Source organism: Arvicanthis niloticus, chromosome 26 (genome assembly GCF_011762505.2).
Source record: "Arvicanthis niloticus isolate mArvNil1 chromosome 26, mArvNil1.pat.X, whole genome shotgun sequence".
NCBI lineage: Eukaryota > Metazoa > Chordata > Mammalia > Rodentia > Muridae > Arvicanthis > Arvicanthis niloticus.
In genome coordinates this window covers 16,757,605-16,828,575 of record NC_133434.1, presented here as the reverse complement: position 1 = coordinate 16,828,575, position 70,971 = coordinate 16,757,605, and the positions used below count along the sequence as shown (strand labels likewise).

Below are 70,971 nucleotides of genomic sequence, written 5' to 3'. Positions count from 1 at the left end.
GCTACTTCAAGGAAAGTATATACTAAAGCATATAGTAAAATGCCTGAGCAAGCACATCTGAACTAAACAGAATGCACTTGGACTTGTATTCGGGTCTTATTTTTAAGATAAACTATGTGTTTTCAGACCTTCCAATATTAGTCTCTTAGCTATGTTTCATTGGACTAAAGAAGATAACAATGTCTAAAGAAGGGACACCATATAAGAAGAGAGCTATTATGTGTCAGTCTTGTTCTACATGCTTTCAGTGGCTGCATATGCTGCTGATGTAGTTCAGTATAGTGCTTGCCCAATATGCACAAAGTCCTAGGTTTGATCCACAGAAGTACATCATCCAGGGTGTGGTGGTACACACCTCTAATACCAAGCACATCAGAGGTGGAAGCAAGAGGATCAGAAATTCAATGCCATCCTTGGCTATATAATGAGTTTGAAGTCAGCCTAGGTACACAAGACCCTGTGTCAGTTACTTTTTTCTGTGATAAAACTCCATGACCAGAAGCAACTTATGGAAGATAGAGTTTATTTTGGCTTATGGTTCCAAGGGGTGAGAGTCCACCGTGGTGGGGCAGGATGGCTGTAAGCAGCAGGCATGGCAGCAGGACCCGGAAGCTAAGAGATAATATCTTCAACCCCAGACATGAAGCATAGAGGGAGGGCCAACTGGGACTACAGCAGGGCTGCATATTCACAAAGCCCACTCCAGTGATATATTTTCTCTAGCAATTCCATACCTCCTAAACTCCCCAAAGAGAGCCATCTGCTTGGAACCAGGGTCTCAAATACCCAAACCTATGAGGGGTATTTCTTATTTAAACCACCACAGACTCTGAGTCTCAATAACAGAACAACAACAACAACAAAACAAAAAACCTGTAACTTCAAAATACATACTTATGGAAAGATCAAGTTTTATGAAGTTACCTTAAAACAAGGACAAAGGTCATGATCCCTTCAGTTTATTGTAAACAGATGTTTGAATTTGATACTGAGGAAGAGACTTCTGTGTTAGTAATAGTGTGTGTTTGTGTGTGTGTGTGATGCCCATGCTCCCTGAAATTATTCACCAAATTTTGTGTTCATAAGATTATGTACATTTTCCTAGAAATTTTATATGTTCCCTCTTGGTTTGCTTGCTTGTTTGTTTAATATTTGCCCTTCTGGGGATTCGATTAGCCCAAATAACAAGGGTCTTATGTACACAACTGCTGTGATCAATTGGGAAAAAATGGAGTCTGTTTTCTTCTGTGGCCATGGGCATGTGAGAAAGGATTAGCTTGGCTACCTGACTTTTGCAATTTAATGGATGTATTTGTGGTGGGATATTAGAGGTGACTTGTCTTGATCCAAAAATGCTAAATTTTTAAAACCTGGACTATGTTTTCAAAAATTCAAGATGCATTTAGCAAAGCAAGGAAAAATAAATTCAGGCTGCTAGCTTGGCAGCTGGTCTGGATACAGTATTTTGCTCTGTTTACTCTGTCAGGAAGCCAGTTCCATTTGATTAAATTCTGAAATTAGAATGCATGCACACTGGAAGATACCAAGCAGCTTCATGCTTTTACCCGTATGGAAAATGTGATTAAGGAAATGAACTCAGAGACTGTAGCGCCAGAAGAGATCAATGCAACAGCTGTATTCAACCAAGCTCAATGGGTTAGACCTTTACTTTATTAAAATGGATGGCTTTAGCAGAGAAACTGTGTCCACATCATAGTGCTGTTGTATTGCTCTGAGCGAAGTCCGAGAAAAGAGCCAAGTTGGCGCTGCCATCCAATATTACGGCAGTGGAGCAAGCGCGGATCTGTTCTCACTCCACGAAGCTAAAATTAAGCCGAAGGAGAGATAATTAAAGAATTTATATGCACAGTCTTCCCACATCAACATACTGGATTCTTTTCAAAATTGCTGGTATGTTCTAATTTGGCAGATTTTCTAGAATGAACTACACAAAAAACAATCTCAAAAGTCTCTGTGAGATGGCAGCTGACAGTGGAGTGGCCCGTGAATACTAATTTATATGTGAAATACAGTTAGAGAGCCGGCAAGACTAGATAACTCACAAAAAGAATTTCATTGCCCTTTGTTAGATTGTTACCAGAGAGGAAAATAAGAGTTTATTACAAAATACTTACATTGTTGCTTATGATTGCCAATTCTTGACTTTGACTGCAGAGGGCCGGTTAATGCACAGTAGGTGTGAAGGAAGTGTGTCTTGAGAGATGTGGAAGCAGGGACTAACCTAATGAGTTTATGGCACAGAAGGTGATTATTCTGGACACTACATTCCGGGATGTAATCTTTGGGCTACATGGATTAAGACTGTTTCTAAGAACTTACAAATATCAGATTCTTTGGAACACTTTCATGCCAAACAAGAAGTTGGTACAAAAAGCAGAATGTTGGCAATTTGAAATGCTGCTCAGAGGAGTCCTGAGTACAAACATGTTATAGTATATATATTATATATATATATATATGATATACGATATATGATATGATATATACTATTCTAACTAAATGCTATTCTATATAGATGTTTTCTTGGTCAGCTTGGCACAAGAGCTTGAAAAGCTGAGGGACCTCATTTGTTCATCCTGTGTAGCTAAGATTCCATCTTCTCAAATTAAATGATGACTACCTTCTGACTTTACTAAAATGTAATTTATTTATAATAAATGCATTTATTAAAATTATATTGTTTGATGGGTTTTGACTGTGGTATGTGCACATGTCATCACCATTTGATGTAGGCTGTTCTCATTTTTTTTAATTTTACTTTTTTATTGATATTTTATTTATTTACAATACAGATGTTGTTCTCATTCTTCATACAATTTTTCCCACTCAAATTCTACTCTCAAACAATCACAGATTGACTTTTGCCAAGACAAAATGTAGATAAAATTATATAAAATTTTATATCCAGTTTTTAATTGTATATAGCAAAAAAAATGTGCTTGTAACACTGATGAAATTCCCATGGCCAAATGTTCAGAAACATTTGAGTGTCTACCTGGGATGGCAAATAAGAGGTGGCAAGCACCAATGGCTTCAGGCATTAGGCAGGTAACTGAAATGTGTGATAACAGTAAGGAGAGGTAATGGAAAATTCACGTCCTGTCAAAAGGCATTCAGGTGTAGTTCTAGTTTAAACACATGCTAGCAAAATGGAGTCAAGACAATAAGTGAGTCACAGAATATGTGCAGAAATAACATTACTTGTATTGTTCTAAAGCAGGTGAAACACTTTATATTAGACTTAGGGATATGCATAGAGTGAAAGTGAGTTAAAAATAAGGAAGGAAATGAGAAACAATTTTACACAGTGGTTATGTGTATCATCTGGAGGAGATTGTGGGCTGGCTATCTCAGCAAGTTAAAGAGAGGGGACTCAAATCATAGGGTATTATTTATACTGAAGGACAAAGTGATGGCATGGCCTCCGGCTACATTTTACTTATCCTCTTTTGCATGTAGTGAGTACTGTGTGGTTCATCTTTTAAAGAGAAGAGAATGATAGCAGAAAAACCTATGAGGATTTGGCTACTCTGAGACAAAAAGTCATATCCCACAGTCACCAAGGGAATTAGCTTTGAGGCCAGGATGCCTGATCAAATTTCAACCCCAGCTCTACACTAAATCATTCTGTGCCTTTGGGCAATGCAGCAGAGAACTACCAAAGGCTACATGCAGCCCTCTGCCAGTTTGAACAGCCCTCCAAGCTAAGGATGGCTTGTATATTTTAAGTGATCAGAAGAACTACTCTCAACCACTACCTTGGAGGTATGACTGGCTTTAGAAAGAAATCACTGCTACAGAATTTAGTGTCTCTAAGGTAAAGCTAATCAGTGAAGCTGCACTTACATACCAAATTGAGAAGATGACATAGTTCTTTCATCAGCAACTATCAGTCTTAGGGCTGGAGAGATAGATGGCTCATAGGATCCAAGTTTAGTTCCCAGCAGCTACATAGAGCAGCTCACAACTGCCTCTAACTCCAGTTCCAGGGAATCTGACAACCTCTTCTGGCCTGTGCTGCTTCCTACTTGCACAAGGTGTGCATAACTGCATATAGGCACACATACATAACCATCAAAACAAAAACAAAGCCAACAGCTAACAGCCTACCTCCTCAAACTGTTCGACACTTCTTGTGTTATAAGAGCAAGCCGCAGCCCCTATAGACACACACATTTTCAGTAGACTTATTTTCTCTGCCCCAACTAGAATCTAACAGCATCTTATAGACCAGGATGAAAGTGTTTTTTTTTTCCCCACCATATTTCAAAAGTCATTTAACTGTGCAATTGAGGAGCTTCCACCTAAATGTCAATTGGAAGCAATTAATTTGCAATGTAATGACAAGCTGAAAGGCAAATATCAAGAGGGTAGTTTAATAGTATTGTCTAAGTGCCTTCCAAGCAATGAACATATTCAATTAAAACCATATGCTCAGAGATTCTTATCAGTATTTGGCAGTATCTATCCTTATGAGAAGACATTTTCGAAGATGAAATACATAAAACCTCATTAAAATTCTGTGTTAACAGATGAGCGTTTGCTGCTGATTTGATGATACAAGGAACACAACTTTGAACTTTTTCAGTGATATGTTATCCGCTGCCCCATCAAGAATTTAACGAGAATTACAACGAGCTGGATTCAGTTCCTCATATATGTGCATGTGGAGGCCACAAGATGCTGTCCGGTGTCTTTTTTCGTTGGTCTCTGCATTGTTCCCTGGAGACAGAGCCTCTCACTGAACCTGAGGCTGGGTTTTAGCTAGGCCCAGCCAGTCAGCATGCTCCTGTGATCTGCCTGTCCTTGTTCACCAGTGCTGGGTTTACAGCCCCACGGAGCCATGCCCAGTTCTATGTGTGTGTTGGGGATTTGAAGTCAGGTCCTTGTACTTACATAGAAAGGCCTCTTAACACCACTGAGCCATCTTTCCAGTCCCTCAATTACTCTTATATTTTGAACTTTATCAGAATAAAATTTTGTAAATTTGTTCTTTCTAATGTAAGTTCTCGTTGTCCTACTGGGAACAATAAGCTTAAATTGTGGGGGTCTGAAAACTCATCAGATCAGAAATGATATGAAAAGATAATTAAAAACATACTGTTGGAGAGACAGAAACAGTAGCAAATTCTAAGTGAGAGAGAGGAAGGGGAATGAGTACCTCGAACAACAATGGGAACCCTTTCTAACATTTGCTTGGCCTAGTCTTGTAGATGCTATCTAGACAAGTAAGAGGTGGGCACATCACTATCTTAAGTAGAAAAATCTACATCACTTGTCCTTCCCGCATTTGACCATAGGGAGTCAGCATCTGAATATGTGTATAAGGCATTGCAAATCCCTGGGGTTGCCTCTAAGCATCCGAGTCTGATTGTTAAAGATCGGGAAGACTTGCTGTATGTTTAGTCTTTTTGTTTCTATACCTACCCAGGCCTTAACTCTGCTTCTTGGCTCACAATATCTGAAATCTTTCCTAACTGGATCTTTACGAAGAAAAATCTGCCAACTCATCACAGGACGATTGTGATGACTGAATACAGCAACCTCTGTGAAGGGGCTAGCACCAACACAGAATGCAGCGGATGGCTACAGCCTGTACCAATGATCTAATCTAGGCCTCTTTTTACATGCCTCCATAGTCTTTCTTAATTATTAAATATGGAAAAATTTAAATATTAAATACCCAAAATAATTCTGAACAAAAAAGGGGGTAGGTATTGTAGTATCAAGCTTCACATGCATAGTGCTGAAATCTTGGATTAGGAGCTAACTTTCTATAATAGTCCCAGAGGCAGCGTGATTGAAAATTGAAGCAAACTTTAAAGCACAATCTGCTTTACTGTTATATACACCTACTCCAGTAAGAGCATCTTAGAACAAAGTGCTAACAAGTCCTGCCTGACGGCTCAAAAGATGGCTTGGGAGGTAAGAGGTGTTTGCCACCAGGCCAAGTGACCTGAATTCCATCCCTAGAAGCCATCTGGATGACAGAATTGACTTGGATAGCTGTCCTCTGGTCTCCACACAGCTGCCATGGTACTCGTGTTGCTCATGAGTACACAAGCTAAATTAAGAGAAAAATTATCGCCATTGCCTTCTTGGAATGTTACTTCTTCAATTTTGATTCCAAGAAGAAATAGCCTGTTTATGAAATTCATTCATTCATTAAACAAGTACTATCTATCTATCTATCTATCTATCTATCTATCTATCTATCTAACGTAATGTTGAATATCCCCAGAAAACTTACATTAGATGAAATAGAATAGACTATATTTGTCCCTGCAGTTGGGTGTGAAGGATTATAACAAACAACTGAACAAAGGGTGGGCTCCAAAACAAAGAAAAACCAGAGATGGAGGGTGAATAGGTGCTTGGTAGGCATAGTATCAAATGCTTATCACACCTTTCCAGCCCTGCAAATCCATATACTTTATTTTCCTGTCCAACCTGTTTAAAATTGGTTTAAAAAATGTAAAGAATCTTTAATTAAATTAATTTAATTGGGAGGAAAAAGGTGAACTAGTTAGGGGGACTAGGAAGTTGGGCATAAGGCAGACGTGAACCACCCCCCAGGGGAACTATGAGGCCTGACAATGCAGATTTGTGAGATCACAGAAAGGCTCTATGTATGTATCTTGGATTGTGAAAGTTCTTAGTCACCATGTTTCAGGTTTTTGGGAACCTCAGCTGTTTGGGAACCCAAGGCAAATGTTTTTCTGCTTGTTAAAGGAGTGCTACCCTCAGATATTCCAGGGAAAGACTCCCAATTAAAGCATTGTTCAATAAAAATTACAGTCTCAAGAAACACCCGTACTTCCCTCTCTACATGAAGTGGCATCGTCATTAGTAACATCAGTCCTGATCCTGTGTTAGGGCGTCTGCAGCTGCCAGCTTCTTGTGCACTTGCTCCTATCCAACAGTACAGGTCAATCCTCTACAGAACAGTTTAGGTTTCTATACCTTGGTGACCAAACTATTTGCTCAAGAACACTCTGGAAACTTATTAAAATCTGCCCCACTCTATAAATTGATTTTTAATATATGAGAAAGTGGGGTTCACTAAATCTTTAGCAGTGACTCCAGTTGTTCTTGCAGAACAGTATCTCTCTGGGAAGGAAGTATGCAAAAATTAAGTATATGGATAAACTGTCAAACCCTGCTTCAAATGAAGATAAGTGGTGCTTCCTTCTAAGTTATCATCTGAACTTTCAATGTGATATAGCACACTTGAGCTTCCTAAGGTAATAAAACACTCATCACTTGCCAAATTCATTGTCCTTGTATAATTTCCAAGGTAGTAGCATTTATTTCTAGTGACGGACTTGAAAGTAGACTTTGAGAAACACTGAATGGTTGTGGAGAGACAAGGAAGAAGGAAAGAAGTGTGAAGAGAGACACCGAGAGTCCAGCTAAATATGTCAGGTGACAGAAGCCATCTGGGGGACACAACAAATATACATACGGTAGATCAGCTGAGGAAGACCATGAAATCGAAAGCAGGCAGGCAATGTCAGAGCATCAGTGGAGCAACTAGATTCAAAATTATGCATTTGGTTGGCTAAGACAAATCACAGTTTTTACAGAAATTGAGAAGACCAAAGATGTAGCTTAACAGGACCTGGATGAATGAACGGCATGCTTGAGACTTGGCTGTTAAGATGGGTTCTTTGGATGCCCACTCTTCTCAGATTTTTCTCCCTTCTTTCCTTTCCCTCTTTCCCTTTTCTAGCTCTTGTAAACACCGTCTAATACTCAGGAAAGCCAGTCTCTTTTTGTTACTATGTGTGTGTGCGTGTGCGTGTGCACATGCTGTTAAGCAGAGATCAGAGGCCAGCAGCTGGAAGCCAAGGATGGCACTAAGGTAGGTCATCCCGGCTTTCTGCCAGCTCTTTCTCTCAATGGCTCCACTGGTCTCCTTTCAATGCCCTAAATGTTTTCTTAGAATTTTAATTCTTTACCGAAATCATGCTAATAGGAACCCACTTCTAGCTGCTTAACCCCAGTTGCTTTCTCTACTACTCTTCGAACCCATTTTAGGATCAGTACATTCTGTTACCATCACTTCAAGGACACTCTGTGTTGTCTTTAATTAGCACCTTCCTTCAGCCAGTGTCTTCATTTGCTGAGGCACTAAACTTTTCTGAGACTTTAATTCCTACTTTCTAATGTCCAACTTGAAGGAAAAATGTTTTAGTACAGAATTGGAGGTTAAATGGCAAGACAGGACATCCTTGAGCCCTACTTACACTTAAAGCATTTGATAAAATCGAAAGGGCTCAGCCTCTTCTGAACTCTCTGGCAGCCAATTTCCTGTCTTTTGTGGTGGCATTTCCCAACATTAGACATCTCTTAAGTTTCAGGACTACACTATTTTTCCACCTTCACTCCACTGTCCCTCCCCAGTCTAAAACCCATAGTATATATGTAAACTTCTTTTCTCAATTGTTTGATTAAAGCTCTGATAACTTCCTTTGAGATATCTGGGATAGTAACTACTGTAAAGTGGGTGTCTGTTGCAAGGTTCAAAGAACCTCAGCTGAAAGACCTTAGAGAACCTATGTCACTTCCAGTCTACCCCAGCAAAGAAATTAAAGTACAATATCCTTCTTATGGGCTGGTGTGATACTCAAGTAACATCCTATAGAGCTCTATGTGAGCAAAGCCGCCTGTGCACCTTGTTCACTATTTAATTAAGTGCCTGATGCAGTCAACCGCAAGCAGAGTGATTCAATCAGTTCAACCTGCAGAGCAACAGCTTCTAGCACAGTGCTACACTCAACTAAAAGCAGCTAATACTGTCAATATCTTCCCTTTGCCACAATTGCCAGTCTCACTATATATCCTCTATATTAATTTCCATCTGCAGATATGGTCTAACAATCACAGTATGGCATGTGGCAATTTGCTTTATCTCATTTTAAGTAAGTCTGAAGAGACAAGGGTCTGAAAACAAAACAAAAATTCCACAAACTTTCTCTCAATACCATTTTGGGGAATACATGGTTAAGAGTAAAATATTAGCATAGGGATAGAGAACAATAAGTTATCACGGGAAGCCAACATAACCATAAAGAATGGCATTACTATACTTAATATAAGGTCTAGTGTGAGCTTCTCCATCCAGAATGCACCTCTGGCTCTTGAGGATGCGTGAGGTTTACCTGCTGCTGGGTACACCTATCTCTAAGGACCCTTAGGTAGGATTTTAGTTCTAATCCAACCTGGGCAACACATCAAGGCCATTTCAGTAGTTTTATAAAACCATTCTAAAATTGAAAGAGTAAAGACAAAAGATGTCAAGTGATCACAGTGAGCAGAAACCAAATGACAGTGACTAGACTTAGATCCCACCAGCATACTTTGTGACAGTAGATTCATACTAATGAAGATGGAGTTGATTAAATGATGTAGCAAATCTTCATTTGAAGTCTTTGGAAAAGTATGTTGCACAGTTGGCTTAACTTGGAAGAGTACTTGCTTTTAGTATGTTTGATTGGAACATGCCTTTAATCTCAGCACTTGGGATGCAGAGGCAGTCATGTCTATCAGTCTCAGGATAGCCAGAGCTACAAAAAGATACACACCACCCCTAAAGATTGGCAGTCTGTAGACATTTGTAAAACAAACAAACAAAAAACAAACAAAGGGGTGTGTGTGGTTAGGTGTTGAGGAAAGGTGTGAAGATAATGCAATCTGATAAGGGGTATTTGTTCTCAACATGAATTCAAGAGTAGACTGGGGTAAAGAGGAAGACAGTTACAAAAGCTTGAATTAAAAGCCTCAAAGTAATCAGGGAAGGTTATGGAGCTCAGATACAGCTGGAGTCCAAATTGAATAATGTGTTACTCAAGCCTGGTGTATGGTCTCCCCTGTAAATCCCAGCACCTGGAAGGCCCAGGCAGGAGGATAAGTTCAAGATCATCATTAATACACGGCAAGTCTGCACTACAAGAGACTCTACACCATACACCAATAATCACCTAGCTTTGTGACTACCTAAGAAAACCCCTCCTGCTCTCTTTTTTGGCCCTATATGGATGGATATTAATCCCTCAACTATGAAACACCGGCTAGCCTGTAACTCAGAGCGTGCTTCCCGAGTCTTGAGATTAAAAATGTATGTCACTACGCCTGGCTAAACTTTTGATAACCTATATTAACTTCCCACATCGGTGAAAATAGGTCAGTAAAAATAAAACTGCCGTTACACCAAGACATGATTTGGGAAAGGCCTTGTTTGCAAGCTAAGAGGAGGGAGGCATTCGCTCTACGCCGAGATACGGGTTGCTAGGGCGGTTCCAAACGCAAGCAGACGCTGCTGCAGCACACTTCTTAAGAGGTCGAGCTTGACGCCTGGGATCGGGTAAGGCGAGAATCTGCCTTGGCGGCTTCGGCTACGGCTGCGGCCACCAACAGGCCCTCGACGTCTGTCGGTCCGAACGCTGGGTCGCGCTGGTGGCCGAGGTCCTGGCTGATTCCGATCAAGCCTAGTAACCAGGAAGCTATCTCCGGAGACCATCGCCCAAGCCATGGCCGACGGGTTGAGATCTGCTTGGGAGGATCGGTGGGCCATCCTGTTGGCTTGATCGCCGGCGGACAGCGACACCGAGTTCTGGGCCATCTTCAAACACCGCCTGCGGTGTTTGCTAGACGCACGTCGATCTAACTCGGCCCTCGGCAGCGCCGCAGATCACTCCAACCCGCGACGGACACAACCGTTACCGACCCCAGCCGCCATTTTTCGTGCGACGGCGGAAGGAGCGGCCGCCGGAAACGGGCGCTTGTCCTGCGCGCATGCGTAGCTTGTCTGCGCTTGCGCACGACGGGCGTTTACGTCGTGACGTCTGAACGAGAGGACGCGAGTGTTTTCTGAGAGTGCGCAGTAGGGTCGGTCGGCCGCGAGCAGGCACCCTAGGCCAAAGACTGGAACGGTGCGAAGATGGGGGCGGCGGCCGCAGAGGCCGACCGCACTCTGTTCGTGGGTAACCTGGAGACGAAGGTGACGGAGGAGCTCCTCTTCGAGCTGTTCCACCAGGTAAGGGGCGGGCGCGGTCCTAGGGAGCCGTGACATTCACGGGCCCGGCTATGGAGCGGAGCACGCCAGGCCGGAATTCCGGAGTGTTCGGGCCAAAAGTGACGTCTGATGATGGGGATATCTGCGTCTCCACTCCGGTGAAGTCCGGGGATCCGAGGTGGAACCTCAATATTGCTTTCCCTTTTCCTGCGTACCTCGCCTTCCCTTTGAGTTAATTGGTCTTTGCTTCGTCGCACAGGTTTTGTTTCCGATTCTATTTCCGCTTAACTTTCGTGTGAAATTGGAGATGTTTAAGTTTTTTAAAAAACTCCATAAATATAACATAGGAAAGCAGGACTGATATGTTTACCAGAAAAGTGCGAATAATGCTACCTATCCTGTACCTTCTTGCTTTATGACTCAATAGCTGGTTATATTTGATTGATAGGTACGGAAGGTTTTTGTTTTCCCCGAAGAAAATCCACTTTGCCTTGTAAAATGTTCGTTTCCACGCATTGGGGAAGTGATAGCTGTTGGTTGCTTTGTTAAGACATCACACAGTCATGTGAGATGTAGACTTTATGTTGTACTTTTTATTCTTTGTCAGTATTATAAATAATGTAGTTAAAAAAAACTTTCCCCAAATATTCACGGTTTCAGTCGGAACTAGAATTGTTATTTTTACTAAAGGGAAATAGATGTCCAGCCCTTGTCAGGACGTTTTGTTTTTGATGAGGTCTTGATTATTATATACCTTTTGCTTAAAACTTGTGTTCTCTTCTTTATAGTATTTGAGACAGAGAGACAGTCTCTATAGCCTTGGTAGTCCTGGAACTCCGAGGCTGACTTTGAGCTGGTCCTCCTGCCTGCATCTCTTGACATCTGACAATACAGGCATGTGCCACCATGACAGGCTTGCATTCTCCTTTATTTCTGAAATTTAAATGTTTTCTTAAAGTTGCCTTGTTTAAGTTCTGAATATTTTTCCTTGCAGGCTGGGCCAGTAATAAAGGTGAAAATCCCAAAAGATAAAGATGGCAAATTGAAGCAGTTTGCATTCGTGAATTTCAAACACGAAGTGTCTGTTCCCTATGCCATGAATCTTCTCAATGGAATCAAACTTTTCGGGAGGCCTATCAAAATTCAGTTTAGATCAGGTAATGGCTCAGGTATGGTGGTAGTAGGGAGAGGGTTTTTGGTTTCTTTTGTTTTCAATTTACTATTCCAGGTTTTTTTGTTGTTGTTGTTTGTTTTGTTTTGTTTTGTTTTGTTTGTTTTTGAGATAGGGTTTCTCTGTGTAGTCCTGGCTGTCCCGGAACTCACTCTGTAGGCCAGGCTGGCCTTGAACTCAGAAATCTGCCTGCCTCTGCCTCCCAAGTGCTGGGATTAAAGGCATGCTCCACCACCGCCCGGCTTTTTTTTTTTTTTTTTTTTTTTTTTTTTTGATTGGGTTTTGGGTATTCTAGGCTAGCTTCAGATTATATATATGAATATATATACATGTATATAATATATATTGAACTCTTGATCCTCTGGGTGTACCTCCCAAGTGCTAGATTTCTAGGTATCAACTCCATACCAGACTTCTGTTTTAAAGATTGGGAGTAGGGAGTTAATGACGATGAAAATATTTTAAATTTTGCTATTTCCCCTGGCTGTTTCTGTGTTAAGTAGCATCATGTTTGAAATGCTGTCTTTTGCATTATGTACTTAAGAAGCTGAAGCAGTGCATAGCAATTTGAGTTTACTTTGGGGGGAGTTGGTGTTGCTTTGAAGCTATTTACTTCTTTTGGAGTAATTTAGATTGGAGGAAATATTGCAAATTGTTGTTGGGCTTTTTGGTTTTCAATTAGAACTTTGGAAATTACTTCATTTTAGGAAGTAGTCACGCCTCTCAGGATGCCAGTATGTCACATCCCCAGCATCATGTCGGAAACTTAAGCCCTACCTCCACATCTCCTAACAGGTACTGTTTCTCATTCACTATTACAGTCATTGATCAGTAAGTTTCTGAGGTAAAGACCTTAGAATGCACCAGTGAATGGCTTCCTTCATAATGGTTCTGCTGTTTTGCTGCTGGTTGCGCTAAATTAATGGAATGGTTGTTTTCGAAGGAGACTGGAGGCAGATAGGTTATGTGGTTCTTTTGCACTAAATTAAGCACAACTTTTATATATACATTTGTAACATGCATAATCATGTCCTACTCACATCACATGGATGGAATTGAAATGAAAAAGTTATTTATCACAATGGTACTGTACTATACTCCCTTCCCCCAAAGTTTTAAAGTTTCCAATTAACTCTATAGTAACTTTATCACTGCTTATTGTTTCTCTCTTGCTTTTTAAGATCACCAAGTGACCACTGGGCTGACCTAAGAGAACTGGAGTGTAGATATCTGCCTCTGCCAATTGAGTCTTTAGATTAATTTCTCTGATCTGTTCTTTGCAAGGAAACAAAGATGAATAAAATGATCTCTGAAATCCCTGTAGCTATTGAAGATTAGAGACAGTACCATATTTAACTAAGTCAATTTGTTTGCTTTCAGTGCTGATATATACACACAGTTTTTTGGTTTTGTTTGTAAATTCTGTAGAGCCATAATATGCCCATCCATAAAAAGCTTTCACTTAAGAATTGAACCCACACCTGTCATGTATTGATTACCTCATCAGCTCCTTTCCAGGTATTATCTTGATTACTTTTTGAAGCAACCGTATGAAGTAGGATTTACTTACCTCTACTTTTGGTGCTTCAGAAAGTATGGAGTGGAGGTGAACTTTCCCAAATCTGAACTGCTTGTAAGTAGCGTGTAGAGACAAACCAAGGTGGTATGATCAAGCTACGGTACGATATGCTGCCAAGTGGATGGAGCTTCAAATGTAGATGAAGACATGTCCCTGTGACCACCTATTCACGTCTATAATTAGTTCACAAGACGGGAAGTAGAAAATGCTTTGAAAGAATTTTAACAGCAGGAGATGATGCAGATGGATGAGGAACTGAAAAAAAGCCAGTGCAGTGAGGACAGTGGGGAAGTTTGAGGCCATGCACAAAGGCTGAGTCATCGTCTAGGGCTACAATCAAGGTTGTCCTAAAGAGGAGGAAAGCATTATGTAAGAGAGTGATAAGAAGTTCCTGGTTTAGAGTTACTTGGTTACAGTGGGGAAGAGTAAGGATGCATTAGAAGGGACAATAGTCAAAGACCAATTAGAACTATAGGCAGTAACCTTCTGGAGCTGTTGGACCAAGGCTGGTTTGGATGAAGGCATTGCCAAGGCTGGAGAGTATTGGATGGCTGCTGTGAAGGAGCTCAAAAGCAATCGTACAAATACATTGTCCTTTTTTGCCAGCTAAAATTAATTAGTGGTGTTTAAACACTTAACACTAAGTTGGTACACAAAGATGTCTTCAGCCATTTTCACATAACATAGTCAAAGGTGTCCTATAGGGTTTCTTGGGAGGGTGGAGGAGATATACTAGCTACACGTGTAGCTTTAGTCATAGGCTAGAGTAGATCATTTTAATACTCTGGCATAAAGTAAACTGTACTTTTTGCCCTTCATATTATCTGGACACAGTCTTCTCTGAGACACTCCTCCCCCACAGAAACTACAGGAGAACCCTTATTTTTCTTACCTTCCAGTAGTCTAATCAACACCAAGAGAATGAAATCCATGGTTGTTTGTCTAGACCTTTACACTTTAATGACTCAGAAACACCTACTTAATTGCTCCAGTTTTAAAAAGGAAAGTTTATAGTTTCTATACTCTGTTTATAGCTAGGTAATAAAATCTGTCTGAATAATTGCACTAATTAGCTTGAGGACCAATGCATCTTTTTTCTAAAAGTCAAGTAAATGCTTTAGATGTGTGCTGGCTATGTTGTCTTTGTGCCTGCCATCATATCGGTTAAGAGGAAAGCCATGCTGTCTTCCCAGAAGACGTCATGTTATGGAGCTGTATTTGGCTCCTAGGCTCCTAGTTTGCTTTCCCTACACTAGCCTTTCCCACAGTTGGGGCTGTTCTGCCTCCAGGTAATCATACTCTTTTAACTTTAAATGCCTCCTTTTCAGAAAGACTGTCCCTGATCAGCCAACTTAAATTGAATGTCTTGTCTTTCTTCCAGCTTTCCCCATCATGTAGCACATACAAGCCGTGGTTATCCTAATTATTTTCACCAGCGAGAAGCAGCTGGCTGGTGGTGTTTGCTGGATCCTGAGCATTCTTGGTTTGTCTTTGCAGCTATGAAAGGACAGTGGGTAACGTGACTCCGCCGGCACAGATGGTCCAGAGGTCCTTTTCATCTCCAGAAGATTATCAGCGGCAAGCAGTGGTAGGCAGATCCTCACTGCCCCCCAGTTTAGTTGCTAAGACAAAGTCACACTTGGGTTAAAGTGATCCCGTTGTATCAGATAACTTTTCACGTCTCAGTCAGTTTTAGTACTTACATTCTTTAGGCATAAGTTAACTTTTTTTAAGTTCTTAATACTTTGTTGAATATTTAGACTAGTGTGATGATTACAGTCTTAGTAACTTAACATCCATCTTCTAGACCAACTTTCTTGAAGTGTTTTTTGTAGTATCATGAGACCTAGCCTAAAACCTAAATCAGATGTCTTTTGTTCTTTTCTTTTCTTTTCTTTTCTTAGGCAGGTTTTCATTATATAGCTCTGGCTATCCTGAGGCTCTGTGTAGACCAGGCTACCCTTAAACTCAGAGAGATCTGCTTACCTTTGCCTCCAGCTTTTATCAACCTTTAGCGGTTTCTAAGATGCGCACCCTATTTCTGCTGCTGTGGCGCTAGTTCCTTTTGTTAAAGACATTGTCTTAGCACTCAGAGGTCATATGCCACCTTCATAAAGCTGTTCCTAATGCTAGGGAGTATCTAGTTTTTTATGTGTTTGTTACAGCGACTCACAGGATAGTCATTCAGAGTGATAGCTTTAATTGTATTCTTGGAAGAAAGCAGTATTTATGTCTAAATATCTGTAAGTAGACACTCAAGGTGGACAAAACTATGGTATTGGGCCACATTTAATTATGTTCAGCTTGGGATGCATCTGGGCAAGGGTGATTTTGATTGTCCTTTATTCCATAAATGTGTATATATTGGCTTTGTAATCAAGAGGTACTTAAGAGTTAATATTTCTTTTTTTTTTTTTTCTTCCCTTAGATGAACAGTGCTTTCAGACAGATGTCATATGTTGGGAAATTTGGTTCTCCACATGCAGATCAGTTGGGATTTTCACCATCAGTTCAACCACATGGTCATACCTTTAACCAGTCTTCCAGCTCCCAGTGGCGCCAAGATGCACTGTCATCCCAGCGTAAAAGACAGAATTCTCACCCCTACCTAGCAGATAGACACTATAGCCGTGAGCAGCGCTACTCTGATCATGGGTCTGATTATCATTACAGAGGAGGCCGAGAGGATTTCTACTATGATGACAGGAGTCATGATGGCTGGAGCCATGACTACGATAACAGAAGGGACAGTAGTAGAGGTGGGAAGTGGCCCTCATCCCGACACTAACAAGCATTCCAAGGACACTGTTTATAGGGCCATTTTAGGTCCTTTTAATTAAGTTGTTGCAGAAATATTTCTAAAAGCTGTACAGAGTAATCCCACGATTTTCCACCTGTCTTTGAAAAAAATTTTTTAAAACCTTGTAACAGTTTGATAGAGAACTGAGAACTGCGGCTCCTCGTGTGCTACATTAATTACCTAACCTCAGGGGTCTGAAGAGGAAGGTCCATACAAAAGAATGTCACCATTCTGGTCATTTCAGACGTTCTCAGAAAAATGAACTGTATAGATTGGTTGTATTATAAAGCAAATATTTTAATTATCTCACCTTTTGTGATGCAAAAAATGTCTTGGTAATGAATCAGTTTGGTGTCTAGAATAGGAAACATCTAAGTTGGTAGTCTGAAATGGCTGTCTGCATTTTGTTAATAAATGAGAAAATAGAACTTCTCAGTCATCCGTTTATTAATAGTTTATTTAAAACAGTTTATTGGCTTTGTTTGGAGATAAATCCTATTTCCTAACTCAGAATTTAAGTACAAATTCTGTGGTATGCTCTTGAATTTTATCACAATTGAACATACATTATAAATCTTTACTAGTTCATTCTAAGAACTTTAAAATTCTTTCATTAAATCATATTTGATCTATGACTAGTCACTCAGGAAGTTAAATATAATGTATATTTTTACATAAAATGACAGTGTTGATGAAAATTCTGTTTAGAGTGATGTTAATACATAGAGAAAATGGCAAAATGTTTCACTGCAAGGATTGTAAGTTTGAAATTTTGTTTAACAAAACTTTTGTGTTTCAAGATCCTGTTGCTCTTTCACTGCAAAATCGTTTCTAAGAATTCATTTCCTGAAAACTGTGGATACTCTGTATACCACAGCATTTATACTGTTTTCCTTTTACTATATTAAATATGAAAAAAGAGAATGTGTCCCTTTATTTTGGCATCACTGACATCAAGGGCATCTGAGCTAGTGTGCTGTTAATCATGTCAGTTCACACTTTTGAGTAAGGTTGCCCATCTTCTGTAGATTTGCCTTGATGCATGACTAGACTGCTGTCAACATAGAGTGTGCTATAGAGCTCAGTGTGCGTTCATTAGTTCCTTTATTTGCTTTCTGTACCCAGATGTTTTACATGTCCAGGCTCTGTGCTTACATTAAAGTTCCATTAAATAGTCATCATCAGTTGAATTTTTGACTATGTGATTGAACTCAGTCTCCAGGCCCCTTCTCTCCCAGGAGGTTCAGATTAATAAGCATCTCAGAGTCCCAGCCATGTAATCATGTGGTTTACTTTGCATCCTGGCCTCATCCCATCCAGTCACCTTAGTAGTTTTCAGGGCTTACCATTTGAAGATGATAATGAAGATACTCTTACAACTTGAGGAATTCCTAGAACTTAAGCTTTTCCTCAGAGTTAAGAACAAAGGGCCAAATTCTTTACCATTCAGTACCAACTCTAAATAGAAGCTACTATAGGAGGAAAATTCTGGAAACCATCATTCTACCTTAGCTAAGCTGAGATAGCACAAAGCTACTGTGGCACCATTGAATACCTTGTCAAGAAAATAATGCTAGGCAGCTTTCCCAAGTCTTGCTTATTAGTGCTCTCCCACCACTAACATGTAGACAACTTCCAGTGCTATTATCTTTCTCTTGGACTTTAGTTTTGGGGCACTACAATTTACAACATTCTGTCTTCAAAAAGTTGAACACAAAGAAGCGGGGAAGGCTCAGCAAGCTCCTGGGATAGGGAGTTGACAGAAATGGGAGAGCCTGCTTAGAGGATACGGTGTAATTTTGTTTTCCATTGCTGTGATGATTGGACAAAAGTAGGCAGAAAGGTTTTAGCTCACAATTTCAAGTTGCAGTCTATCATTGTAAGGAGGTCAAGGTAGAAGGAACTTGAAGCAGTCACGTTATATTCACAGTCGGGCACTTCTCTGTTCCTACATAAACCACAATTACTTGCCTAAGGAATGGTGTCACCCATTGTGGACAGGTCTTCCCACTTAATGTAATCTATATAGTTCATTAAAAACCTCCATGGCCTACCCTGATCTAAACAATCCTTCATTGAGATTTCCTTCTGAGCTGAATCTGAGGTTGATAAACAGTGGTGCTAGAGAGATGACTCAGTTGTTAATATGTGCTGCCCTTCAGAGGGTCAGAGATTTGGTCCCCAAGAATTATATTGGGCAGCTCACAACCATCTGTAATTGCAGCTCTTGGTGTCAATGGGAACCCACATACATTTGGCACACACATACACATACAATACCAGTAAATAAAAAAATCTTAAGAACAACCTTGTAACTGTAAGGAGACACTGTAGTATCTGATCAAGTTCTCAGTACAAAGATTTATTGTGCCAGAGGGACGAAGGGCAGGGAATAAGAATGTCTTAGGGCTTCATTGCTGTGAAGGGAGATGACCAAGACCACTTTTATGAAGGCAAACATTTAATTGGGGCTAGCTTACAGTTTTAGAAGGTCAGTCTATTCTAATGGTGGGAAGTGTGACAACATGAAGGCAGACATGGTGGTAGAGGAGCCAAGATACCTTGATCTGCAGGCAGCAGAAGGCGACTGTCACTGGTCATAGCTTGAGCTTCAGAGACTTCAAAGCCCATGGCCACAGTAACACACTTCCTCCCACAAGACCACACCTACCAATAGTGCCATTCCCAATGGGCCAAGCATTTAAACAGTATGTTGGGGCCAAACCTATTCATACCATCACAAAGAGACAAAAGACAGGAGATTGAGGATGAGGGAGGAGAAGGGAACCGGAGAAGGGGAGAAGGGGGCTTTTATCCTAGAGAGGGATAAAGGCAGCTTCTGGATAGAGAGGAGACATGTGGCCTGTAGGAAAATGACAGATTATAAAGGTAAAAGGGGAAGCCCTGTGTTTGAACGAGGTGTTTTATTTTAATTGTGCATATTAATTAGGTGAGCCAAAGGGGACTTTTGATTGCTGGACTTTAATTCTTTGATAGGTAGACCTTGGTCTTCAGCCTCAGAAGGAGGGATTGTTGGGGGCTGACTTTTAGCAGAAATCGGCTATCAGCTTTGCAGCCATCTTGAGCCATATACCCTGACATGAGACTTGGATTACAGTAGCCTACAACAGCTGAGCACACTCTGATAATCTTGGTTTAGATACCTTGGGTGTGTGAGATTAAAGGTGTGTGAGATTAAAGGTGTGTGATTTAAGAGTATGACTTAGAAGTGTAGAGATCAGATTTAGAGACAAGACCTAAGGGCATGATTAAAGGTGTAACTTAGAGGCGTGGCTTAGAAGTAAGACATATAAAAGGCAGAGGCAGACAGTAGAGAATCAGACATTAGGGAGATACAGAAGAGAGAATCAGACACATTAGACATTAGGGAGACACAGAGGAGAGAACCAGACACAGCAGAGAGAAGACAGGTAGCAGGCACTTGGAAGAGAACTTGGAAGAAGTAACTTGGAACTTGGAGGGACTAGGAGCTAGGGACTAGGCACTAGGAACTCAAGACTTAGGACTTAGCCTGAAGAATAAATGGGATTGAATTACACTCTGTCTGGTCTGCATTCTTTGAGTCTGTCCTCACTCTCGCTCTTGCTGAACCCCGACCCTCGGACTGGAGCGGCCAGTTTGGGCTGGGATACCGTGGCCCCCAAACTCAGGGCAGCCGGGGCCTCAACATTTTGCTCGGGCCGAGACATTTTTGGCGCCTGAACAGGGACTAGTGCGGACTCAACAAGGGATCTGGCAAATAAGGGAAGAGACCTGGGGGGCTAGTTTTAAGAATATAATCTATCAGAGGTGTAACCCACTGACCGACCTAGATATAACAACTATCTTTGACTGGTGGAGATACATGAATATCTGCCTCCCTGTCTCCCCCCTCTTTCTCTCCTTCATCACCTAGCTTCTCCTCTCCTTCTTCTCCTCTTCTTACTCTTTTTCTTCCTCTCAGTACTCCTACCTTAGCTCCTCCTACACATCACCCTTCCTGTTAAAATGAAACTTTTCTCTCAAAATACAATTAACAATTCCAAACTTATAAAGCCTATGATTAACATTTTTTTTTTTAAAAAAATGTATAAATGCAAAAAGGAAAAGGGGGCATGGGATAGGGGTTTCCTAAAGGGGGTGGGGGGAATGGGGATAGGGGATGCCATCTGAAGTGTAAATAAAATATCTAATAAAGAATATAATCTATCTGTTTTGTAGCAAGGCAGAGGGAATCAGGGAGAAGGGCAAGGCTTGCCAAACTTGGGCCAACTAGAGTGCCTTTACTAACCATCACAGAGCAGAAAGTTTCAATTAAAAAAATAAGTCTTATTGATCTCTTGCCTCATGTGATGATACCATAATATTAATGTGTATTTCAAAAGTTTTGTCACAAAGAAATACGTCTTTGTGGTGAAGGTGGTAGATTTGCTAGTTATTACTATTAGGTTATCCTACAACATATTTCCTTCTCTTCTGAGTTCTTAATAAATGTCTGAACATTTACAGTTTTGAGGTTTCATTATGATCTGGATTTTGCTGTTTGCATAATTCAAAGCTCCTTATATTCCATGTCTATAATGTAATATAATATGTCAATTTTGTCCTCAGCTTTATGATGTTAAAGCCACAAAGCAAGTTTTATCATACTACCTTTAATAACATTATATAGTTATACTTTGAAAATTTTTTTATATTACTAAGGAGAAATGGTTGGCAAATATAAACTCATGCTGCCATCTTTAGCTTGAGTGCTAGTTTATTAATATGTAAATGTGAGTTCCTTTTTTTAGAAACTAGCATCTATTGAACTGTTATTGCATGCTAAGCTACTTTCAACCATTTTCTAGAAGAGAAATTTGATGGAGCCTAATTCATATGTAATCAGTCTGATGCTGGAAATCAGGCTCGTCCCTTCCATGCTTACTTTAATTAGGTGTGACAGCATAAAGGGAGATGTAATTGATTTTGATATTAGATATTATGGCTCGTTTGAATTTTTTTTTTCTCCTTTGAAATAGAGTCTCATAGAATCCAGGCTGGCCTTGAATTCCCTATATGTTCACGGATGGCCTTAAACTCAAGATTCTTCTGCCTCCATTCCTTAAGAGCTGAGATTACAACTGAGAGCCACCTCTCCTGGCTTACTTTTGTAAATTAAGAACTTGTGGGACAGCAGGATGGCTCCGTGGATTAAAGCACTTGCAGCATAAGTCTAATGACCTCAGTTCAGTTCCCTGGAATCCTCATAAGAAAGCTGATGTGGTGTCACATGTCCGTAATCTCAGCATCCCTTCTTCAATGAGAAGGTAGGCAGAGACTGGAGAACTGCCTGAAAGGTCAAAGGTCAACATGTCTCGAGTATATAGCAAGGCAGAAACAGTAAGAGAGATGGTGCCTCTAAACAAGGTGGAAGAAAATTGGCCCCTGAGCACTGTCCTCTGATCTTCAGAGGCCATGGCTTACAGTTGCACCCATCCCTACATGCCACATATACAAGCACTGACAACAAAAATAATAAACAAAAAATATGGGGTTTGGTTTTGTAATTTTAGTATTTTTCCTTTCTGAATGGTAATAGAAAAGGTTCTTGCCGTTTGAGTCTCAATAAATGAAATGCAAAATTGGACTCACTGTAACATTTTTGTTAATTCTGATTTGATATACAAAGATGTATTGATATTCCATTTTAAAATAGACTACTTGTGGGTTTTCTAAAAAAGTTTTTAATCTCTTAGAACAAAGAATATACTTGCATGGTTCAAAACCAAAAAATGTCTCTATTGAGAAATACCAACCCACTCTTGTATCTTCTGGCTTGCTCCTTACCATTTTCCAGCACATAATCAGGTTATTAGTTGAGTAACATTCCAGTGTTTCTTTGGTCTCATCTCTCCTCTATTTCTTGCATAGATAGTCATTTTGTGCTTAAGAGTATAATCAAGATGTCTTGAGTTGTGATTCTTGGAATGCAATTTTTGTCTCTCTGGCAAAAAAAAAATTGCCCTTCAGATTTGCATAATTAAAAAAAATCTTTACATGCCTTATTACCTTGCTTTATTTTAACATCAGTGTACATTACACTTTCTCCTTTAGAAAAAACAAACATGCATAATGTTCTTTGTCTCAAGAAGGGGGGGCAGCAGTGAGCTAACTCCTGGTGGCAAGGACGAAAGCTTTTTTTTTTGGTACTAACACATTTCACAGATGGGAGGGGAAACAGTCACTTCTTTCCCTATCAAAGATACAGCTCCAAATACAAAATAAAGCACCCTGATTTTAGAAATTAAAATTACTTTAGATTGACCAGTCTCTGCTTCCTAAGTTTAGATACAACTTGAGCAGCTGCCTCAAGCTTCTGAGACCAGGACCTCCCTGCCATGAAGGGCTGTATTATTGATTGAACTGTGAGCTGACATACCCTGGCTCCCCAACAACCTCTCCAAAACCCTTAAAGACAAACAAACACACAACCCCCTACTTTAATACGTTGAGAATTCACTGTGTCCGGTGTAATGAGATCAACTAACTTGGTAAGTTGGTTCTTTCTTTAGCTTTGGTGTCAGTTTTCTATTAGAGTAACAGAGCACCCAAGACAATCAACTGGTGATGAAGAATGGCTTGGTTTGGGCACTCCGTTTTAGAGGTTCAAGTCTGTGGTCAGGTGGAGTCACTGCTGTTGGGCCTGTGGTTGGGTAGTGCATGCTGGCAGGGAGTGTTCAGTGGAGCCAAGCTCTACAGACTCATGGGTGAGATGAAAAGAGCAGGAGGGAGGGGCGGAGCCTCACTAGTCCCCTTCAAGAGCATGCGTCTAATGACTGGAGGTCCTATCATGAGGGTCCCACCTTTCAAAGTTTTCACAAGCTGTCAACACAATGCTGGGACCAAGCCTTAAACACTCTGGCCTGTGATGGACTTCCAGATCCAAATCCCAAGGCTTCATAGTAGAGTACTTCATACAAACTAAGTACTTGATATGTGTCTGTTAAACTGAGTTGACATAAATGCAGTTTGGATTTCATAAAAATCTGAGTGGCCATGTATACAGGTGTGCTCTGAAGATACCTTTTTTTTTAAAAAAAGGCTTATTTTATTTTTAATAATGAATGTGGGGGAGATATGATTTTTTTAAAAAAACAAAACAAAACAAAACAAAACATTTCTGGAGCCAAACAATGATATAACTAATCCCTGAACTTGGGTGGCAGGAAGACTGTCATGAGTTTGAGGCCAGCCTGTACTGCATAATGAGTGAGACTCTGTTTCAAACAAACAAAAATAAACCAGACAGAAACCAAAACTGTTTCTGTAGCAGAAAACAGAGACAGTGGGTGCAACTTATGGGTCATGACCCCCCCTCCCCCCCCCAGGAAAGAACCTGTCTCTCAGCTAAAGTCACAATACTCCTTTGTCACATGGTGGCTTTCTACAAGTCTAAGCCTGTCATAGATGCCGTGGGGAAGACATTAGCACACTTAACCCACGGTCTTTATTTTGGCAAAACTGCATACATTTACATCCATTCTCCTTTACCATTTTCTGTTTTATGACTTCTTTAAAATTTAGGAAAAATAAGTTTTATTTATGGTAAGAGCACTAAATCTGTACTTATTGTAACAGGAACACATTGCCTTAGCTGAATAAACATGGAAGTTTCTAAAACTCCTGCACGTAATTTATGATTATATTCTAGACAGGGTTTTCTGTGGCTATTTACATAGCTATGATTTTTCATTGTTAAATGTAACCATTCATTGTTAAAAAGAAAAATCATGGGCATGGCCTTTCAAGATATAGGTTGTTAAATACCACCACCAAAAGTGTAATAATAATAATAAAAAAGATCTATATAAGATCTATATTTGTGCAGTGTGTGTGTGTTTGTCTGTGTGTATGTGTCTGTGTTTCCTAGTGCCCACTAAGGTTTGAAGAGGGCAACACATCTCCTGTAGCCAGAGTGCCATCTCCTGCAAGAACAGCAAGTACTCTTAACCTCTAAGCCATGTCTCCAACCTAAAGATGTTATTCTTTCAAAATGTAATGAAATAGTACTTTAGACTGAGAATAAGCCCAGCTGTTTCAAATTCCTATATAGCCAGGTGTGGTGTCGCATACTTTTAATCCCAGGACTTGGGAGGCAGAATTCCAGGCCAGCTTGGGTTCTGTAGTGAGTCTCTTTGTCTTAAAAAAAAAAAAAAAAAAAGTTTCTATACCCAATAGAGTTCTCCTTCCTATGAATTCCACAAATGATTACAAACTAAACACAGTATGATACATTAAGAAATGCCGTTATAATATACATATTCATTCTGCAGTAAAATTGTATATATAATTTGATACACGCTTCCACGATCTTTCCGTTTCTCTGGCCAAGCTTGGGAGGTCGCCGGTGGAGTAGCTGAAATCCACTTGTAGGTTGCAGCATCCCTAAAGCTCTGATTAGGCAATGTTTGTCTCACAAAACCAGCTCACCGGGTAGGAATAACTATACCACCAATCACAAGCTCTGTAATTACTGGCAACACAGCGTTCACAAAAAGACAGAGTATGTGATTCAAGACTCAGCACGTTTGTGACAAAATCGCCCTTTGCAGAGGTGTCTGCTACTAAGCTAAAATATAAGATCCCCGCAGAGGCCCCTTCGAGCATAGGTGATGAAAACCATATCTACTGAGGGAGATTGAGGACCAATCTATTAAAACCAGAGTGCTTGACAAAATCAGAGTGGAGGACAGAACAGGCAGAGAGCCATTCCAATTCGCTTTAGTGAGCTGCAAAAATTATACAAGGTCGTGATTTAATTTGATAAGTTTTGAAGGTAGAATAGTATAGGATCCAACAACCGAAGCCTACACGGTCTGGCATCCTAGAAAAAAAACGAGACAAGGCTTCTGCCAACAATGGGAAAGGAACATTTATGGAACACCTGATATGTGCGAAGTCATCTTTCAGACAAGAGACCATTTAAGGACTCCTAAACGATGATGGCGGAATTGGTCTTGTAGCTCAAAATAGCTCGTCATTCGGATTCCAAGTAAATAAGAAATATACTCAATACGTGGAAGGGAGGGGCAGGTTTAAAAAAACGGAGGGAGGTATCAATAAGGAAAAGGTACATTAAAAAAAATCTTAAACAGATAACTGTATTTTTTCAAAGTAAAACCTCTTTAACTTTGCGGCTTAGAACTAATAAAAACTCAGGAATGATATCTCCTGGAAACAGACAAACTTTAGCCGTGAAATACAAGCAAGTCCCTTAACATCCGAAAACACGTGGCGGGGGAGGGGAGCTGGAGGCTGGACCAAGGACTCCCACTCCCATCAGACCTTTCTGCAGCCGAGCGCAGCTGTGGAGGGCGAGCCGACGCCTAGCATGCCGGGGCTTGTAGTCTTCTCCCGGCACCTCCCCGTGGGTTTGCGACGTTTAGCGACTGTGGCGCCTGCGCGCGCTGGGCCGGCGGGGCTGGGGCCGTGGCGGCTCGTGCCGGGTGATGCTAGGCGTATCCCTGGGCGCCAGGCTGTTGCGGGGCGTGGGTGGCAGACACGGGCAGTTCGGGGCGCGAGGTGTCAGCGAAGGTAGCGCAGCTATGGCGGCAGGGGAGAGCATGGCTCAGCGAATGGTCTGGGTAGACCTGGAGGTGAGAAAGTGCGGCCGTGGCGGGGAGGGTGCGGGGAGGCGAGCTCAGATTCGCGCGTGTGACCGAGGGACTCCCCTGTCCCGGGAAACAGCAAGGATATGGGTGTCAGGTGCGGACAGGTGAGCACGGCCCCAGGAGCCCCGAGCCAGGAGTTTTGCGGGGTTCTGGGACTGTGCTGAACTGTGGGGTTTCTTTCCATCTGGGTGGAGTCATCCATGTGTCTTCCCTCTCCCTAGCTCGACCTCCACCCAGAAGTGAATTTGCCTTACGCTTTAGTGTCTCGGAGTTCAGGATCGTGGGTGAAAGTGGGGGCAGCGACTCTGAGCCCTGCTCCGTCCCCACCCCCTAGCCTTAAAAGACTAGGTTGCTTAAGCTAGGACTCAGGAGATGACTCAGCCTTACCCCTCATTCCATAAAAGAGAAAATTGAGGCCCCATTAGAAGATTCAAGTTACTCAAAGTCCACCGGGAACAGAACCCTTTTTAGTTTTAACGCATTCATACCTAGGCCTCTCTCTTGAACCCCAGTTTTCTCTTTACAAACTGAGTTTAGTTGTTAACTTTTTTGTTGTTGTTGTTGGGAAAACTTAGGAAACCTTTGTAAACCACAGCGAGGTAACGTTAGTGAGCTCACTTTTCTGTAATCGAGTGGTGTATTCATCCTGCCCACGTTGCATCTGTTCCCAGGACAAATAGAGTGTTTGACAGTAGCTGAGCTGCACAGTAAGTGCCTTTAGCAGTCTCTGAGAACTCAGAACTTATTACCCTGAATACTGTTGAGAAACACCATTACTGATCGTAGAATGTAAGCTGGGTATGCACAAAGGAATGTCTGTTAAATAAACTTGGGCAGAAGAGTTTTTTTTTTTTTTTTTAGTTGGTTTCATGTGTTGTATTCTTACTTATTTATGTTTTACAGATGACAGGATTGGACATTGAAAAGGACCAGATCATTGAGATGGCCTGTCTGATAACTGACTCTGATCTTAACATTTTGGCTGAAGTAGGTGATGCAGCATAAATACATTCATACCACTTAAAGGACATTGGGGATCTAAAGGTGTCTTCTTCCAATCTAATTGAAAAACTTAGCGGATTGAGGTCCATGTAGACTAAGGCCCAGCGCAATATACTAGGACAATGTAATATACTATGTTAGAATTGGTATTGGAACCAACATAATCCACTTCATAACCGGATTAAGTTTTCGGTTGAAATTTAGAGACTGCCCTCCAACCCTAGGCTACAGTAGTTTGAAGGGCTTACTTACATGTATATTCTTAGTCCTCATGATGAGAAAATAGGCTGTTAATGATGTTCATTTTAGACCTGAAGACACTGGGTTACAAGAGATTCAGGGGACTTGCTCAAGAGCATTTAGCTAGGTATTGGGAAAGCTGCCTAAACTACTCTCTAAACCCAGGCAGTCTGAAGCGCTACCACCAGTATCCAGCCAGCTGTGTCCTCATCAGCTTGGTGTCCCCTGCCAGAGCTCCCCATCTTTTTGCCCCAACTTCGGCTTTAAAGGGCTTCCATATATAGTCCCCCTTTTACTATTTCATAGGGGATTCTTCTGTAGGGACCAAAATCTCATTTACCTGTATCCTCGAAGGAGATGCAGTCAGCACTTCTCATGTATTTTGAATGACCTCTAGATTGTCTGTTGTCATTCTTGTGCTTCCTATAGAATACCTGATACGATGTTGGTGCCTGTTGGTAGTGTTTACAACCTGTTGCTTAGGGAATGTTAAGAAAACAAGTATCCGTATGTGTTCCTTATAGACCAGTGACGTTTCCGTCTGAGCTGGTTGACTCCTCACCGATGACACCCATTGTTCCAGGTGGCTGACTGCCTTTTCAGCTAGACTTCGTGGTTCATGCACATCCGTGTTAGGGTTTTAGAACGTGTTCTCATGGTGATTTTATCAGCTGCGATAACAGTCTGCGCATGCTACTTTGAACTGAAACATTTCGCAGAACAAATAGAGCAGACCGGTTGGCATTTGCGTTTAAGCACCCCTGAAGCACTTTAAAAGGTGACATTCCTGACCTTGATACCATCCTCAATATTTGAAGTCATTAAAAAAACAAAATAGGCCAGGCCTGTTGGCACACGTTTTTAATCCTAGCATGTGGAAGGCAGTGGCAGGTGGATGTCTGTGAGTCTGAGACCAGCTTGGTCTATACGGCTAGTTCCTGGCCAGTCCGGGCTACATAGTGTGGGTGGAGAGATGGCTCAGCAGTTAAAGCATGTACTACTTAATCATGAAGACAAGAATTTGTGTCCTAGTACCCAGGTCTCACAAGCTCCCAAACCTCCAGCTCTAAAGGACTTGATGGCCTGCCCCTGCCCTCCATGTGCCTGGCCGTACCAGACACATGCATACATATAAAAATTAAATGAAACAACAACAAACCCTGGAGAGATGGAGCTGGTATTCCTGTGGAAAGAAGAGTCTAGTTAATAAATTAGGTTCTCAGAGCGTAAGCTTGGTGGACACTGGAGCCGCAGACATTTCCTGTTTACAGTTAGAGCGTCTTTTCATTCCCTGAGTAAGCAAAAGGACTTTTTATTCCCTGGATAAGGGCTTTTTAGCTGGTTACCCCTCTTTAATCTCAGCAGTCAGAAGGTAGAAGCAAGGTGGTCAGTGTGAATTTGAGTCCAGGCTGGTTGACGGTAAGTTTCAGGTCGTCTTGTCGTCTTGGGCTATAGTATGAGACTGTCTCAAAACAGCAACAGCAAAACCTAAAAAAAAAAAAAAATAAAAGAAAAAGAAAAAGAAAAAAAAAAAAAGATCTAGAGGTGGGTGAATTCCCACCTTGTAGTGGCATCAGGGTTATCATCTGGTTGAGAACCATGAGACTGTGTCTTATATTTCTTCCAACAGTTTCCTGTGTAAATCTGTATAAATCTAGCCCCGAGCTTTCGGTTTGCACGCTTATTTTTCTGACGTGGGATTTTTTTGGTGACGAGCAGTCAAGTGTCTTAATTTTATCAGCCCTGCTTACTCTTGGCCGAAGAAGTGTTTTTCTTTTAGACTCTGGACAACCCACAATGCGCTTTAATGGATCAGTCGGTTGATACGTACCCGGAAGAACTTCGGTGTGTGTCCGTACAGTCGCCCATGAATAGGGGGTTTGTTCCAAGGCTTAAGTCAGATGGGGATAAGGGTGTTAAGAAAAATACTTAAGAGATGTCAGTTGCATGGGAAGTATGTTTTATTCTCATGGAGGAGTCTGAGGAAAGTGTTGTTTGCTGCTTGAAGCATCTTGCTTTGCAAAGTTAATTTGGAGTCTTAGTTCACCAAAGGGCAGTCTGGAAGAGGTCGGTCGATTTATAGTTTGTGTTTCTGTTCTTCAATTTTTTTTTCTTCTTCTATAAACATAGCTTTTATTTCTCCACCAAGATTGTCGACATCTGTTTTTGTATTTGGCTACAATTCAGTTTTAGACAACTGGCCTGTTTTAGTACAGTTTTAGACTAGCTGTAGAGTTTACACTAGAGTGCTCAGTGGGGAAGGCAAAGGAGCTTGCTGCCAAGCCTGACAACTTGAATTTGATCCTTTGGAACCACATGGACCAACTCCCAAAAGTTGTTCTCTGACCTGCATGCACACATACAGGTACGCGCATATGCACACACACACACACACACACACACACACACACACACACACACAGAGGAATATGTTGTACTTATGTTCTTGCATATAAATAAATAAAAACAATAAATTTTAGAAAAAGAATCTAAGATGTGTTGGTTATATAAGCTTGTATTCCTTTCAGTGACTGGCATCTGTGTTTAGCTCCTTCCCCGTCATAACTCCTTACAGTAAGTCACAGATACTCTCTGCAGAGAGTTCAGGCAACTGTACTTCCTTATATTATGTTAAGACATGATAAAGAAAGCTAGACTTTCTTGTGACCTTTGTCTTTTTTTTTTTTTTTTTTAAGAATTATTTATTTTACGTATGTGAGTACACTGTAACTGCCTTCAGACACACTGGAAGAGGACGTTTGATCCCATTACAGATGGCTGTGAGTCACCATGTGGTTGCTGGGAAGTGAACTCAGGACCTCTGGAAGAGCAGTCAGTGCTCTTAACCTCTGAGCAGTCTCTCCAGCCCCTGACCTTTGTTTGTTTGCCTTTTAAGGTGAAACAAAAATCATTTGCTTAATCCCACTTGTTAGGCTCTCAAACAGACTCACAATTTTATTACCTGGGCCAGAGGGCTGGCCAGCTGGCTCGGTGGGTGGAAGTGCCACCGACACTGATGGCCTGAGATTGGTAATCAGAACCTGCTTGGTAGACAGAAAGAGCTGACTCCCATAGTTGTTCTCTTACTTCTGTGAGCATGCTGTGTGTGTGTGTGTTTGTGTGTGTGTGTGTGATGCACAGATAAAATTCAAGGGCTACAGAGAAGACTCAGTAAAGGAGTATACTACCCTTACAGAGGACCGGAGTTCAGTTCCCAGCACCCATGTTGGGCAGTTCCAAGGCTGTCTGTAACTCCAGCACACATGTACACAGGCACACAAGAATATACATAACTAAAAATAATAAATTTAAAGAAATAAGTAAATTGAACTGCAAATCCAGGGGCCATTTTTCTTTAGATATTACTAGTCATTTCTGTAAAAGCATTCCCTTTTAAAACATAAAACAACTAAAAACAACAGTGTAAGTTCATTTGCAGTGCACATATAGCGTCTGTTGTGTTTATTTGATCCTTCTCCTCAGCCTTACCTTCCTCAAAGCCCCTCTATTTTCTTGCATGTTTTGCGTGCAAATATAAATGGGTATTAAAAACAACATGTCTAGGTGATGGCTTAGTCAGTACAGTGCTTGCTGTATAAGCAGAGAACCTGACTGAGTTAGATCATTACACCTACACAAGAAGCCAGCCTGTCAGTGTGCATCTGCAATCCCCATCCTGGTAGAAATAGGTGACTCTCTGGGGGCTTGCTAGCCAGCCTAATTGGCAAGTCCTCGTTCCCAGGTAGATGGCTCTGGAGGAAGAACTTCACAGAGGAAGGTTGTCCTCTGAGCTCACACGCATGTGCATGTGATGTCCGTCTCCCAGTACACTCGTAAATAAAAACAATTTGAAAGTAAGGTTACTTCTGTTGACTCTTTTGATACTTTGGGGCTCTGGCTGGCTTGGAGCTTGCTGTGCAGACCAGACTGGCCTCAAAATCAAAGACACCTGTATGTGACAAGACTCAGCCTCTCAAGTGCAGTGATTAAAGGCGCACACCACCATGCTGAGCTTCTGTTGGTTCTTGATGACTAATGGCTTTTCTCACCCACAGGGTCCCAACCTGATTATCAAACAGCCGGATGAGTTGCTGGACAGCATGTCAGATTGGTGCAAGGAGCATCACGGGAAGGTAACATTACGAAATAACAGGATTGCTGCTTTGGGGATCGGTCACAAGCTTGTTGCTTCCCACATCTGACTCCTGTGACCTTGGTGGACGGTGTTATAAAAGGGTTAGAGGACAGTGGCTTAGGCAAGCCTGGGCGGCTGCTTGCTCATTCACTTTTCACTCTGGGACCTCTCGAGATCACCTTCTCCTGAATGCCCTCTTTTTTTTTTTTTTCTCTCTTCTACGTTCAGTCTGTCGCGAACGCATTGTGGAGTTTCGAATGTTACTCAAGTCAGTCTTTTGGATAAGGTTAGACCTCGACCGCAGAGAAGGGGGACTACTGCCCTCCTGTTGGGAGCTGTTTCTTGCCAGAGGTTCTATCCTTGGACTCTGAGCGTCATCTTTTCTGACTGTGGAAGCGATATTAACAAATCAGGAACTTAGTTCGGTTGGCTTCTTTAAGGCACGAAATTGGTGTAAAAGATGGCAGTTTCAGTTCAAACTTGAGCCCCCAAGAGCGGCCCAGCTGTGGTTAACATTTACCTGTTTTAGAAGTGAAGTTTCCGTTTCTGGATACCTTTGAAAACTGACTTCATGTGTTTCTGGTGGGGGCTGGGGATTCTCTCTTGCAGTCTGGTCTTACCAAGGCAGTGAAGGAGAGTACAGTTACATTGCAGCAGGCAGAGTATGAATTTCTGTCCTTTGTACGACAGCAGACTCCTCCGGGGCTCTGTCCACTTGCAGGTAAAATCCAATCCTATGTCTATCTCGTAGATAGTCTTCTGTAGTAGTGGTTCAAGAAACTGACGTTCCAGAGAGACCAGCTGAGACCGTCCTTGCCTTCCGCTCACCTGGTTCGGAGCACTCGTCCACTTTTGTGTATTGGTGAAATGGCTTGGAACTGGATCTGAGATCTGAGAAACACACATGAACTCAGAAGCCCCTCCCCACCAGTGTTTTTATTATGGAAAAATGCCAGATGCACAGAAAGGTTGAATTTGGTCATTCTCAAATCTCTGCCGCCTTGGTTTCCCCTTAATTTTTCTTGCTGCTTTTGGACATTTGAAAACAAATCCGCTGGCTTTAACATACTGCTTCCTAAAGTCCCCCTCAAGCGGCTCCTAAGAGGAAGGACATTTTCTTACGTGACACAGTGTTATTACTACACTGGAAATAATTACCCCCATTTAAGAATATCTGTGGTACCCAGCCCACATCTGAAGCACCGTAAAGTGTCTGTTTTTGAACCCAAAGTTAGTCGTTGCTCATAAAGTCATTCACCTATCTTTTTTTGTCCCTCTTTGTGACACTGACTTTTTAAAGAGACCAGATCTACTCTAGTAGGAATTTTTTTTAAGGGTTGGCATTGTCAGAGGGAAGGTAAATGTTCTATGGGGGTGTGTTTGCATTTCTGTATGTAAATTAATATGGTAACTAACATTTTAAATACAAGGAAAGGTTTTGGTATCACACATAAGAGCATATATTGTACAAAAGTCTGTTTCCTTAGCCAGTGTGGCTAATGTCTGTTTTAAAGTTCTCATTTAAAAATCCAGTGTTTATAATATCAACTACTGTATGAAAGCATGAATGTGGATATGACTTGTCAAAACCATTGGAATGTAAAATAAAGGTTTATCTACTATATGGTTCAGTTAAATTTTTAGTGTTAGTAGTGTGGATTTTGTGACACTGGGAACAAGTTTGCACATCTATCTGGTAAGAACTTGACAGGTAACAGACTTAAGCTCTTTAAGTGCATGGAAGTGTGAGATGCTTGCTCTGCCCACGAGAGCCCGCTTACGAGTTTACTGTGAACTAGACCTGCTGGGGAATCTGGATTTGTAACTTCCCTGAAGTACTTAGACTTGATGGAGACATCCAGAGATGCTTTTTAGGAACTGTTTGGAAAAGAAAAAAAAAAAAATAGCTTCCGTTTCAAGTATGATCTATGAATGTCTATATCGTTCTGTACACTGTTCGAGATGCGCAGATGCGGTGTGCTTCGTGTCTTTCTAGGGAACTCAGTTCATGCAGATAAGAAGTTTCTTGACAAACACATGCCCCAGTTCATGAAACATCTTCACTATAGGATAATTGATGTCAGCACTGTTAAGGAGCTGTGCAGGTAAGGGCTGGATTCAGGATCTGTTACATTGCCTCATGCAGCATGTCTTAATCGCAAACTTGTAGAGAATAATCAGCTAGCGTAGAGGGCGCTGAGTGGGTGTCTGTCTTCCTCATTCCAGTCTCTTTTCTGTGAGTCTGTGTGTATTCTGGGTGGTGAGGCTTGGGAGAAGTGTCACAAGCCTTCCACGCCGATTTCGTTAAAGCAGAGAATGTATGTGTTGGCCTGCCCACTGGGAACACAGATGACAAACTCTTTGAGTAGCTCAGGGTCTAGTGAGTTGACAGAAGTGTAAAAAAAAAAAAAAAAAAAAAAAAAAAACTTAAAAATAAGGACTTGTGTAATGGGGGTGCTCATGCAGAATATGAGGGGCCAGGAGGAGCTTAGTGGGCTGGAGCAGAAGCGAGAGTCGGAAAGCTTCATCTGGCCCACAGCCTTTTGAATGAGATTTAGAGGCTTGAATGAGGAACGAGCATTCCTGAATGCAAACCGAGATGGAAGGGTGCTGGGGGACCGAAGGCTAAGACACAACAGGCCCCGGGATGCTGGCGTAGAGCACAGATGGTATGTGTGCCCAGCATGCAGGAGCCCCAGCACGGTGTATTCAGGGTCCAGTAGTACACACCTCTAATTCCAGCCCTGGGGAGGATGGAGGCAGGAGGATCAGGAAGCCGGTCTGGGCTATATGATACCCCATCTTAAAAAAAAAAAAAGTATGTTAAAAGAAAATTGCATGTTATTTGTTAAATGGAAAGCTTAAGATTGGCAAAGGTGAGACCAAGCTGGACGGTAAAGGCTCGTGTGCCTGCTCAAGGTGTTTGATTGCCTCTAATAAGGGCGTGTTTCCTTTGAAAGAGTTTTAATGGAAGAGGGAGAGAAGATAATTATCATCCTGAAGTACAGTGGTAGGAAAGGAGGCTGTGTATCAATCATCTGGGGACGGAGAACCGAGTGACAGAAATGGCCACTGGGCACTTGGGAGGGGTATGCATAAGATCAGCAGGCATGATGCCCGATGCTTGCTTGGGTGAGGGAGGAAAGAGAAGCGGAGGATGGGTTAGTGTTTCCGGCTGAGGCAGCTCAGGTGGATGGTGGGACTGAGTGTTCCAAAGAAAAGGAGAGACTTCAGAATAACAGCTGCACCCATGGACGGGAGTGGAGGATGTGTGGTCATGTATGTATGTGTGCGTGTGTGTATATAAAATTAGAAGTGTCTAGTGGGTTGGGTGGAGATGCCCAGTAGTTTGATACGTATGCAGAACAGATTGTGGCTAGGGCTGGGTCGGTGTTAGAGACTTGGGAATCCTCTACACAGACAGGCTTGTTTAAGAGAGTATCTAGGGTGAAGAGAGGACATGCCTTTCTCCGTTGTGCATCACTTGGAGGAGGCTGGGGAATGTAACTCAGTTGGTCGAGTGCTTGCTTAGTATGTAGTCGATTCCCTGCCCCTCATAAACTGGGTGAGAAGCCTGTTATGGTACTCTGGAGGTGGAGTTTGAGGATCAGGAGGCCAGCCTGAGCTACCTGAGACCCTGTCTCAAACAAACAGAAACCAGTAGATAAATGACTTGAAGGTGATTGCTTAGTGTACTTGAGATGGCTTCCTTTGAGAGTTTATAATTTTTACTGTGTATAGACGCTGGTATCCAGAAGATTATGAATTTGCACCGAAGAAGGCTGCTTCTCACAGGTAAGATTGGGACCTACTAAGGGTCCGCCAGTATGACACACACTCAATCCCAACTCTGACTTCTAAACAATAACCTCTCCATTCTTCCTTATTGGGCAAAGGATAGGTCTGAGTAGTGGAAGGAAGGAAAACTTTCTTACACTGAGTCTCAAGATTGCTGGTCAGGATTCTTGATTCGGTTCTCAGTTCTTTGATTTCTTGAATTTTATTTGTTTTATTTTTAGCCATATAGTCTGTTATATTCTTAAAACTTGGTTTGGAAGTAAGATGAAACAATTTGTGACCTTTGTGGAAGCTAGCACTGTTGGGTCCCTTCTCCCAGAGGACAGGCAGACAAGTGTGGCCATCTGAAGTTAGAACACTGTAAACACTTCTCCTCCCTGGATACTTCTGCTTTTCTGGTGTGTCTGTGCTTGCAACCCCAGGCATATATTCTTTCTTTAAAAATTTGCCGCCATTTAGAAAGAACAGCTGACTGGTGAGAACAGTCTGAGGGAAGCATTTGGTTTCTTGATTTACCTAGTTGATGACACTGAGTAGTGGTTTGCTTAGATGATACTCTGCAGTGTACAGTTTGAGGCATCACAGAAAGACCAGTCCCTGAGCTAGAATGGCCAGCTTGCTTACAGGGGTGTACCCAAACGATAGCGTACTAATCCAGCTCTAAGACACTTTATCAGAAACAAGAGGGTTTGGAATTTTTTAGAGCTTTGGCTTTTTCAGATTTTATTGATTTTCTTAGTGTGTGTGTGTGTGTGTGTGTGTGTGTGTGTGTGTGTGTGTGTAGGTGGTACATATGTGAAGATACAGAGGACAACTTGCAGGAGTCAGGCCTAGGGGTTGAACTAAGGTCGTCAGGCTTGGCAGGGGTATCTTTACCCACTGACCCATCTCGCCAGCTTTTCAGTTTAGGAAGCTGATAGTCACCTACATTGCCCCATCATTATGTCCCTAAGTAGATTGGAAGAAGACCGGCCTCCATAATACAATAGACAGACATTTCCACAAAAAAATGTGGCTACTCACACAAGACGGCATAACTCATAACTGTCCATAAGATTGGGCCAGGCTTTGCCAATCAGTGCATTCTAAAAGTACCTTGAGAGGTCTGGTGTGTTTTAGAGTTGTTTGGGGAAGCACCTGCCTCACGGTCATAAGCACTAAGACCTAGACTCAGTCCCCAGCACCCATGTCATAGTGCTAGGCGAGGTGGCATATGCTCTGTTCTCAGCTCTGAGGGGCCAGAGAAGGGCCCCTGGGGTTCCGTGGTCTGCCACTCTAGCCTAGTTGGGGAGCTCCAGGCCAGTGGGAGACCCTTGTCTCAAGAATTGGATGGCATTCCTGAGGGTGATACCCTTGGTTGTCCTCTGCCCTGCACATGCATACATGCATGTATGCATACATGCATACATACATACATACATACATACATGTTTCCAATGTGTCTTGATCATGTCTACCCCAGCTTCCCCCTTCCCTTCAGACATTAAGTGTCCCCTCCTACCTTATGTCTTTTTCTTTTCCTTTTTTGTGGGGGTGTGGGTGAGTTGAGACAAGGTCTCTCTGTGTAGTCCTGCTGTTTTAGAATATACTATTTAGACCAGGCTGCCTGGTCAGAGAACATGAGATCTGTTCGCTTCAGACTCTGGGGTGCTGGGATTAAAGATGCACGGCACTATACCTAACTTCCTTTTGTTGTTGTTGTATAACCTGCCAAGTCATTCGTAGATGTGGGGTCATCCACCAGAATATGGGTGGTCCTGACATGAAGGAAATTGACCCCCACTTCTGGCAGCCATCACTTGCAAATAGCTTTTCACTTAGGGGTGGGGAGCTATATTTTTTAGCTATATTTTTCAGTCCTCTGCCAAATACACACATGAGAGAGAGAGAGAGAGAGAGAGAGAGAGAGAGAGAGAGAGAGAGAGACACACACAAACTCTGGCACTCTTGTTTATGCAGTGTATCTCTAGAAGAGGCCCTTAGCCCACCACCGTGTATTGACTTTACGTGCACACCATTTTTTAATAATCACGGCTACCTGATTTCTCAGGCTTCCACAGCTGAGCATGTCGGAGAAGAAAGGCTGTTAGGTGGAGGCAGGCTGCCACTGGTCCTAACACAAATTACCACAAGAGAGGAGGCAGAGCCTCCTTTATGGCTAGGTACTGTATGATCTGGATAATTGGCGTTCCTTAGGATGACTGAGTCAGGAGCTGCGGCGGGTATGTGGGTGTATTCTGCTTGGGGCTGTCCCTAACTAGTGCATACTGGTTCCCAGACCTTGGGTCTTGGGCTGTTGCTGGTAAGTATTCTGTGAATGTGGATGGTTGCATTGCAAAAATATTGTATATGCAGTTCAGGTTCTTCTTAGGAATTCATAGTACGTGTTAAGTTAGCAGATGCTTTGCAGAGAACATTAGCGAGCAAGCGGTGGAGAGCCCTTCTAACCAAAATGCGTCCTCTGAACCGGTGTGGGGATTTCTGATCTACTTTTTAAAGGTAAAACAAACAGCATCTGCTCCTCTCCACACCAGCTTGTGGCCCCTGCCTGGCTCCTGGGTGACTTGTAACAAGTCACGATTTTCATCTCTGGGGTTCGGGACATTTTTTTTTTTTTTTTTTCAGTGTGGTGTGTTTGCTTGTAGGGCACTGGATGACATTAGTGAAAGCATCAAAGAGCTTCAGTTTTACCGAAATAACATCTTCAAGAAAAAGACAGACGAAAAGAAGAGGAAAATTATAGAAAACGGAGAAAATGAGAAGCCTGTGAGTTGATGCCAGTTCTCAAGCCGCAGAGCCTGGCTGTCAGAAGCCACCTTAGTGTCTCTCTCTCCTGCTCACCGCTCGGCACAACACCTTTTCTAAAGAAAAAAAAAAAATCTTTTTTTTCAGTTAACTTTGCATCTTCAGACTCCACAAGCAGACATCACTATTCTGTTTCTTCTAATCTGCTGTTTCTGTGTTTCTGTTCGGACACAGCGGGTCCTTTGTAAGCTTCAGGCCACGCCCACCCCCTCAGTCCATATCTGCACTTGCTTATAGGACATTCCTTTTGTTTGAATAATAAATAAAGCTAGTTCTATTGAAATGCAACCCTTTTGGCACTTTCTGCTCTTTACTCATTCAGTTGTTGGGGACAGGTGTTTTTTAAGTAGTGTGGTTAAGGCTTAAATTCTCAAAACGCAATTAATGAACTGAACTGTGTGTTTTGAACAGGAAGTAAATTTTCTTTTGTTTGTTTGTTTTTGTTTTTTGAGACAGGGTTTCTCTGTGTAGCCTTGGCTGTCCTGGAACTCACTCTGTAGACCAGGCTGGCCTTGAACTCAGAAATCTGCCTGCCTCTGCCTCCCAAGTGCTGGGACTAAAGGTATGTGCCACCACCGCCCGGCTGTAAACTTTCTTTTGCTTTATGCATGAGAGTGGAGTGAGGAGGTAGGTTGTGAGATTTGGGCTTAGCACCTCCCAGTTCACAGCTCTGGGGTCGACTACTCTCCACCATGTTCAGGAAGTTTAGGTAAGGACACAGGGGTCTGTGAGCGGTTCCTAGCCTCAATTGGCTGGAGAATATGTACCAGGCAGTCTCTGTGTTGGAATTATAGGCCCAAATAGCCTGTTCCCTTAGGTAAAGGTAGCCAAGAAGAGATGTCAGTGTGAATATGTTAACACCCCAGTCTAGCTAGTCAAGACTGCTGGATGGCACCTCATCCCAACAGACAGTCCCTAAAGGCTATTTAGAATTTGGGAAAGGGTGGCCTACCTCATTGAGAACCTCCAGAAAGAGAGACTTTTATGATGGTCTCAAGTTATATTTCATACATAGAATAGAATGGTCCTAATGTGTGCTAGTTCCCCACACAGAGAGCCCTAGGTAGTGGACTTTAGCAATTCATTCAATATCTTCATCTGAGATATACTTGAACGTGGGCGGAGTTGTATTTCCTAGACATCTCCAGGGAGATACATGGGGATTATTGGTGGAACTTATGCCAAAGGAACAAAGTCAGCTTCAGGTTCACGCATTTTACAAAAGTCTGTGGGGCTGGAGAGATGGCTCAGAGGTTAAGAGCACCGACTCCTCTAACCAAGTACCTGGGCTTAATTCTCAGCACCCATGTGGTGGCTCACAACCATCCCAGCAAACTCCCAATCTCAGGGAAGCCAACACCCTCTTCTGGCCTCTGTGGCTGTCGAATGTGTGTAGTGCATAGATATGCATTCAGGCAAACACTCATACACATAAAAATAAATATAAAAAAGTTTGAATAGACAAAAGGGTCCAGAGAGATAGCTCAGCGATGAACAGTGTACACACTGCTCTTGCAGAGGTCTGAGTTTGCTCTCCAGCACCCTCTGTAGCGCACAACCCATCAGTCCAGCTCCAAGGGATCTGGTGCCCTCTTCTGGACTCTGCAGGCATTGCAACCGGACACACATGAAAAGTTTGACCAGATCAGCAATTTTCAACCTTTCACTGAGGTCGAATACCAGATAATCTTGCACATCAGATATTTACATCATGATTTGTAACAAAGCAAAAATTACAGTTATAAAGTAGCAAGGAAAATAAATGTGTGAATGGGGCTTGCCATGACAAGAGGAACCAGACGGGCACTGCAGGATGGGGCTTACCATGCATCATGACATGAGAAACCAGATGGGCACTATAGGTGGACAAACTGTGGTATTGGTGGCAGTATCTAGATCCCAGTGTCTTGGCACCGGCTCTTGCATTAGAATCTGTAGCATTCCTGAGGACTAAAGTACCAGCAAGGACCATCTTGCCAAATTTTAGGTGTTAACACGAAGCCTCCGTTGGCAGTACTAGGTAGCTAGGTAGCCACCATTACTGGTACTTACTGTGTCTCAGGCACAGAGCTCGGTACTCTAACCGCAGCATTCAATTCATTCTAACGATTCTCTGAGTCGGGCATCATCAACGTCACTTTACAGATACTGAAAATTGGGGTTCAGGTAAGTGAACTTGCCAGTACATCAGGAGCTTGAATTCAAATCGGATGTTTGAGATGGAAGCCCTCTTCCTAACTTACTACCTCATCTGGTCTTCTAAAACATGGATGTTGGCATAAGCCATGTCAGAGAGCAGAAATAACCCTGGTCACATAGAGCTGTGGACTTAAGTTTTCATCTAGTCCTGTGATCCTCAAGCCTTCCCAACGCTGCGACCCTTTAATACAGTGCCTCATGTCATGGTGAGCCCCAACCATAAAATTATTTTTGTTGCTACTTTATAGTTGCAGTTTCCCTACTGTTACAAATCGGAATGTAATCATCGAACGTGCAGGATATCTGATAGGCTTCTGTGAAAAGGTTGAGAACTGATCTAGTCAAACTTTGCATGTGTGTCTGGGTGCAGTGCTCTCACAGACCAGAAGAGGGCACCAGATCCCATGGAGCTGGATTACCTGGTGATTGTGAGCCACTCCACTCACTGGATGTTCTTGGATGCTGGAAACCAAACTCTGGTCCTCTACCTTTGTCACACAAATGGCTACCTTCCTTTATTCTGTATCTTGTTTAATAAAGCCTGTCATCCTGAAATAAAGCCCATATTACATTTAGTGGAATGATTGGCAGCGCTGGCCTGAGGTGAGTCTGCAGACAGTCCTGACAGCTTGGCACTGAGGGATACTTCTTTCTGTGCCTAGGAAGTGAGGTGTTCTCTGTACTGTGCTGGCACATTGGGTTTCTTAGGGAATCTATGAATCTCTAGAGTCATCTCTGGGATATGAACCTGAGTGGTCTCATGTACAAAACAGTACTGTACAAAAACCAAAACGAACCAGACAAAAAGCTGACAAATGCAGAGAGAAACCGATCTTTGTCCATTTCTCTGTTTTAAGACAGGGTCCTACTGTATGGCTCTGGTTGTCTTAACCCTATAGACCAAGCTGGCCTTGAACTCGTAGAGATCTGCCTTCATCTACCTCCTAAGTGATGGGATTAAAGATGTGTGCCAGGCCCAGCAAAACTGGCCTTCTTATATATGTGTGCTGTAAAGGAAAAGGTAGTAGCTGGTCACATCAAGTACAGGTCACACTGATCACCTTGTGCACGAGTGTCCCAGGTTCATCCAGATAGCCCCCAGTTTTGGAAAATTAAAAAGCAATACAGACAGTAGAGAAATTGTTTGTGGCTGCGATAAGCCATAAGCAGCAGATTGATGACAGCAAAAGACATTTTATTCTGTATCTGTTGATGAAGGCAAAAGCAATTAGGTTATGGATTTATTGCTCTATGCTGTGCATCTGTTAGGAAGATTGAATCATAGATATTTAAACAAAGCCTTTCATTTGAAAACAAGAGAGCCCAGTAAAAATGTAAAGAAAGACACCTCTTGGAAAGCCTTGCAGAGGTAAGGATTTATGTCTGCATTCCACTAGAAAGCAGGCTGATTCAGCAGGGCAGGTTGGAAGTGGAGTATCTGAGATATTGCTTAGTCAGTCTGGATTATTTAGTGAGCTTGATTTTGCACATGGGTTGTGAGTTTAGGATACAGTAAATGAGGGCATCTCAGGAGAACACATGCTAGGAACTGGGGAATTTGAACTTGGAGCAGAAACAATGTTCTTGAACATCACATGAATGAACGTCCCATGAGTAACCCACAGGGTTCATGGGATTCAGGACACATCACATGACCTGGGTTGTGTAACCCAGGAATATGTTCTTATTGCTGCAGATTCCATTGCACTCGCTCATGTCAAACACGCACAGTTCATTACGAATCATTCTCAGAACGATCCTGTCTTAGGCCCAGTATGCAATGGAAGCAGCTTGCAGGATTGAACCTGGGGACCCTGGCCTGTGTTCTTAGGAAAAGTTACATTCTTATCAAGATTCTTATCAGGAACAAGAAGCAGGTAAGTTACTGGGGCACCTGCTTTTCTGCCGGTGTCAACGAGGTCTAAGGAATTGTTTTGTTAAGGAGATGAGGGATGGTTAGTCAAACTCTCTGTTCTTCAAGACTATCCAACATTTTACCCATTGAAGTGGAGAAGGAGAATGCCTCTGAGTTCTGAGTTGTGTGTACCGGACAGTCTAGATAAAGTCCATTTGAGTAGCTTACAAATATGGAACAATCTAGTTACAGGCTGTATACTGTTCAATATCTTTTTAAAAAAGTATATGTGTGTGTGTGTGTGTGTGTGTGTGTGTGTGTGTGTGTGTGTGTGATGCATGTGTATGTAGTTGTATGTGCTGGTATCCATGAATATGTGCAGAAGCCAACGGAGGTCAGCCAGTGGCCTGCTTTATCAGTCAGTCTCTGCCTCATTTGCTTGTTACAGGATCTCTCACCGAGCCTGGAGCTAGGCTGTCCGTAGCAAGCACCAGAGATGCCCCTGTTTCCAGCCCTCACAATGATGGTGGCACAGTCACGCGTGGTCACACTTGTGCACACGCAGTGAGCACCCAACCCACTAAGTCCCTTTCCACCCCCGTGTCATACTTTCGTCTCTCTTGGTTGTACGGTGTTCAATCATTTTCTCCTACACTTTTTTTTTCATCTTAGATGCTCTACATTACTCTGTTTTCAAGCAAGATCTGTGAAAGAGGTTCCTGTGCTAACCAATCATTTCACATGCATAACCCAGAACCAGCAGAAACTGAGATAGCTGGGAAACACCTGTAGGGATACAAGAACAGCTGAGCATCCCAGGAAGAGGGGGATACAAGCTTCTGGAGATTGGGTGCCCTTCTGTGCCCTAGGGCCACTGTCCCTGCTCATCTTCAGTCTTGTTTTATGCAGCTTTGGGTTTTACTGGAGGCAAAACGGCAGGCACTGGGTATTCTTTAGAGAACACAGCCTCTACTTTGCCAAGAAGGATGTTACAAACACCGTCTGCTGCCACTGCCGCTTCCTGGGTTTATTTTAAAACATAGTGAGTATGTAGGTTCAGAAAGAAAAGACAGGTAATTTAAGTGGAATGGGTTTAATTTTATGGAAATTCCAACCATGACCTTTCTGTTCATTGCACTTTAAAACAACCAAAAATTATAGATTTAATGTGTACATGTCGGTCGCCAGGTTGGAGTTTGGGACTCATATCTTTCTTCTCTTTTTCCCTCTCCTTCTCCCTCCCCCTCTCTCTTTCCTGTCTGTCTGTCTGTCTATAAGATCTCAACTGTGTAGCCCCTGGCTGGTCTGGAACTTGCAATATAGACCAGGCTGCCCCCAGAACATCACCTGTCTTTCCCTCCTGAGTGCTAGGATTAAAAAGTATATGCCACCACAACCAGCTATACTTTTAAAAATTACTTCCTTGATAAACTTCATATGTGAATATAATCGATTTTGGTCACTTTTCACCCCATTACCTTTGCTCATCCCTCTCCTACCCCGACAGAAACCCTTGCCTCGACAAGTCCCCCCTACTTTCTTATCTTTGTTGGTCTTTTGTGACCCACCAATTTTAATTTGGTTGCTTTCATGAGAGTACATGGTGATTTACTCTAACATGGACAAGATCCCAGTGGCTAAAGAACAGAAAAAATATGGCTCCTCCTCCCCAGCCGCTCTTAACTGCCCATAGTTCCTCAGTTAGGGGCGGAGCCTTGGAACCCCTCCCTCATTTATGATGGACTATTGGTGGGACTGTCTTGTAAAGGTCTTTCGCTGGAAAACCCCCTCCCCGGCTGCTGGGAGTTGAGTGCAACCCCACCCATCTGTATGTTACTATCCTCCCTCCACACTTAGTATTCCGTCATTATTTCTGCCTGCTACTGCATGAAAGGATTCAGAAGCATCTTCATCGTCTTCTAGTTGAGATGCGGTTGCTTTGGTAATGACCCGGGAAGCAAGTGGCTAAAATCGCTTCGGTCCGTGTCTTCCGCATGTCCGTTGTACCCGTTGAGTCTTTCCAGGAGTGTGGAAAATTCCTTAGTGATTTAAACTTTGTTTCTGTAGGCTTGACATTCTGAAGTCATGACCTTCAGCCATATTCCCTTCGGTATTTTGATGTTAAGTTTTTGAAGCTCACAAAGGGGAAGGACACAGTTAAGGGGGTGGGCGATGGAGGGCGGGGCTGAAATAGCTTGGCGTCCCAAATGCTAGCTGAAAGTTAAAAACAGTTTGATTTTAATTAAATCTTAAATTTCATGTTGGTTCTAAGAGCATAAATAGATGTTTTCTGTGGCAAATAGCTTTTTAGACGAACATAGCATGTGTTTTTTTATACACTGAGTAACTGAAAGACTTGGGGATAGGGTGCTTATAGGCTGCTGGTAAATCATTCTTCGTTCATGCGGAAGAATTCCCTGGGCTTTGGGAAACACATAGCTTGAACTACTTACCTGGCTAGATGGCCAGTATGCATAAACATTTTGGAGTATTATTTAGGAGATAGTAAGAAAATCAGGCTAGGACTCACTGCTTCAGTTAGTTTTTGGTTTTTAACTACTCATATCGATAGTTTAATTGATATTTGTTGGAGAGTCTAACTTTGCTGGTTGTTGTAGGACTTCTTGGAGTGCTCGGCCTCTGGGCTCACTGTGCTCATGGACTTCAGATTCTGGCGGACAGTGTGTACGTGCTGCGGTGCGAAGGTAATGGCTCCTGGTGTGGGGCTGAAGAAGCCCTGAAGATGAGGTGGCGGCACAGAAAGCAGAGGTGTTAAGTAGCAAGGGGTATGATGTAACCTAGAGACCATCAGGGCGTCTGCTGATGGAATGTGATGAGCGAGGGAAGGGAGACCCCAGATTCTGCTGGAGAGTAAAGAAATGTTTGCTGAGACAGTGGGTGGGTCTAGCCTGTTACAGCCGTGATTCTGTCAAGTCCTTATAGATAAAAGGGAACAAAGCCTCTACTTGATGATGAATAAGGGGATGGTGGCCAATCTGGTCAATTTAAAGCTCTAGAGTGTCTCACTTGGGTATCCAGACTTTAAGTACCATGTTATTCCAGCCAAACACTGTGTGTTTCACTGTGTGTGGGGCCTGCTGTGTGATTCAGAGTATTGACTAGTCTACATTGGGAGTTTAGAGTTCTGTGTGTGTGTGTGCCTGTGTGTGTGCCCGCATGCGTGCGTGTGTGCATGTGTGCATTGGATATGTCACATACATGTTGAAGCCAGAGGTTGACATCAGATGCCTTCCTCATTTGCTCACCACTTAATTTTTTGACAAGGTCTCTCATTGAACCTGGAGCTTCCCGAGTTGCTAGGCGGACAAGGTCCACAGTGAGCCACAAGGTCCACAGGTCTCTGTCTTCCCATCCCTGGGATTACAGGCACACAACACTGTAACACATCTTATGTGCATCCCGAGGTTCTCCCATCTTTCTCTTTGCATGGCAGGTGCTTTACTGACAGAACTCCATCTCCAGACCCTGAAGACCTGTTTTGATATTAAGTATTTTTTTTCCTATTCGTCTCCTCAGAGTTAAGACAGAGTGGAGATGGAAAAGCTAAGATTTGTGGGGGATCCTTCAGGAGAGTATAAAGGGACGGAGGACTGTGGGGGCAGCGTCTGTAGGTGTGTGTACGAGTAATGGAATTTTCAAGCTGTCTTTTCTTGAAGGTTTTTTTCAATTTATTTATTTATGTGCATTGGTGTTTTGTCTGCACGTGTTATGCCTGTGTGAAGGTGGCAGATCTTGGAGTTACAGACAGGTGTGAGCTGCCTTGTGGGTGCTGGGATATGAACCCATGTCCTCTGGAAGAGCCTTCAGTACTTTTAACCATGCTGGGCCATCTCTCCAGCTCCGTAAGCTGGCCTTTATGCATTATTATTTATGGATTTAACTCACTTTATGGAATGCTACCTAGCCTCTGTTAATTAGCAAAAAAAGCGGAAGTGGGGTCTGGACAGCTGTGGTGACAGGGAGGACAGGGGTTCTCGGCAGCGGTCGGCTGGAAGTCATTGGTGGGAGGTGGTAACAATAGAAACATTGCTTTTCTGTAAAGGAAAGGACTGACATTTAAAAATTAAAATATTCATGCCAAAGTTCACCTCAGAAGGCTGGCATTCTGAGGATACTCCTGGTACATGTAAGTTTTCTTTATTTAAATTTCATTTGTGTGTGTGCGTGTGTGAACTCGTGTGTGTTTGTGTGTATACATGTGCATGTCATGATGTGAGTGTGAAGGTTTCAGGACAATTTACAGCAATTTCTTTCCATTTGTGTGGATTGAGCTGATGTCACAAGGTTTTTAGTATTTACCCATATATTTACATGTTTAGATCTGGTCTTTCATTTGTAGAAGAGAGGGTATTTATTTAAAAGTTTAAAAATACTTTTCATACGTGTGGGTGTTTTGCCTGCATGGATGTCTGTGTACCGTGTGTATACCAGGTGCCTGTGGAGGCCAGAAGCAAGTACTGGATCTCCAGAAGCTGCAGTTACAAGTTGTTTTGAGCTGCCATGTGGGAGTTGAACCTAGATCTTTTGGAAGAGTAGCCTGTGCTCTCAATCACTGACCCATCTCTCTTGCCACCTACAAGTATTTTTAATATTGCATGACTGACGCATATAACATATTCCCCAAATATGTGTTCATTGTGATTTTTTAAAATGAAAAAATAGTTTATGTATATGGGTAGTTTGTCTGAATGTGTATATCTGAGTGAGATGTGTGTGCCTGGTGTCTGAGGGGGTCGGAAGAGGATGTCAGGTTCTCCAGGAACCGGAGGGAGTTCCAGGCAGTTGTAAGCTGCCATGTAGATGCCGGATTCAGATATGAGTCCACTGAAAGAGCAGCCAGTGCTCGTACCACTGAGCCATCTCTCTCGTCCCTTATTTTTGACATTTATTTTATTTTTATTTACGTGTTACCTGTATGTTTGTGTCATCTGAGTGCAGGTGCGTACAGAGGCCAGAAGAGGGTGCAAGGTCCCCATGGAGCTTGAGTTATAGGTAGTTCTGAGCTGCCTGATGTTACTAAGAATCAAACTCAGGTCCTCTGGAAGAGCAGTAAGCACTTTGAGATTGTCTCACTAGCCCTGGCTGACCTGGAACTTCTCATGTAGACCAGCCTGGCTTCAAACTCTCATAGATGCACCTGTCTCAGCCTCCTGACTGCTGGGGTTAAAGTTATATACTATCATGCCTGGCTTATGATTTTTAAAATTAATGTCAAAATATTTCACTTAAAATATACTTGTGACAGTGAAGTAAAGATAGCTCAGTGGGTAGAGAACTAGCTGTACAAACATGAGGTCCTGAGTTCGAATCCCCAGCACCTACATAAAAAAGCTAAGTGTGGTTGCAAACTCTGTAACTCCAGCACTCTTTGGGGCAGGAACATGTTGATTGGGACTTGAACTCTAGGTTCAGTGAGAGACTTTGACTCCTGGGAATAAGGCAAAGAGTGGTAGGGCAGGACACAAAACAGCATCCTTCTTTGGCCTGTGCACTTGGGTGCATAGGTGTGTGCACTTGAACACATGTATGTGCATAAACCACACACATACACCTTACACATACAAAATATTATATATATATAATTTGTGACCACACATATCTAAACATTTTCCAGTAGTATTTTATTTTGTTTGAACTCTTTAAAATTCCCCTTAAGATAAGTGTTATTTAGTAGATTGTATTTTGGTGTTCAGGTGTATAGGTTTGCGAAATCTTTTCTCCCTCTCTCTTTTTCTTATAACAGCTGCATTAGACTTCCCACGCATAATCTTTATGCAGGTAATTTTTTATGACAGTTATTGAACAAATTTGTTACTTGTAGCTTGAAACAACAAAATGTACTTAGATGAATAAAAAGTACCTTTATTGAAATCCCCGCAGTGAAAATAATTTTGAAACTGCAATTTGAAACTCAATTCTGTTCCTCCCTTTTCCTATTATAGTCTTGATTTTAGTGTCTCTATTTTTGAAAGCCCGAGGCTCCCTGGTACTATAATCATCCTGGGATTATAGACTGTGATTTGGTGTTTAGATCTGTTATTTGGTGTTAATTTTGACTACCACTAGCATTGTGCAAGGGAGTGCATAACTTTGTCCTTCCATGAACAATACTAGAAAATAATCAAAAATAATTTTTGGCAATTTCAGATACAGTTGTTTTCAATTATATCCATTTCTTCACTTACAAACTAGGTTTGGCTTTCTCTTTATATGCTTCCTGTGTATAACTGTCATTCTTCATGAACATTTGTCTTTATTTTCTGTTATAGAAGCAGTGTGTCTTTTTAAAGTATACAGAAACCTATTGACATAGTTAGGATTCCGTATCCCTTCTTGCAAACACTCCCACGATGCAGCATCCACCTTTAAACTGTAACTTAGTCTTTTTCTTTACATGTTGGAGATTTATTTATCACTCCTATGTATGTGTCTGTGTGAGTGTGTGCCTCTGTGTTCCTGTACCTGAGGAGGTGTTTGTGACCTGCCTGGACTGACAGGGACTGGGACTCAAACTTGGGTCCTTTGGAAGAGCAGCAAGGGCCTTCCCTGCTGAGCCACCTCTGCAGCTGCTGGCTTAGTCTTTCTTTTTTGTCTTGTCACCTCCCACGCTGTCTCCCTGTCTCTCTGTCTTGTTGTCTTGCTTTCCCCCTTCTATGTAGAATCTTCTTTTATTACAAGGCAAGGATGGTCTTGCTGGTGATGTTGGGTGTGGCTTGTAGAACTGACCCAGAGGCTTGAAGTGTGTGAGCTCTGGCCCTGGCTGGTTCCTGGCTAAGTCACTGAACATTCTATCTGCTCAGACAATTTTGGAGTACTAGGTCACAGATACAGATACAGATCAAGAAAGCAGAACCTTCTGACTCCTTGTGAGAATTTGATCTCAGGTGACTTATTTACTTATTGTGTATGAGTACACTGTAGCTGTCTTCAGACACACCAGAAGAGGGCATTAGATCCTGTTACAGATGGTTGTGAGCCACCGTGTGGTTGCTGGGAATTGAACTCAGGACCTCTGGAAGAGCAGTCAGTGCTCTTATCCATTGAGCCATCTTTCCAGCTCCTCAGGTGACTTCTATACATGTCACAAAACCTTATCAAAAGACTTCAGAGCAAGCATTTATCTATATGTGAGAAGGCAGCATTGACATTTGTCAAGCTCAGACCGTCAGTGGATATACAGGCTGCTAGGATTTTTATATTGTGAATAAAAAGTCCATGATTAAAAAAAAAGTCCTAGTTTCTACCAAGTTTCTAAGCTTATTATTTTTCAACTAAATCCAGTCCATTTATCTTTTAAAAAATAAACAAACAAAAAAAATCCTCCCACTTTTGTTGAGCAAAACTAAATGTTTTCTTTTGTGGATAAAGGATCTGTCATTGAGAAAATCCATTTTAATCCTTACCATGAAGTGTTCCAGTCAGCACAGGCGTCTCCAAGTTCTTTACCTGCTGAACATAATCCCAAAGGAATGGACTGTTGCAGGGTTCCGGGAATAGAGACAAAGGCCTTGAGTGGGGCCAGCACCAGAACATAGGCAGAGCCAATGGTGCTTCCCTGGTGACTCTGGGGGACGTGTAGGAGACCCCACTGATGTGAAGACAGCCTGAGGACCAGGTGACAGTGAGACAGAAAGTGCTAAGGTGCAGAGGCTGACCTAAGCCCAAAGGCAAGCCTAGCCAAACCGGTGGTGTTCTGTAGGGAGAGAGGTGGTTTGTTTACATGGCTTCTGTGTGGTGCAATGGCCACTGATGTCTGCAGGGGAGAAAAGTCTCAGAACCACAGCCCTGAAAGTTAACAAATGTTGTCATTGTTCCTAACTATCTCACCCTCTAGGGAATAACCGGGCATATCTGGAGACAGTTTTGGTTGACACAGCTAAGAAGGGGGCCACAGCTTTATGGGCCACCTGTTCTGCCAAAGATTCAAAAATGCAAACACTAGCTCCCAAATAAAAAATTATTAATCCCCAAATGTAAATAATGGCAGGACTGTGAGACCTGGTTTTATTTTATATTTTATTATAAATGTATTACATTTTATTTTGTGTGTGTGTGTGTGTGTGTGATAGTGCATGTGTTGAGGTCAGAGAACAACTTGTGGGAGTTGGTTCTCTCCTTCCACCAAGTGGATCTCAGATATCAAACTCACGTTGGAAGGCTTGGCAGCAAGCCCCTTTATCCGCTGAGCCATCTTGCTGGCCCTTGTTTTAGATGTTGACCAGATATTAGCTTGTTTAATCATCATAGCAACTGTGTTGAAGGCATCTTGTTTCAGGTGAAGAATGTGACTTGCAGAATGTCACCCATGCAGTGGAGGAAGCCAGACAGAGCTCTGATGTGCAAATACAGTCCCTGCAGTGGGGGTTGGGAAGGGGCTGTTGTGTCAACTGAAGGTGGAATGATTTTTCAGAGAAGACAGTTGTTTCAACAGACAGGTGTAGTTCATAATGAATGTTAGACACTGGTTAATGTGCAAGCACAAACCATTAGATGTGGGATGAATAATTGAAGTATAGAATCATAAGAAGGGCCTTAAGTATAGCCTACACATAATAAATGTCAATAACTTAAGGAATGAAATTCTACACCTTCTCCTAAGTCTGTATCTGTAAAGGCATTGCCACAGTCAGGATAGAGAACGTGTCTGCCATTCTAGAAGTTTCTGACTATTTATAATCCATCTTACCACCAACCTCCTTACTGTTCCTCCAGTTCCTGCTCAGCCTTGGATCAACCTTGCATCAACAGCCACAGAATCTCTGTGTTCCGTTCCTCTAGATGAGTTGCTTATTTTCACATTTTATGTAAATGAAATTCTACCACCTTTCCTTTTCGTTTCCATGTCTTTCCTATTAGCATCCTCTCCTTAGGATTGTTTTGCGAGTCACCCATGTTGTCACAAGTATTGCCATTTCCTTTTTATTGTCAGTGTTCCAGCCTATGGATCTACCACAGTTTATTTGGGCTGCTACAAATAAGGATGCTGTGTACATGAACAAGTCTTTGTATGGCTATACATTTTAATTTCTTAATGTGAAAATGGTTTCTTATTGCATTTTGAGGATATTTTCAGTAAATGTTTGAGTTTGAAGCCTTGCCTCGATGTCCATCTGCATGCCCGTCAGGTTTCTCTGTCCATTGCCCACACTCGTATTTATGAGAGCTGCAAATGCTAGCACATTGAATGTGCCAATACTGTACCTCATTGTCCATATCAAATGCTTTATAGGTGTTTTTTTTTCTTTTGGATAATATCCTGGGATGAAATGGCAGGTGTACTGGCTGGTTTTGTGTGTCATCTTGACACAAGCTGAAGTTATCACAAAGAAAGGAGCCTCCCTTGAGGAAATGCCTCTATGAGATCCAGCTGGAAGGCATTTTCTCAACTAATGATCAAGGGTGGGAGGGCCCCTTGTGGGTGGTGCCATCCCTGGGCTGGTAGTCTTGGGTTCTATAAAAGCAAGCTGAGCAAGCCAGGGGAAGCAAGCCAGTAAGTAACATCCCTCCATGGCCTCTGCATCAGTTCCTGCTTCCTGACCTGCCTGAGTTTCAGTCCTGACTTCCTTTGGTGATGAACAGCAGTGCAGAAGTGTGAGCTGAATAAACCCTTTCCTCCCCAACTTGCTTCTTGGTCATGATGTTTGTGCAGGAATAGAAACCCTGACTAAGACAGATGTACTCATACCCATACCATACACCCCCATATGCATGTGTATGTGTGATCTTCTCTGAAAGATCATTCCACCTTTAGTTTTGTTAACATGGCAGCTCCCTGCTCCACTGACCGAAGCTGGCACTGCTGTTTCCCTAACGCAAACAACAGCCAACACAGAGCATCATCCCGGGTACCATCCCTAACACAAACAACAGCCAACACAGAGCATCATCCCGGGTACCATCCCTAACACAAACAACAGCCAACACAGAGCATCATCCCGGGTACCATCCCTAACACAAACAACAGCCAACACAGAGCATCATCCCGGGTACCATTTGCCAGCTACAGATCCTTGCTATGTGCTCCAATATGTTGTCTGTTTAAAAAATTGACTTCCATGTTAGCCAGGTTTTCCAGAGAGAAGCAATTGGAGAAAGGATACCACACACACACACACACACACACACACACACACACACACACACAGAGGCAGAGAAAGACAGAGACAGACAGAAACATAGAGACGTGGAGAGAGACAGTGATAGATTGAGAGACAGCTTTACAGAGACAGAGACCCTTAGAGAGACAGAGAAAGATGTAGAGAGACAGAGTGACAGAGATGCATTGACAGAGACACACAGAGATAGACTGAGTGACAGACACACACACACACACACAGAGAGATGGAAAGACAGACAGACACTGACTTAAGGAACTGGCTCCTGTGGGTGGAGGTTGGCAGGTCTACAGTGTGCAGGCAGTTATCGATTCATGCTCGGTCAGGAGCTGGTGCGCAGGCTGTCTCCCTTTTCCTTGGGGGACTCGCTCTTTGAGGTCCGCAGCTCACTTGATGAGCCCACCCATTACAGAACAGCCTGCTTTACTGGAAATGTATTGATTTTAGTTAATTATATCTCAAAAGCACCTGCAGGGCAGCCTACACGGAGACTACAGCTTAACCAAGTCGACACACACGAGTACCCACCACAGGCTTCTTCTGATTGAGTTCATTTTTTTTTTTAACATTGTGTGTTGGTTCGGGGCACAGCATGTACCATGTGTTCACATGAGAGAGGACAACTTTCAGAAGTTGGTTCTCTTGCTGCCTTTGTGAGCCTGGGTCTCTCTTGTTTCTGCCCAGCTGTGTATTCCAGGGTAACTGGCCAGAAAGAGTCTGTGCAGTTCTCCTGACTTGGCCTCCCGTCTAAGAGTTCTGTGATTAATCCACCATTTTAAATGATTTTGAAGTATGGGGCTCAGGTTCCAAAGAATGAATAGTGGCAGCTTCAGTCAACACTTTGTGATCAGTCTATAAAACACATCTAAACCACTGGGGCCTGATGACTTTGAAGACAGTTTGTGTTCCCTAGGAACTGAGAAACACAGAAACAAAACACAAAAACAAATGAGTTCCCTTCCCCCTGTGGCACATTCTGTCTTTCTTGGACTCTTTGAAGACTGGTTGGTGACATGTTTTATCAGATTGGTTGGAGATATATTTTATCTGTTGCATCTGAGGTAACAAAATGCTTTAAACTGAGTAACCTAAAACACAATTTTAGAAAAGATATATTTTTATTTGTATTTATATGTGTGTGTATATTTGGAGGGGGGGCACTTGTATGTAAATACAGTGCCCGTGGAAGCCGGAAGAGGGGACTGGATCCCCTGGAACAAGCCGTTGTAAGCCACCTGGTATGGGTTCTGAGAATCAAACCCCAGTTTTCTGCCAGAGCAGTACTTACCCTTAACCACTGAGCCATCTCCCCAGCCCCTATAAACACAAATTCTTGCTTTCATTTTTGCTATCTGGGAAATCTTTTTTTGTTTGTTTGTTTGTTTGTTTGTTTTTTCAAGACAGGGTTTCTCTGTGTAGCCCTGGCTGTCCTGGAACTCACTCTGTAGACCAGGCTGGCCTCGAACTCAGAAATCCGCCTGCCTCTGCCTCCCAAGTGCTGGGATTAAAGGCGTGCACCACCACCGCCCAGCTTATCTGGGAAATCTAAAACTAGGTATAATACCCGCTTTCTAGTCTTAGCAGATCAGACAGGCCTCGAACTCACAGTGATTCTCCTGCTCCAGCCTCCCTTGTGTGTGCTGGATTATAGGTGAGTCTTGACTCCTGACCCCTGGCTTCTACCTTTGGTTCTGCCCTATGCTGACAAGGCCTCATTCTTGCATGCACTGGCTGAGAAAACAGGCCACTCACCTTCCCATCAGCCCCAGAGGCAGGTAAACTTCTGTCAAGCAAAGGTGGGGCTCTTCATTTTTTATTGTGTAGAGATTTCTAAAGAGTACCTGGAGACATGTTTTAATTTGTTGGGGTGCTATCACAAAACAGTATAGACTGCATGGCCTGAGCGCTGCTTACATTTTTTTTTTAACCCTTTCTTAGCTTTATATTTTATGTTTGTGACTGTTTTGCCTGAATACCACTGGTGTCTGCCCGATGTCAAAAAAGGATATCAGATCTTATGGAACTGGAGTTCCAGAAGACTAGCCATCGTGTAGGAACTTGGAATCAAACCTGGCTTCTCTGGGTTGCAGCCATTTCTCTTCGCTCTAGTGCTTAAGTTTCTGGAGGCTGGGAAATTCCACATCAAGGTACTGGTTCATTTGCTGCCTTGAGAGGACTCACTTTCTAGGTGGCAGAAAAACCTTGTTGCTATATTTCTAGGTGGAAGAGTGTACCAGCACCCACGGACTATTTTTTAAAATGTTATTTTTATTTTATCTTATTTATATGAGTACACTGTAGCTGTCTTCTGACACACCAGAAGAGAGCATCAGATTTCATCATAGATGGTCATGAGCCACCATATGGTAGCTGGGAAATGAACTCAGGACCTAACTGCTGAGCCATCTCTCTAGCCCCCCTATGAACCTCTTAAGAGCACTAATTCTAGACTCTAGAACTCCCCCTAATGACAGACATTTGTCAGAGCCATTAAAGACTCTATGGCCCATGATGTCATCTTGCTACAGTAGGTGGGCCTTGTTCTGAGACTATTTTCAAATAACCTCAGTACATTCTTTAAAATTTAGTTAAAAATTAAATCTACATTTCTGCAATAATCATACCTATTTCTAGGGTACGCCGATATTTTGATACATGCATCAATTAGTATAACATCATGGCAAACACTGATAAGGTCTCTGTGTTGGAAGATCCCAAATGGTCTCTGAGCCATTATATATATTAAACCTATGTACAACCTTCTGCACGATACTTACTTCTTTCTAGCCATCACATTAGCCATCTCCTTTGGTTAGCTTTCTGCACTGTGATGGAATACCTCATTACAGAGGTTTATCCTGGCTTGACGATTTAGAGGTGACCACCGATGATGAGGGAATAGAGCCTTTGTTTGGAGCTGTGGCAAGGCAGCATACAATGTTGGGAATGCAAGGCAGAGCAAAGCTGCCCATTTGTCACCAGGAAGCAAAGAAGGAGGAAGAAGCAGACATGGCGTCTTGTTCCTCCTCAGGGTGTGCCTCTGATGATCCAAAGACCTCCCAGTAGGCTGGACCGACCAGAGGCTGGACCGAGTCTTAAACACATGGGTCTTTGTAAACCTCTTCAGCATCTAACCTGTAGTGTCATCTAAGGTGAGATGTAGACTAGGCAGCTCGATGCCCACCTTGGGATTTCAGGAAAAAGGTCGGGGCAGGAGATGTTAACTTTCGGAGTTCCCGTATGGCATCTGAACTTGAGATGGAGTGTGGTCCCCAAGGGAGTGACTGTGGTCAGAGAAGACTCAAGGACTGCAGCACAAGGCCACTCTAACATTTAGATGTCAGCGAGAAGGAGAGGGAGAGGAAAAAGGAGCAAAGCTTGGGGACAAGGGGCCCTCCCTCTATAAAGCAGAAGAAACCAGTGTGACACTTGAAATTGAATGGTGCTGGCACCTGTTATCACAAGCACGAATCACAGCTCTCGTTGGCTAAGCTGGTTGGCAGTGCCTGGTGACTGACAAGACATTCTGGATGAAGGAGTGTGGACTGAAGCATTGGAGTGGTTTCAAGAGAGGAAAGAAGGGCTAAGTAGGAGCACAGGTTACAGACACGGAAACAAAGCTCGCTTTGTCCTGTCCAGGGTACTGAAGATATAAAGTAACCAGGAGGAAGGCATGTAGACAGCGCTTCTGGAGCTTATGCTCAGACAGGGAACTAATGGTTCTATTTGACCGTTGATGCTGCTGTTCGCAGAAAAGAACATGCAGTCTGGGACAGTGTTGTACAGTTAAATATTCAATGTCTTATGTCTGCTCATGGAGCTTTTAATTCTTTGGTTTTGCTGGTGCTTAGGAGCCAGCATTTTAATAGTATCTTATGAGACTCTGATACAATTTGTCTCAACACATCTGTTGAGATACCCTCAGCTACAAGGCCTTTGAAAATTTAAATACACAAATTGGTGTAATTGGGTGGGTTAGTAGAGGGTAGGGTGGCCAGGGACGAGTGGACCTATGAATAAGGGGCAGAGAGTGTCGTAGTCACATACATGGTGGGTACTGGGGAAGTAGAATAGGATTTGGAGATTGCTGGATGTGATGAGAGCATATGCGAAGAAGAAGGATTAAGGATGCCTTCCAGGTCTCAGACTTGATTGGCAGTGACATAATTTTAAGAGATAAAACCAACCAACCAACTGTAACTCTTGGCTTTTCCTCCTGACCACTTTGTTTCCAGAAATAACAGCTCCAAGACTAATTATTTATTAGTCAATAGTCAATTATTTGGCTCTGTTCCCATACTTAACTCATATCTTAATAATCCAGTTTCTTCTACTCTAAGTGTGCCACACAGTTGGTTATCTTCTCAGGTTTATGTGTTTGTCTTCTCAGAGCTCCCAGGTAAATCTCCCTGAGTCTGACTCTTTTCCAGAATCTTCCCCCTCCCCACCTCTCCCTCACCCTCTCTGTCAGAACTCCCACCTCCTATTTTCTGCCTCAGCTCATTGGCCATCAGTTTTTTTGTTGGCAGGTGAATGCTTTTACACAGTGCACAAGAGGCTGTCTCTAATTCAGCAGCAGCAGCAACAATAACAACAATAACAACAACAACAACAACAACAACAACAACCAAAGCCACAGAGGAAGAACAGCTGAAGCTGAGTGGCAGAAGGAGCCCTCAGTCCAGTCATTTGGAGTCAGAGATAGGCACATGGAGATGTTTAGTAGTTAATGACATCTAGCACTTTAATGCTCAAGAGAGATCTGGAGGCTTGAGATGTAGAATTGAGAGGGAGCATCTGGGAGATGGCAACCAAATGCGAATGGACGCCATCACTTAAAGAAGGAGGCAGATAGTGAAGGCAAGAAGACCAAGCACATTGAAATAACGCCAGGGAATATTTTCATAGGCAGAGAAAGAGGAGCCAGAAGCGGATACTGGAAAGAAAAGGCTAGGCATTGCACTGTAGCTGAGTTGATAGAATGCTTGCCTAGCATGCTCAAAGGGGATGGGGTGGGCTGGTGGGGGTAGTGATAAGAGTGTGTGTTACATATGTAGATATCTGTGGAGATCGCCCCCTGGTGATTTCTATATGCACAATTTAGGAAAGTCATGTTCAAGATATTTGTCTCATTTCCAATCTCATGTTCTGGAAGCTGGTTGTTCTTAGTGATTCTTATCCTTGAGATGTTTAGAAATATCCTGCCGGGCAGTGGTGGCTCACGCCTTTAATCCCAGCACTTGGGAGGCAGAGGCAGGTGGATTTCTGAGTTCGAGGCCAGCCTGGTCTACAGAGTGAGTTCAGGATAGCCAGGACTACACAGAGAAACCCTGTCTCAAAAAAACAAAAACAAACAAAAAGAAAAAGAAAAAGAAAAAGAAAAAGAAAAAGAAATATCCTTTGGGATGAGGAAATGGGTGTGGCTGTGAAAGTCACCAGAACTGTGCTTGCAGCTGCACACACCTCTCATGGCCGTCATTCCACTGTGGGATGAACTTTACAGGAACATGTGTACAGTGTCCTTGATGGAGCATCCTGACCCCATCTTAAAGATGAAGCCAATAAAAAAACAATGGTCAGAGTAAGTTCATTTCTGTTTGCTGCAAAATTGGAGCTTGACCTTGCTTTAACCTGTTTGAGGAGTTTGACATATTCCCTATCCTATGGGGTTTGATTCATAGCTTGCATGTACCCTGTTTTGACAAGTTCCTATATAAGTGACTCCCTGATAATCCCCCAGCCTTGCAGTTCTTTGGGCTCTATAAGCCCCATTATGTTCCCTATATTCAGTGCTAGTTTTTCAAACCCCACTTTAGGGAGACAGCCCTGTCTGGCAGAAACTAAAGCTTGCTTAATTAGACTGGAGAATCTGGGCAACGGTCTTCACTCTCATTTGATGGGATCAACAGCCTTTGCTTTCTGTGTTCCAAAACCTCTACAGAAAAAAGTGACCGAGCTGCTCCCAGCCTACAGGCTCTGTTTCTTAGGGTGTGTTTCCATTTCTCACTGAGAAGTGAATCAGTGTGGTGAATGGAGCTCCTGTCTTCTCTGATGAAGTGACCCCTTCCTTCACATTTGAGATACATGGTTTGAAAAGCAACCCAGTTTGTAATAATCTTTCGAAGGTGCTGATGGAAAACTATAAAGGATTTTTTTTAAAAGGGAAGTGTCCAAGACTTAGACACATTCTAAATCCCAGTTTAGGGGAAGCTAACACCCTCTTCTGGCTTCTGTTAGTACTAGGAATGCATGTGGTACATGTGACTACAAGCAGGCATTCTATTTACACATAGTTTTTTTTTTTTTTTTTTTTTTTAGAATTTATTTTATTTTATGTAAGTACACTGTAGCTGTCTTCAGACACCCATATGAGGGCATCAGATCTCATTATGGATGGTTGTGAGCCACCATGTGGTTGCTGGGATTTGAACTCATGACCTCTGGAAGAGCAGTCAGTGCTCTTAACCACTGAGCCATCTCACCAGCCCTTACACATAGTTTTAAAATGAATTAAATCAGCAAAGCCAAGTGAGTCACTAAAGTGGCTGGGCAGCTGCTCAACCTCAGGGTCCAGTCTTCCTCATTCCTTCTGTTTAGGATGTTACCTTATCAGATCTGATGACCTGTGAGCCACCACAGGGGGTATGGATCCATGACCTGCTTTTCTAGTCTAGTGTCTGGTTCAGGAATGGACATTCAACCCCAACAGATTCATTCCTTCCTGAGGTGGAGAGTGGGTAATAAGGTGGTATTGAATTTAAGAGTGAAATGGTAGCAGTTTTTTTCCAGAGAGGAGTTGACACATAAGTTCTCTTCAGGAATTAGCTTTATTAGGAGAAAGGGCCTTGAGGCTTTGAGAGCGTTAGACAAGAGCAATATAGTTACATTAAACTGAAGCTTCCTTTTAAAACCTGGACAAGAGCTTCATTATGGGGCATGGTTTACAGTAAGAGGGAGAGAGCCTTCGTGGGCAGGGTGGAGGGTGGTGTTGGGAGGAGGGAGCAAGCCTTTTGAGAAATCCCCTATAGAAAAATACCTGCCTTTTTTCATTTTCAGGGCATGTGGGAAGTTTTCCACTATGTGATTTAGTTTGGGATAACACGTATGGCAAAGGAGTGTGGGGGAGCCAGACAACCAGGTCAGACAATAAATCAAGAGTGGCAAGAACCACAGCTCAGCACAGCCTTTTAGCTCTGCATGGGGGCGGTATGGTCTCCAAGTGGCCAGTGTCTTCAAGGGACAGGCCTACATTCTGACAGCTGTTAAGTGGTCCCCGGTCCATGTTGTTAGAGACTAGGATGATTCCCATTGTGATGCTTGTTATTCTTGGTTGTCAACTTGACTACATCAGGAACTAAGACCCCCAAATGGCTGGGTATACCTGTGAGAGATGTTTTGCTTAACTGGATCATTTGCAGTGGGAAGGTTTGCTTCTAATCCAGATCTCTGAGGTGGGAAGACACACCTCTAGTCAGGGCCACACCCACTGGAAGTCTCCATCGTGCATATAGAAGAGGGAAGCTCTCTCTTTTTGCCTGCCCCCTTCTACCCTTGCTAGCAAGGATTTCAGCATCTACAGAAGACCAGCTGAGATATCCAGCCTCGTGGACCGAACACTTACTGGGTTCTTGTACCTTTCTGTAAATGGGCAGCCATTGTTAGAGTAGCTGGGCCACAGCTTGTAAGTCATTCTAGTTGTCCCAGTCCTACGGGGCATTTAACTGGGATTAGAAGACCTGGAAGAGAGGACTGGAGGACAGGGGTACACAAAGAACCACAGCTTGTCTATAGTCTGATCAAACCATTATTTTAATTTTTTCACACAGGAGTTATATACACATAGAGGCAGGATGTGGGGAAGCGGATGATGCAGGAGCGTAGGTGTTCTCAGGGGGAGTACAGATATCTTCCAGAACAGAGTGTGGGCTGGGTGAAGAAGCAGGAAACAGGTCACTATGACTCTATGATTCCTTTGTTCTTAACTAAGCTGGTACTTTCCACCAAGGCTACCTATCTACAAGGTCTATAGCTATCTGTTCTAGGGTTAGTGTTTTCCCACGGAGACCAAGACCTTGTGTTAGTAGGCATGTATGACCAACTTAGGCCTATGGCTGACTTAGGCCTTCAGTGTATAAGCAAGGTTGCTCCCGACACTAGTAAATACATTCATTCTGTTACTCAGGAGAATCTTGGTTAGTACATGTATCCAGGCTGGTGCACATCTACTTCCCTGCTATACGACGATGATGTTTCCAAAGGGAACAGAAAGAAACAGGGCCAGCCACAACTATAATCCACACTTCTGATGTGCCAGCTGAGAGTGAGTCCAGCTGTCGTTTTGACTTTTTTTCAGTTGGTCTTGAGGTTTAGTCAAGGATGGACTAAAATTTGTGATCGCCCTGTGCCAGGCTCCTTAATGCTGCTATTACAGGTATAAATGACCAGATAAACTATTTGTGGTGCTAGGAGCTGAACCTGGAGCCTTACACATATGAGACAAGCACTGTACCACTGGGCCACACCCCCAGCTCATATAACTGTCATTAGAGTTCAGGTTGTAATTCCATTCTGACTTAGGCTCCCTGACTTACACAAGCATTTGTTATCTGCAACCGATAGACTCCTCATAGTGATCCAGTGGCTTAAATATCCATTCACTTTATTGTGGTTGGGAATCTTTATTAGATATCTTTAATGGGTCTGAAACTCACTCCTGAGCCTCCATACTTGCTATGACCAGGAAAAAAAAATTGACAATTGTAATTTTTAAATTTTAAGTTACTTATGAACAATATCCCTGTAAGGGGAACTAATTATGTTTATTACAACACAGGGAAAGAATAAGCAAGATCTGTGGGGTTCTTCTGGGAAATCTCTCTCTGTAATGACGGCTGCTCGCTGCTTTAATGTTTCAATTAGAAGACAGAGAGGGACCTGCCTCAAACAAGATTAGTAACTAGAATTATGATTACATTCACCAAGGCCAATTTATTTTCAGCACTGGGGATGAATGTGAGGGAATGGAATCGGATCCCCTGTGCTTGTTTTGTGTCCTCAGAATCCAGGTTCCACGGCTCGGTGTTCCTGGCTGGGTACCGGGGTGTGGCAGGAAAGGAAAGTACAGAGAGAGCTTTGAGATTAAACTGGAAAACGCATCCTCAGAACTCAGAACCATCCAGGCTGGCTGCACGGTGCTGCGGCCTCAGCTCTGGAGACAGAGACAAGGACATTGTCCCTCTGGCTTGCTGGCCAGCAGGGTGGCTGAAATGGCAAGCTCCAAGTTCAGTGAAAGACTGAAAAAAAAAAACCATTGACCTCTGGCACGCACGTTCGCGTGGACACATACACACACATGCACACACACTCGTCAACAGGGGAAAACACAATGATGGACCGAACACTTCTCCTGCTGCCACCATCACATGTAAAGGACAACATGTTTCCAGGAAAGTCTTGATACATACATGTGAAGAAGTCAGGCGCTATACATGGTCTACGAAACATCCTACCTCCTTGACCCATGACCACTGATTATCTACCTAGCTTTCTGGCCCATGTTCAGTCTCAGTGGTGCTTTTCTCCCTAATAAACCGCCTCCATTTCTGCTCTACTCGTGCATTCCTGGCCCAAGTCTGTTTCAGGACACAAGAACCCAGAACTCCCAGTGAATGCTCTTCAGACTCCAAACCACACGCACAACAGGATGAAGGTCTCACACTTGGACAGGAGGCTGAACGCTCCAGTGCTGTGCTCTGTGTTACTCTAGTATTTCCTAGAAGGAGAGATGGTAGAGACCTGACTGGTCTCTGTTTCTTGGTGTTCTGAAATTTCCACCGTTTTGTTTGAAGAACTTGGAAGGAAGCCTGGTGCAGAGTGAGGATTGAAAGCATGTGTTAATGAGCCGTTGAGATGGCTCCGCCGGAAAAGGCTTCCAAGCCTAGCGACCGGCGTGCCAACCTGGAACCTAAATGGTGGAAGGAGGGAACCTCTGCCCAGAAGTTGTCCTTTGACCTCCTCAGGTGTGCCCTCAGCAGCCCACCCCCAAATAAAGATGGAGGTGTATGACAAATTTAGAGCATTGTCACAATGACCGCAGGGGGGTAAGACTACAATGGCAGAGCTTCCAGAGGGTGTGTGAGGGGGGTTTATATTTTTAATATGTTTTGGTGATGGGATGTGAATACTTTATAATAATGAAACACAAATCCAAAAGATGAATAACTCTGACAACATAGAAGATCACATTTAGTGACTTTCAGAGAACTGGATTTAAAATTTGTAATGAAAATAGGAGAAAGCTACTTTTAACAGCCGTGGGAGGCAGGAAATCCTCCCTGTAGAGCAGAAAATCTCCCACAAGGAAAATAAGTGAAAGGACCCTTCATAGAGTCACTGATGTTACTTAATTCAGACTGTTCGCAAATCTCAGAAATCTGTGTTCATTCTAAGGAATAGGACTTTATCTCAATATTGCATTTTTCATCCACTTTTCCACTTTAAGGCCACCCTCTCCAACCAGCTAACCAACCAAACAAATAAAACACCTTCCCCCCCCCACAAATCCCCACCCACTCAACCAAACCAAACCAAACCAAACCCAAAACTCAGCCAACTGAAACCTCCCACAAAAGCTAGGTTCAACAGAAGCATATATGGCCCATTCTGTATGTGGCAGTTTTCAAAAACATGAGCTTTACCTACCCTGGCTGGCATACAGAGGAGGCAGCTGGCAGACTGTGTCCCCATTTGTGTCCCTTATTGACTAGTGGCTCTCAGGACCTCACTGAGCACCTGTACTGTGTCAATGGCTATGCAAGGTCGAGTGGACATGAATATAAAAAGAGGTCTCTTCTGTGTTTGTGTCATTCTCTTCCTGCTCTCGTGCACACGATCCCTTTGCCACTGAGGCAGACGTGAATGCAGCAGTCTCTTCAAACTACCACAGGTAGCTGAAATTAGGGCCCACACCCAAGACATTGGCATTGGTAAAACTGTGGTTTAAAGGCTGAGTCAAGTCACTGCAGCTGTCTTTGAAGTCTTGGTGTTGTTCAACACTCAAGAAATAATTTTTAATTGTCTTTTCTTATTTAGATATATGGGGAAGGGATCTGGATTTTTTTCTTCCAACACATGGGTCCTGAGAATCAAACTCAGGTCATGAGTTCCTTTACCTACTAAGCCATCCCACAGACTCCCTTAAGAAAGAACTTTGAAAATAACTCTAAGAAGCTTAATCCTTTAAGCAAAAGAATCCGTAACACACCTATTTGGGATCGAGAACGTATTCATCATTACATTAAGTATATTTGGAACATTTACAGATAGCCTTTTCCTTGCTGTCCTCCTGCAAAATGGTGAAACCATGATTCTGTAATCATCCTGGCTTCGAAGGCTGATGCAGCATGTCTTGATCACTTCTGTGTGCATCCACCACCACCTCCACAATGTGCCACTGCTGCACACCATCACATCGGACACGCTTGGACCTCTTGACCTCGTAGCCTGAATCTGCTTGCTCACCGCATCCTCTATGTACGCCATTACATAAGATGGGGTTTCTTTCCAATTTATGCGTTTGTGTGTATCACGTGTGCCAATATGTAAGGAAGCCAGAAGAGTGTATTAGGTCTTTTGGGTCTGGAGTGAAAGGTGGTTGTGAGCCACCCAGTATAGATGTTGAAAATGGAACTCAGCATTCAGCAAGTGTTCTTACACACTGAGCCATCTCTTCAGCTCCAGGAGCATTTTACCCACTGGTTTACAGGCATTCTAGACTCTATATTATATAGACTATAGTCTAGAGTCTCTATATGGTAGGTGGAGTAAGGCATTCAAGGACCAAGCTCAAGTCATGTAAAATTCAGTAGGAGGACTGGTAAGATGGCTCCACAGATAAAGGAGCTTGCGGCCAAGCCTGACAACCCAGATTTGACCCTTAGCTCCCACATGGTAGAAAGAGAACTCATTCATCGGACTCTTCCACACAAGCTGTAGAGTGTGCTCCACATGTGCATACATGGGCATGTACACACACACACACACACACACACACACAGTATTTGAAAATTGTGTGTAAGAAGCACAGACAAAGTTTAAACTCTGTACATTACACCTAAATTCATATCTTAAGTTAGAAAGGTGTGGTTAAATTATTAGAATATTACATCTTTCCTAACTTTAAATAAAAATGTTTCCACACATAATAATATATCACCAGGCAGTACAAGTCTGACCTGGATAGATTAAATTGTGATGGCCAAATGAAGAAAGTAGATCTTTTTCTTATAACCTTTGTGGATGCCTGGTAATTGTAAAGTGAGACATACAGTTAGCCTGGCCTAGTAGGAGTACCAGCAATATTCCATGAACCACTGCATGAGCCACTTGAAAACAAGATGGCATGCAAGGATATGGTGTGCACACCAGCTCACACGGAATCAGGAGTTCTCAGAGCATACAATTCCTCCGGGAAAATTGTCCTTCTCTCTGGGCTGTTCCCCTGTTTCTGTATCTGCCTCCCTGAATCCTGGAGATACCACTTTCTCTAGGACACATTCCCTGAATCCCTGACTACATGTCAGGTGACTCCTGGGTCCCTGGGATCCATCCATGGCAGGTGTTACACAAGATTGCACTAGCTCACTACTTAACTGTATTTGTCTAGATGCTCAGTTAATGAGGGCAGGGATGGCATCTGTCTTTTTCAGTGAGCTCTGTGTATCTCACAGCCTCCCAAGTAATAGCTGTTGATTAAGTAACAGTTCACTGAACAAATGAGTCTCAGAACAGAGCCTCACCTTCCTCATAGCTACTTCAGTGTCTTCTCCACCGAGACATTTCAGGCTCTCAGTGTGTATTCTTGGCACAATCAAGGCAACTGTAAATTGTGTGGAAGTCCCAGGCTTCCTGGTCCTCAGCTAACATCTCATTCCTTACATTGTAAAGTCAGCCTCCGTACCTCCATCTTACTCAGAAATCAGGGTGTTAAAGAACTTCCCAAGCTGATAAGATGCCCCAGTGAGTACAATGTTTGTCTTGACCTACAGTTCGAGACCTACAGTCATGCAAAGGCTGAAGGGGAGAACATAATCCACAAAGGTGGCCTTTAACTGACACAAGCTGTGGCCGTGTCTCCATGTCCAATTTCTCTTCTCTCTCTCTCTCTCTCTCTCTCTCTCTCTCTCTCTCTCTCTCTCTCTCTCTCTCTCACACACACACACACACACACACACACACATACACAAATATTAATAAATAAAAAACTAAAAGTCAGTTCAAATGATCATCCTCATGTGAGCACAGAACTTTGTTCCCAGGTCATAGCTGAGTGTGCTGCTACTGTGTTTTAAATTCTTTATAAAATGCGCTGTCTCTTTACACATTATTTATTTACTTACTATGTATATATCTGATGTGTGTGGGTGCATGCCATAGCACCAAGCCTAGTGATCTAGGTTTGATCCCAGAGATCTATACGGTGGAAGAAGAGAACTGATTCAGAGAGTTGATTTTTGACTGCCATGCATGCACCATATGTCCCCCCCCCATCCTCCCTCCTCCAAATAAATGTTATGCAAATTTTTTTCTTGATTTTTGCAAATGGCCCACTGTTCAACTATGCATTATTTAATACTTTTGTGTTATTAATAATTCTCTAGTTTCTCTCCTTGTTTGTTTCTAATTTCAGTAGTTCTGTAGTTTTTCTCCCTGTTGACTTTGAGTTTCTATTATAAGTAGATAAGAAATTATTTCTATTTTTTTCTATATTTGTTAAGACTTGCATAAACCTAAAATATTGTTTATTTTGGAAAAATCCCTATGCTGATGATAAGAATGTGTATTTTTCTGCTGTTGGGTGGAACATTCTGTACATTTTTGTTAAGTCTATTTTATCTAGGATAGAGATCTGTAAGTAGTTTCTACATGATCCAGCTTTGTGAGAGTGCTATAAATTCACCCACTGATACTATAACAGGGAACAACTCTCTTTGTCCTACAGTGTTTGTTTTATGAAAATGGATTTCTATGTATTTGCAGCACCTTGCTTCCTTCCCTTCTTTCCAACACACTGGATTTAACCCTTTAGAAACTGAGAGTTTCTCCTCAGTTTCTAAACTGATGTGGGCCTGGGGATGTGGCTGTCCTTGGGCTACCTGCAGTCTCTCTAAACTTACTCTATCCTCAGAGCAAGAGGTTTCATCCTGTGTGGGGCGCTTGGATAGAGCTGACAGTATACACAGTAGCAAGTGGTCAGCTTCGAAATCATATACATACAAATTACATTATTTGGACTGAACAGGTTGTGATTATATATTTATAACACACACCACCACCATCACCACCACCACAATAACAACAACAACAGTTAAAGAGAAAGAGACCATGAATTTGAGAGAGAACAAGGGAGAGGGTGCATGGGAAGGGCTGGAGGAAAAGGAAGGAAGAGAAACAATGTGATTATATTCTAATTTCAAAAATAAATTAGAAACCTTTAACTTGCATATTTTTACACTGAAAATATCATTTTCTTAATGTCATTAAGATAGTCATTTGTTTTATCCAGAAAAATATAAAAATACTTGCAAAATAATAGTAATATTATTTCTTGGTTTTGCTTTGTTCTTGGTTTTGTCTTTTGGTTTTTTTTGTTTGTTTTTTTGTTTTGTTTTTTCTCAAGACAGGGTTTCTCTGTGTAGTCCTGGCTGTCCTGGAACTCGCTTTGTAGAGCAGGCTGGCCTCAAACTCAGAGATCCACCTGCCTCTGCCTCTGGAGTGCTGGGAGGAAAGGCATGTGCCACCATAGCCCAGCAGCGATATTATTTATAATAGGATTACTGTGTAAAGTTGGTATCCCTCAGTTCTATTTCTTCTATTTTTAAATAAAAAAGATGTGTGTGTGTGTGTGTGTGTGTGTGTAAATGATTGCAGGTGCCAATATGTTTGGCCAATATGGAAGCCAAAAGAGGGTGTCAGATCCCCTGGAGCTGTAGTTACAAGTGGCTGTAAACTGCCCAACATGGGTGCTGGGAACTGAATTCTGGTCCTCTGACAGAGCAGTGTGTGCTCTTAGCCATCTCTCCAGCCCCAAGTTCTACTTATTCTGAAAAAAAAAAAAAAAATTCACTGGAGGAACTATTGCCAAAATGTCATTCTCAATTGTGTTAATCCCAGAGAGAAAACAAAGTGTTTTATGTCACTTCACTAATTTGCATTGGATTTATAACCATGTGGTATGTACTGTGGTCTCATCAACAACTGAATGAACAGCAGTGGCCCCATCAGCTCCTAAGTAGGATGACAATCTCCTATTGCTACTGATGCTGGGGCTGTTGTGCAATTTTAACAAGACATGCTATTGATACCTGTGGAGGGGGAGCCCTTAAGAATATACTATGCTGCCAGTCCTACAACAGTCTATCAACTTAGCACAGTATATAACTGCTATGACAGTGCTGAACATATTACTGACCTGTGTAGTTAATACACTATCATTTGATAGTGTTTTCCTTGCACTTAGAAACACGTGTTGGTCATAAAAGAACACATGTGTTAAACTGCCATCAGCCTCAGGAGTCTCATGGTCACCGATTGCACAATGAGGCCATGTTGACTGACTGACCTACACTGCCACCTGGTTTCTATAAGCTCACTCTGATGTTTGTGTAGTACCAACGCCCCTGGAAACATTTCTTAGAGTATCAGCTTGCTATTAAGTAGCACGTGACTGCATTTTCCAGAATTTATTTTTCTTCTTTTTAAAAATAATAATTTATTAAATTTTTATGGATTCTGTGTGCATGTAGTAGGGGGCACCAGGGTGCACCGGTGCTGGAGGGACAGAGCATAAGTTGAGGGACCTGGTTGTGGTCTCTCTCCATTTGTGGGTCACATACTGAACTCAGACCCACCAGGCTAAGCCATCTCACCAACCCCTTCTTTAAAAAAAAAAAAAAAAATCTTGATTTAATTTCTTGAAGACATAAGTCTCATGGTTCCAGGATGAAAATTATGCAACAAAGTATATTTTTAAAAACTCTTGTTTCTACTCACAAATTCGCCAAGCTTTTAGGAACTACATCGTATCCACGTCTGGTTTGTTTTTCACCTGTTTCTTGTTGTTAGTATAAACAGGTACATTTAATTGTATCCTTCCATCTTTGTTACCCCAGACGTTGCACAGTGGATACTGCAATTTCTTTCCCTGCTTGTCCTGGAGGTTTCAGCATTACAGCTTATAGCGTTTCCTGTCTCCTTTACACAGCACTGTTTTGAAAGATGCATCATAAATTCATTTTACTGGTCCTCCATCAGATGCATGTTTGGTTTGTTTTCTCATTTTCTTCCTCTTTTTCCCCCCATTTTTTGTGGTCACTAATGATACCCCTATGAATAATCTTATACATAGTCATTTCCAAATGCTGGGCCAAAAGGTAAACAAATACATATGTAATTTTTCTTAACGTTCCCAAATTTCCCTCTGTAGGCACCACATTGTTCTGCCTTTCCATCAGCAGTGCCTGAGAGCGCCAGCTTCTCCACAGGCTATCAGCATAGTATTTATTCAAACTTGGATTTTTGCCAGTCTGATATGATAGATGAGAAATTTCTCAGTCCAGCTTTAATGTGCATCTCTCTCTCTCTCTCTCTCTCTCTCTCTCTCTCTCTCTCTCTCTCTCTGCAGGGGTTGGGGGAGGGGCTGAGACAGGGTTTCTCAGTGTAACTCTGGCTGTTCTGGAACTCTGTAGACCATGATGGCCTTAAGCTTACAGAGATCTACCTGCCTCTGCCTCCCAAGTGCTGAGATTAAAGGCTTGTACCACCACAACCTGTCTTTTAAATACATTTAAAAAATGTATTTCTTTTTCTGTGCATAAAGGCCATTTTAATTTTTTCTTTAAAAAAATTTAGCTCGCCGGGCGGTGGTGGCGCACGCATTTAATCCCAGCACTTGGGAGGCAGAGGCAGGCGGATTTCTGAGTTCGAGGCCAGCCTGGTCTACCGAGTGAGCTCCAGGACAGCCAAGGCTATACAGGGAAACCCTGTCTCGAAAAAACCAAAAAAAAAAAAAAAAAAAAAAAAAAAAAAAAAAAAAAAAAGAAAAAAAAATTTAGCTCACACAGTCTTTTTTTTTTTTTTAAAGATTTATTTATTTGTTTTATGTATATGAATACACTGCAGCTATCTTTAGACACACCAGAAGAGGACATCAGATCCCATGACAAATGGTTGTGAACCACCATGTGGCTGCTGAGAATTAAACTCAGGACTTCTGGAAGAGCAATCAGTGGTCTTAACCACTGAGCCATCTCTTCAACCCCTCATTTTAATTTCTGAAACACACACACACACACACACACACACACACACACACGCATAATCACCTCTATCAGCAGCAACAAAATAACAAGAGTTAACAGTCATTGCTCATTAATATTTCTCAATATTAATGGGCTCAATTCCCCCAATAAAAAGGCACAGGCTAACAGAGTGGATATAAAAACAGGATCCATCTTTCTGCCGCATATAAGAAACACACCTCAACATCAAGATAGCATTACCTTAGAGTGAAAGGTTGAAAAAAGATTTTTCCAAGCAAATGGACCCAAGAAGCAAGCTGGTGTAGCCATTCTAATATCTAACGACCTAGACTTTCAACTAAAATTAATAAAAAGAGATGGATAAGGACACTTCATAATCATCAAAGGAAACATCTATGACCCAAATGCAAGAGAACTCACATTTGTAAAGAAACATTACCAAAGCTGATATCACACAGGGAACCTCACATATCAATAAAACTAAACAAAGAAATGGAGCCAACATGTTATAAACCAAGTGGAGCTAACAGAACATTATATCCAAACACAAAAGAATACACCTTCTTCTCAGCATCTCAAGGAATTTACTCCAAAATTGACCATATACTCAATCACAAAGCAACTCTCAACAGATACAAGAAAATTGAGATAATCCCATGCATCCTAACAGACTGTCATGGATTAAAGTTGGATTTCAACAAGAACAGAAACAATGGAAAGTTTACAAACTCATGGAAACTGAACAACCTTCCACTGAATGATGACTGGGTCAAGGCAGAAATAAAGAAATCAAAGACTTCCTAGAATTCAATGAAAATGAATGCACCACATATCCCAAATTATGGGACACAAAGCAGTGCTAAGAGGAAAAGTTCATGACACTAAGAGCCTACATAAAGAAATTGGTAATCTCATACTAGCAATGTAACAGCATTCCTGAAAGCTCTAGAACAAAAGTAAACAAACATGAGAGAAGTAGATGATAGGAAATAATCAAATTGAGGGCTGAAATCAATAAAACAGAAACCGAACAATACAAAAAAAAATCAATGAAACAAAACATTCATTGGTTCTTTGAGAAAATCATGGTAGACAAATCCTTATCAAAATTAACTAAAAGACACAGAGAGACTATCCAAATTTACAAAATCAGAAACAAAAAGTGGACATAACAGCAGATACCAAGGAATCTTGTGGAAGAATATTGGCTGACATCTGTTTTTCTCAGGCAGAGTTTCCTAG

At 42.4% G+C, this 70,971-nt stretch overlaps 4 protein-coding genes across 14 annotated transcripts in view; 2 read left to right on the top strand and 2 right to left on the bottom strand.

Annotated features, from left to right (window-relative positions):
- Positions 1–10,241: 10,241 nt before the first annotated feature.
- C26H11orf71 (chromosome 26 C11orf71 homolog) lies at positions 10,242–10,645 on the bottom strand. The gene has a single exon (XM_076925069.1). It carries the CDS (start codon positions 10,643–10,645, stop codon positions 10,292–10,294), a length of 354 nt encoding a protein of 117 aa, XP_076781184.1. The 3' UTR covers positions 10,242–10,291.
- Positions 10,646–10,908: 263 nt separating this feature from the next.
- On the top strand, positions 10,909–17,778 carry Rbm7 (RNA binding motif protein 7). Of its 4 annotated transcripts, none has more exons than XM_076925066.1 (6): positions 10,909–11,059; positions 11,827–11,932; positions 12,033–12,195; positions 12,917–13,004; positions 15,286–15,376; positions 16,217–17,778. In XM_076925066.1, the coding sequence occupies exons 3-6, from the start codon at positions 12,135–12,137 to the stop codon at positions 16,574–16,576; spliced, it is 600 nt and encodes a 199-aa protein (XP_076781181.1). In that variant the 5' UTR covers positions 10,909–11,059; positions 11,827–11,932; positions 12,033–12,134; the 3' UTR covers positions 16,577–17,778. The 4 variants fall into 4 exon arrangements, with proteins under 4 accessions (XP_076781181.1, XP_076781180.1, XP_076781183.1 ...); XM_076925067.1 differs by lacking the exon at positions 10,909–11,059 and adding an exon at positions 11,157–11,297; XM_076925065.1 differs by lacking the exon at positions 11,827–11,932 and having other exon boundaries at positions 10,914–11,059.
- An 8,224-nt stretch (positions 17,779–26,002) lies between these two features.
- Rexo2 (RNA exonuclease 2) lies at positions 26,003–38,509 on the top strand. Of its 2 annotated transcripts, XM_076925063.1 has the most exons (7): positions 26,003–26,226; positions 27,145–27,228; positions 31,539–31,616; positions 32,228–32,339; positions 33,615–33,723; positions 35,360–35,413; positions 38,062–38,509. In XM_076925063.1, exons 1-7 carry the CDS (start codon positions 26,080–26,082, stop codon positions 38,189–38,191), a joined length of 714 nt encoding a protein of 237 aa, XP_076781178.1. In that variant the 5' UTR covers positions 26,003–26,079; the 3' UTR covers positions 38,192–38,509. The 2 variants fall into 2 exon arrangements, with proteins under 2 accessions (XP_076781178.1, XP_076781179.1); XM_076925064.1 differs by lacking the exons at positions 32,228–32,339; positions 33,615–33,723; positions 35,360–35,413; positions 38,062–38,509 and adding an exon at positions 32,370–33,240 and having other exon boundaries at positions 26,008–26,226.
- A 31,246-nt stretch (positions 38,510–69,755) lies between these two features.
- Positions 69,756–70,971, bottom strand: part of LOC143439150 (NXPE family member 1-like) — a 23,327-nt gene continuing 22,111 nt past the window's right edge. For all 7 annotated transcript variants that reach the window (XM_076925051.1, XM_076925050.1, XM_076925053.1 and 4 more), the window contains one exon: positions 69,756–70,971. This exon is cut by the window's right edge and continues 1,915 nt beyond it. The gene's annotated coding sequence lies outside the window, so the exon portion shown is untranslated.

Excerpts from the sequence above, each read along its gene's own strand:
- C26H11orf71 (XM_076925069.1), bottom strand. The coding sequence starts at position 10,645 with ATGGCCCAGAACTCGGTGTCGCTGTCCGCCGGCGATCAAGCCAACAGG.
- Rexo2 (XM_076925063.1), top strand. The coding sequence starts at position 26,080 with ATGCTAGGCGTATCCCTGGGCGCCAGGCTGTTGCGGGGCGTGGGTGGC. Across the intron at positions 27,229-31,538 it reads ATCTTAACATTTTGGCTGAA|GGTCCCAACCTGATTATCAA; the intron begins GTAGGTGATGCA and ends TCTCACCCACAG. Across the intron at positions 35,414-38,061 it reads AAGAAGGCTGCTTCTCACAG|GGCACTGGATGACATTAGTG; the intron begins GTAAGATTGGGA and ends GTTTGCTTGTAG.
- Rbm7 (XM_076925065.1), top strand. The coding sequence starts at position 10,964 with ATGGGGGCGGCGGCCGCAGAGGCCGACCGCACTCTGTTCGTGGGTAAC. Across the intron at positions 11,060-12,032 it reads TCTTCGAGCTGTTCCACCAG|GCTGGGCCAGTAATAAAGGT; the intron begins GTAAGGGGCGGG and ends TTTTCCTTGCAG. Across the intron at positions 13,005-15,285 it reads ACCTCCACATCTCCTAACAG|CTATGAAAGGACAGTGGGTA; the intron begins GTACTGTTTCTC and ends TTGTCTTTGCAG.